Source organism: Varanus komodoensis, unplaced genomic scaffold, assembly GCF_004798865.1.
Source record: "Varanus komodoensis strain SLA01 unplaced genomic scaffold, ASM479886v1 scaffold42, whole genome shotgun sequence".
NCBI classification, from domain to species: domain Eukaryota; kingdom Metazoa; phylum Chordata; class Lepidosauria; order Squamata; family Varanidae; genus Varanus; species Varanus komodoensis.
In genome coordinates, this window is record NW_025335972.1 from 6,134,375 (window position 1) to 6,205,862 (window position 71,488).

General features: G+C 47.6%; 2 protein-coding genes across 4 annotated transcripts in view; one reads left to right on the forward strand and one right to left on the reverse strand.

Annotated features, from left to right (window-relative positions):
* Positions 1–2,303, forward strand: part of IL27RA (interleukin 27 receptor subunit alpha) — a 21,509-nt gene extending 19,206 nt beyond the window's left edge. For all 3 annotated transcript variants that reach the window (XM_044443515.1, XM_044443516.1, XM_044443517.1), the window contains one exon: positions 1,446–2,303. In XM_044443515.1, the coding sequence (XP_044299450.1) occupies positions 1,446–1,607 (162 nt within the window). In that variant the 3' untranslated portion in view covers positions 1,608–2,303. The remainder of the gene's footprint in view (positions 1–1,445) is intronic.
* Positions 2,304–13,003: 10,700 nt separating this feature from the next.
* On the reverse strand, positions 13,004–42,603 carry PALM3 (paralemmin 3). The gene is made up of 7 exons (XM_044443518.1): positions 42,521–42,603; positions 38,358–38,409; positions 27,866–27,946; positions 26,844–26,968; positions 24,392–24,497; positions 22,397–22,427; positions 13,004–16,745 (listed from the first exon to the last, which is right to left on the reverse strand). Exons 2-7 carry the CDS (start codon positions 38,400–38,402, stop codon positions 14,341–14,343), a joined length of 2,793 nt encoding a protein of 930 aa, XP_044299453.1. The 5' UTR covers positions 38,403–38,409; positions 42,521–42,603; the 3' UTR covers positions 13,004–14,340.
* Positions 42,604–71,488: the final 28,885 nt, after the last annotated feature.

Genomic DNA, 71,488 nt, shown 5'->3' on the forward strand with positions numbered 1-71,488 from the left:
CTGCTCTGTGTAACCAGCCTGGGAGTAGAGCATTGATCAGTGATTCCAGTGGGAATTTTATGCAAACTACCAATTATTTCCCAAAAAATAAACTGATGTGAACACAGTGGGAGGTAGTAAGGACTCCATCCTCTGTATGTTTAGATAATCCTACAACATCCAGCACAGAGGTAGGACATGCTGGGTCTTGTAGCCCTTTTTCTGTCTAAACATGCTTAGGATTGCACCTTAATATAGTCTGTCTCAACATGAAGCATCCCTGTCCCACAAGTGGCCTCCAGTATTTTATGCTTTACCCCATTTTATTGCCATGTACCAGAAGCAAAGTGCTCTTGGTATTGCATCCCCTTCATTGTGGATGTGCTGATTTTAAAAGTGGCTTCCATTGTTTAATGGATTCTTTGATTTACTAGTTAAAGCAAATGATCCTAGTATGAACCATCAAAGGATAAAATCCTCAGTGAATGGAGCTTCCATTTGCTGGGCAGACTACAATGCTTCTATAATGTCTTATTTTTTTGCAAACCGTAATGAAGTTCATCCTGTTTTTGAACCTGCTCCTTTAAGAGCAGCCTATCAGAATAGAAGTCTAAAGTATCTTATAGACTTTAGAGCCTTAAGGTATTATAACACAGTACATGCATATTGCAGCATCATGCAGGCTTTATCAAATGCATAGCGGGCTCTCATCCATTAAAACAATTAAATATATGAATGTGGAAGAATGCAGCACTCTTAGTCTATTTTAAGGGTTGTTGTTGTGAGGTAGCCATGTAAGCTGCCTTGGCTGCTCACAAGAGGGGAAAAGAGCAGGACAGAAATGCAGTGGAATAATAAAAATAACAACAATAATAATTCCTGATGGTACTAGTAGAAAACATCACCACTCTTAATTTCTTAATGCTGGGTTGTTAAAGGCACAGGAACATGGGCACCAAAATAAATGAAGGGTGAAGTCCATCACATGATCTGCCTGGATCAAGGAACTGGCCAGGATTACGATGGGCTGGCAGAGCAAAGAGCTAAGACAGGCCTCTGTACAGAGGAACAGTTGCTCTTGCCTTAACTCTGCTGCCTGGGGAGACTGGCTTTCAGGTGACCAGTCCCCATAGAGTCACTCACCAGGAGCAAATCCCTCCAGCATTCTGGTGAACGTGGCACCTGCCAACACCACACAGATCCCCTCCCAAGAGGTAAGAAGCAACCGGAGTCCCCAGATACTGGCTGGCCAGTAAACTGGGCCAATTTTTGTGGATCCCTGTCAGTGAGGAAGGCCAGTCCATCTTTGGCCCCTCGATACTCAAAAGCCTTGCTAAGCATTACCTGTGGCAATCCTAGGGATGCCTTGCTGCCTGTTGAGCTGCTTGTCATGAAGATGTGGAGTCCAATTATTGTCAGTTTGTGGGCTACTGAGCCTCCCTGTTTCTCCGCTGCATTTCTTGCAGAATATCCCGAGCCTGAGCTCAGCCCCATACTCAGAAGGGATGGACTTTATTGAGATAAAGGAGTCAACACTGCCACTGACGACAACCCCTGCTCCACCGATGTTCAGCGGCTATGAAAAGCGCTTCATGCCTACTCAGGAGGAGTTGCAGAAGCTGGCTTGAGCGGGAAAAGAACAACTGTTTGACCTCTGGTGGCAACTTGGGTGTTAGCCCAAGCCCAGCTGAAGCATGTCGTGGCCTTGTCGGCCTTGGGGGAGGCTTCCAAAGTGCATTGTGCCATATTCTTTAGCCTCCAATGAGCCTTATGATGAAACGGTGGGGTGTGCAGCCACAGCCAGGTGTTCTGCAGGGTGGCACCTCTGAGCTCAGAACCGCCACGGAGGAGACCAAGGCCAGAGGCAGGAAGGAATGGGCCGGATGTCTCTAGGGGGCATCACCCCACCCTGTACCACCTCAGGAACATGGCTGTCCTGGTGAGCTGTCGTGCTGCTGCTGCCTGTGTTCAGCCTTTCCTCACAGAGCCAGCCTTGGCCGTCATCAGCCTGTTCCCTATATGCTGGAGCCACAAGGGCAGTGTCAAGGTGGCCACTGCTTCCTGTGCCGGGGCTCCTAGACCTCAGGGACGTTCCTTCGTACTCCTTTTGCACAGCTGCTGCTGCAAAGAAACTCTTGATTGCTGTGGTTCTGAGACAGCAAAATTACCTCATGGCTGAGCAAAGGAAATCTTGCTCTTTGATTTCTGCGGAGAAGGACTGTAAAACTGCTTTTCTGAAGTGGTGCTGGTTCCTCTGCTCAAGGAGTTTTAGTCCTTGTGAGCTTTTTGTAAGGTTTTCAAGATAAATTTTGTTTGTTTCTAAAGGATTGTTTTGTGTCTTTGTAAGCTGCTTGAAAGCAGCATAGAATTAACTTAGAAAGATGGGTTGCCTTTAAGCAAGACCAAGTGGAAGATGTCGGGTGCATAATCAAGGTTTTCCTCACCATCCTGCTATGAACCTAACTTCCCCATGGTTTCCCCCACTCTGTTGTTGTGACCTTAATTTCATTACCTTTATGTCATACGCAGCTCTTTCCCCTGGAGACGAATATTTTCCCCCAGTGCCTGTGAAGGGATTATTGATTGTTTTGATGTCACTGCTGGCTACTGAAAATTGGCCTTGGTAGAGCCTGAATAGGATTTTCTAGCTTGACTGTGACCTTGCGCAGGGATTATCTGCTGTAGTGCCACACTGCAGCACATGAAGGGAAAGGGGGAGCTGTGGAATGCTTCCAGCAGGTGCAAATGAGGACCGAAGCACAAAAACCTTCCACAAATAGGCAGAAAATAATGTGTGTGGTGGAATTGCAGTCAGCAAGGCTTGAAGCTTGGGGACTTCCGGTAATGGCGTCGAGACAAGGCAGACGTGATTAACGACCCTCTGTCGTTATCACGCTGGTAAATGTCCAGTGGTGGGCCGTGAGCCCAATCTAAGCCCTGTCGGGGCGGAAGGTAAGTGCTGGAAATCTCCCAGGTGGTGGGGAACAGCAATTCCATGCCTACTGGGGGAGAATCAGCCATTTTCAGCTGGACAACACAGGGAGGAGATTAGCCTCCCATTAGTTTCCGACATACCAGAAGATTAGGAATTTGTCGTTGGATTTACTGGGACACATTTATTTTCTGTTTTTTTTTTTACATTATTACCCATGAGAACGCTGGGGTTTTTTTTGGTAACTGATATAAGAAAAAAAAAGGGAAGCCCTCCTTTCACAGAACTGCAAGCAGCAACTGAGATGAAGGAGAGAGATGGGGCTGTTTGTAAGTAAAGAAAAGGCTTTCTTTTTCTAATCTCTCCAGGGCAAAAAAAAATGAGCAATTAAGGTGGAATTGATTGATAGAAAATCTTTCTCTCTACTGGACTGCCAAGGATATCTGGATATCTGCCAAGAAATTTTTGTATTATGTAGCGTTTTTCTCTATTTTATGATCATCCTTGGGTGAGCATTGCTTTCCTTTCTTAGAAGGCTATTTGTGAAAAAGCTGTGCTTGTTACTAATTGGTATGAGAACAAAGAAAGTAAGTCCCTTTGAAGGAGGAAGGAAGCCCCCCCCCCCCCCCGCAGCAATCTAACCTTACCACGAGAGGACTTAAGGCTTGTGTAAAAGCTGAAATCCTGTCTCTTAAACCTCCTCAAGGGCAAAAACTAAAGTAACAATTATGGAATTAAGCTATACCAGAATATAACTTGTTGAAAGTTACTTTTCGTGTTCTTGGCCATCTATTAGCTTTCTGGGACTTCTGCCCAAAAAAAAAAAAAAAAAGGAAAATTGGATGACTGCCAAAATAAATTCCTGACAGGCTAATTAGAGAAGACTGTGATCTGCTGACACTCAGTGGACATTTGAATTATTGCAAGCTTTTTTTTTCCCTAACAATTTTCTGCTGACACCTGATGGATATTGGAGTTACTGCAAGCTCTCTTTTTTTCTTCTCCCCCTTTTTTCCTTTAGTTCTTCCTTTCACCTTCACCTCTCTTTTCTATTTTTTTTTCTCCTTTTTGGTGAATAACCTTCATCATGAGGAAAACACAGACCTCTTCCTCAGCTCCCTGTTCAGCGACTCAGAGCCCAACTCACCAACCTAAGATAGAAGAGATGGCAAAAAGCTTAAGGGAATTGCAAACGACGACTTTGGCGATACAGATGGCCTTAACAGCTTTGCAAGCATCCCAAGAGAGGATACAAGCTTCTCAAGAAGCGATGGTGACATGGCTGGAGAGTATGTCAAGTGAACAGAAAGAGCGATGGGATAAATTGGATAACTCTATTAAGGAGATAACAACTCAGCTAACAGAATACACAAAAATTACAGCAAACACAGGGAAAGCTAGAAATGGTGGATAAAGAAACACAGTTAAACAAACATGTAAGTCAACATGGGTTGCCGTGACCGTATTAGAGATGGAAAAAGCATCTTATTACTTAAGATTTCAGAATATATTAGAGGAGAAGAGTGAGAACTTGCGGGAATTCATGACCAATATGCTGGCAGGTGTAGATAATGAAGCCATGGAATTGGGGATCGACCTGATATGTAGGGTCAATTCAAGCTATACTAGAAGAAACAAACTCCCGAGAGAAGTTTATGTCAAATTTTCTCTAAGGTCTATAAGAGACAATGTTTTGAGGGCTGCACCATTAAAGAGAGATGATCATCAAGAAGTGAAGGTTCTGAAACAAATACCATGGAGAGTTAGAGATGGGAGAAAGAAATACTTATTTCTTACCACAAAATTGATTAAGAAAGAGATTACTTTCAGGTGGTTAATACCAGAAGGAATATTTTTCACTTGGAACTCTGTAAGATATAAATTAGACTCAATTCTCAAAGCCCAAGAATTCTATGAAAAATTTAGATCGATGCTCGAAGAGGATGAACCCGGCATTGCAAAAGAAGGAGGAAAAAGTACTGAAGCAATGGAAGTAACAGAGTATCATTCAGAAGAAGGAGAAGTAACGAATCTCGACACACAGCAAGAAGTACAAATTTTGGACCCAAAGGAGAAGAGAAAGGGTAGAGCTGTAAAGGTGAAAAATAAGTAGATATGTATATGTACATATATACATATATATTTATATAATTTTTCTTAAATATGGCTACAAAAAAAGAAGGGAGAATTGAGTTCCTCTCCTTAAATGTTAATGGACTGAATGGACCCGTTAAGAGAAGAAGGGTTTTCGCCCAACTTCAAAAACAAAAATTAGATATAATTTGTTTACAAGAAACACATATTAAGAAGCAAAGTGTTAAACTTTTGGAATGTTTAAAACTGGGAAAAGTGTTTGTATCTTCTACTTCTCAAAAGAAAAGAGGTCTAGCACTCTATGTTAAGGAAAAACTGGAACCTAAATTTATTCTTGCTGATGAGGAAGGTAGAATTCTGATGGTCGAAATTACAATTAAATGGAAAAAAGTACTTTTAGTGGCAATATATGCGCCAAATGATCATCAGGAGACTTTTTACCAAAAATTACACATGTTACTTCTACAAGTGGATTTCCAGATGATGTGTCTAATGGGAGATTTTAACGCGATTGTGGATAAACAAATGGATTATAAGAATGTTAGTAAAGGAAAAAAGGGTAGGAGGATACTCCCAAAGTCCTGCTCTAACATGACTGAGGAATTTAGACTGGCAGATGCTTGAAGGCACAAAAATCCATCTTCTGCCAAATACTCTAATACTCTTTTTACTCAAATAGACATAGGTTGTGGTCTAGAATTGATATGGTTTGGATAACTCCAGACTTAGTACCAGATCTGATAGAAGCTGAAATAGAGGCAAATGTCTGGGCAGATCACAACCCGGTATTCTTATCATTAAAAGGAACTGTAAGGGCGCCCAGATGGAGCCTAGATAAAGCATTGTTAAAAGATAAAAAATTCACAGAAAAGATGAATAAGGAAATGCAAGTATTTTTTCAAATAAATAAACCAGAAGAAACTTTACAGAATGTCTGGGATACAGCCAAAGCCTATGTTAGAGGAGTGATAATAACATACTCAGCACAAATAAATAAAAAGAAAAAACAAGAGCGAGCTCTGATAGTAGAGGAATTGATGAAATTGGAACAAATGCTGCAGGAGGACCCATCAAAACAAAGTCTTAAGTCTCCGCTGGATATTTTAAGGCATAAGTTAAACCTTTTGGATACAAATGAGCTTATTAAACAAATGAAATTGACCAAACAGAATTTCTTCAAAAATGCTAATAAACCAGGGAGATGATTAGCACATCGAGCGGCATTTTAACTGTTAACATTATTGGTTTTATCTGGCCAGGGCGGCTTATTTTATACTGTGTTGCTGTATTTTATATTTATATTTTAATTTATATTATAATTATTTTAATTTATTGATGTGAGCCGCCCCGAGGCTTCGGCGAATGGGGCGGCATAAAAATGTTTTAATAAATAAAAATAAAGTTAAGAAAGAAAAAGAGAAGAGATTGATCGTGAAATTGAAAGACAGAGAAGGACAGCTACATTTACAGGGTGCACAAATCAAGAAAAGACTTTTTTACAAAGCTTTATCAGAAGGAGGAGATTTCAATTGAGAAAGTTAAAGAATATATTCAAAAGGGAAAGTTACCAAAACTACCAGAGAAATATCAAAAATTATTAAACCAAGAAGTCACGATCATGGAAGTAATAAAAGCAATCAAGTGACAAAGGAATGACAAAACTCCTGGCCCGGATGGACTACCAGCCGAGTTTTACAAATCTTTCGAAGCAATTTTTGCTACACTCTTAAAAGACATATGTAATGAAGCATTGTTAAATGCTAAGATACCGACTACTTGGACTGAGGCAAATATCACATTAATACCGAAAGAAGATATGGATGTAGTACAGACTCAAAATTACCGACCTATATCACTATTAAATGTGGATTACAAAATTTTTGCTTCCATACTCGCAGAAAGATTAAAGAAGTTATTAGTAGACTTTATCCATCCAGACCAGAATGGCTTTTTGCCAAAAAGACAAATGAAGAATACCCTGAGAACTATCTTGGATATTTTAGAATATTATGAGATACATACCGAAAAACCAATGGCCTTATTGTTTTTAGACGCCCAAAAATCCTTTGGTAATGTTAATTGGCAGTTTATGAAACAACAGATGATTCAAATGGAGTTTGGTGAAAGATTTATGAATGCGATATCAAGTATTTATCAAAAGCAATCGGCCAGGATCTTAATTAATGGAGAACTTTCAAACCCTATAGAGATTCAAAAGGGCACAAGACAAGGATGTCCTCTGTCACCCCTCTTGTTCATTATGACTTTAGAGGTACTGAATAGATGTGTTAGGGATGACAAGGACATCAAAAGAACTAGAATTAGGGATGAAAGTTATAAATTGCAAGCATTTGTGGATGATCTGGCTTTTATAGCGGAGGAACCTTTTTCAACAATGCCCAAACTTCTACAACGTATTGAAGAATTTGGTGAAGTTACGGGAATGAAAATAAATAGAGAAAAAACAAAATTGTTAAAAACCTTACGCGAGAACAAAAAGACTCCAGGAACAAGTAGACTTGCAGATTGTTAAAAAGGTTAAATACTTGGGAATCTATCTTACAGCTAAATGTACCACCTTGAAAGAAGACAATTATGATAAATTATTGAAGGATATTAAAGGCTTTTTGGAAAAATGGGCCAATTTACAATTATCTTTGATGGGAAGAATAGCTCTTGTCAAAATGAATATTTCACCTAAACTTTTGTTTTTGTTTCAAATGATTCCCATAAAAATCGATAAAAAATTCTTTGATGACTTAAACTTTCATATCTCGAGGTTTATCTGGAGAAAAGAAACCCCAACGATTAAATTAAAAATGCTTCAGGAAGCTAAAAGAAATGGAGGTTTTGGTCTTCCTGATTGGATGTTGTATTATCAAGCGTCTGTTTTAACTTGGTTAAAAGAATGGGTAACGTTGCAAAATAAGAGAAATTTTGTATCTTGAAGGTCATGACTTGCAGATGGGATGGCATGCTTATATGTGGTATGAAAAAGCTAAGTCACATGGGTCCTTCCTGAGTCATTTTATTAGAAGATCTTTAATGTCAGTGGGGGGAAAACTAAAGCTAAAACTGTATAATAAGTTACCAAGATGGCTTTCACCTATGGAAGCTTTTGTGTATCCAAATGTATTGAACTTTGAAAAGATTGTAAGATATGGCAATATCCTAGATAAGGATGGTGGCCTGAAACTGGAGCAAGAAATACAAGAACAGGGACTTAATATTTCCTGGTGCTATAAGGTGCAGATGCAATCAAGATATGCTAAGGATTGTAAAACATGGGGGTTCTATAGAGACCTAACAGAATTTGATCAAGTGATGCTTAAAACAGATGAGAAAATTATTAAAAGACTATGATTTTTTACTTGACAGGAAAATGGAAGCAGAACAGGTTAAGAAAACTATGATAATATGGGCATAAAACTTTGGATTTAATGTTGAACTAGAAAAGTGGCAAAAACTATGGGAAAGAAACATTAAAGTAACTTTAGCAACTCCGTATAAAGAAAACTTATATGAAATGTTCTATAGATGGTATTTGTCACCAAGTCAACTAGCTAAGATGTTGGAAATGTAAACATAAAGTGGGTACTTTTTATCATATGTGGTGGACTTGTGACAACGCAAAAAAGTACTGGATTAAAATACATAGATGGATGGAGGAAATATTACAAAAACCCTTTGCTTTTAAATCCGAAGTTTTCTTGTTAGGCATTATACCGGAAGATGTTAACAGACAGGAAATCTATTTGATGTTGCATCTAATTACAGCGGCGAGGATTGCATTTGCTCAATATTGGAAAAGTGAGGAGCTGCCCCCTGATGGATTGATTCTAAAAAAGATCTTGGACTGTGCAGAAATGGATAGACTAACTTTATCGTTGAAGGAGAAAGAGGATACTGATTTCTATCGAACTTGGGACTCTTTTTATAATTGGCTGGAGAAACGGGACTTGGCGTAAATTTAGAGATGTTTTTCAAACTATGATAAACTAACTGGAATTTGATATTAGAATGTTAAAAAATATGTAGTAGGAGGTTAATCCAGTGAATCCAATGTTAATATTTGATGGGGATTTTTTAGTCTTAGTTTAAAAATTTTAATTATATATATATATATATATATATAAATAAAAAGGCTTAAAGCTGGAATAAACTGCTGTGAGGGGGGATTATTCTCAGGAAGATGGTGCTGCTGCTAGGAAAGGAGCACGTGGCTTGAGGACAGGCAGACATTCAGGCTATGTACCAGGGGAGAGACTCTTGCTTGTATACACACTTTCTTGCAAGGACAATTGGCTGGTTTGAAGTTTAAAAGTTGCAGCAACACATTTGCCCACTAGGGGACGGGGCAGCACAAGACATTTCAGCGCTCTGGCAATTGCTGCTCGTTTTACAGTTAGACTTGTTTTTAAATATCACATTGTTTCACCACTGCAAGATCCTGTTTCACTGCTTCTTATTTTTCTCTAGCATTCTGAAATGATCTGCCCTCCCTATTGCTATATAAAGATCTCTAATTATATTGTATGACCATCTTCCCCTTCCAATTGAAGGATTGATTAGAAGGGTGTTGGCCATTGTTATGCAGCCAGCGTGCTGAGTATATAGTCCGGAACAGGGGCCTTGGCTGGAGCCTGCCTTCCATCTGTTGCAGGACTGAAGCCACCTCTCCTCTTGTGCTGCTGTCCGCTAGACTCTGGCTCAGGAGGTCAGTCTTGTCTGAACGTCCTTTCATCCTGTGTTGGAGAGAGGAGGCCCATCTGGCATAGGCCTATGTAGTCCTCTGCCTTCCCCAGCCTGGCGCCCTCCAAGCATTTTGGACTGTATCTCTCAAGCCCCAGCCAATGTGGCCAGTAGTCAAGGAACAATCGCTTGATTGAAGGTTTGGTATGGCCTTACCTTTCTATTAAAAGTAGTACTTAAGGAATGATGCGAGTTCCTAGTCAGAAATATCTGGTTGACGTTGGGTTGCAAAAAGCTGTGTAGGAGTCTGCACATAATTCTCAGTTTTAAGTCTCCTTCCTTTTTTGGTTGATCCTGAAAATCCTGCCCTTGAAACATCCCTGTTGCCCTTGCCCCCATTCTAATTTCTAGTATGCCACGTAGACAAAAAGCTGCTGAAAAAGCTTCCCCGACTTGGTGCCCTCCAGGTTTCTTGGCCTGCACGGTCAGTTACAGCCCAGAACATCCAGAGGAAAGCAAGTGGGAGAAAAAGTACTACTGCAAAAGGATTACCTTACCACAGTCTAACCTTTCGCATGGCACCAGTTCAGACGACTGCAAGCTTGAATCAGAGGAGCAGAGTCAGCCAGGGCTCCCTGAGCAGTGCCTAGCCCGTGTGTCCACACAGTTCAGCCTCCCCCAATAGGGTGCCATTGGCCACGCTGGCTGAGAATGAACAGGAATTACAGGCTGGCATGTCCACAGGCACCAGTCTGGGGAACCTGGAAAGTCGAGCGTGCCTCTAAACTGCTGGGGTTGGAATGTACCTACCCTGCAGCAGTCTCTATTTTATTGTTATTCTGCGATTATGGCTTTCCTATAAAGTGCCTTGAGCATTAGAACAGCTGCAAATTCTGCATCAGAAATCCTGGTCTCCCCACTCCATCTGTCTTGAATTATGGACCCCAGGTTTCCTTGAGAAGAAGAAATGACCACGGAACCAGTTTAAATCAATGCCATTGCAGTTTGCCACTAGTCTGGTTTCATCATGTGTAGCCTGGCCTTGAGGCTCTGATGTTACTAAGCATTAGAATCCATGATAACATTACCAGTTATGGCAGGACAAGCTGAGCAAGCAAACCCAAGTGGGTGCTCACTTCTGGGGTTCACCAATAAGTTGAAGTGAAAATGGCATCCCTAGCTTGCAGCTTTGTAAAGGCTGAGGACCAAAACATGAAGGAAAACTTTGGAACATGATGCCCAATGTGACAACTTTCCTACTGCTTCACAGCACACTCCTTTAACAAATGGGTTGGCCCAGCTTTCTTCAACCTGGTACACTCCAGGTGTGTTGAAATCTCACTCCCAGCAGCCCTAGACATGTGTTTGAATGGCACCATGTTGGGGTGCGGTGGGCACCTTGTGGCTCTCAGAATGTTCTTCCAGCGTTATACACCGGAGCTGATGGAAGCTGCAGTCCGAACCATCTTGTCTACGCCCAGGCTGGAGCAAGCGCAGCTGGAAAGCAGAGTCATGTGGCTGCCTCCTTGACCCAAGAGTGAGGCCTTGTGGGTTGGAGTGGTGATGTGAGACTTGGGACACTGGGTTCACTTATGTACAGCAGTGTGAGGAGATCACTGGCTCTTCCTCCCCTTTGTGAATGGTCCATGAGAAAAGAGCCTATCTCAGCCCATTGGTGGAAATAAAATCATTTGCTTGCTTTTCCTGGCAAGCCGACTGCACTCTCTGCTTGAGAGGGCATTGAATAGAGGCCAGGCCTGGTCAGTTTCACATTTTTTTCCTTATCAAGTTGCCAGGCTGGAGTGGGGGTATGGAAAGGAGAATCTGATGCAAGGTGCTCCTCTCGCAAGGAACCCGACATCCAGCTGCTGCTTTTGAAGGTGTGGGAGAAACAAATGGGAATGCTGGAGTCCTTTTTGCAGAACTCCCCATTCATTTGAGGAGAACGTCACAGTGGGCTGCATACAATCTGCCTCCTACACCTCTCCCCATCACCGTGCTCCAAACCTGCCACTGGAGGATGTCAGCTGAGTGTATGGCACCAGCAAGCAAGCTAAGCCGCACGTTGCAAGGTTAAGGCAACTGGGGGCGGAAAGGTCCTTGGCAACCTCCGACCCTTTTGTTCTATGCAGCACGTTCACTGACTCGCAAGGGAAAGGTAAGTGGCACAGGAAAAAGCTGAACAAAGCCTTAGGCTGCCGGGGGTTGACCTACTGCATGGGCGCACATGGCACTGGCAGTGGGGCTTTGCTGTGGCTTGTTCGTGAATGGACCCAAGGCCAGGCCTGCTCTCCGGTGTGCCTCCAGCATGGTGCCGCTTCTGGATTCAGCAGTCAGAGAGGATCGGGGAAGGCAATAGAGGCATGGCGATGCACACTTGCAGGGCACTGTCTTATACTGTGGGCTTCACCTGCGACAATGTGGCCCAAGGTTGGCCATCACTACCACCTTCTTTCAGGTGCGGCTTCTGGATTAATAATGAAACACCAGACCCTTGCCAGGAGCAACTGAGTTGGCAAAATCCAGGCAGCTTTTCCGATGGGTGAGTATGTAGATGGGTAAGTTCATGTGGTGCCTAGGAACGTGCGCTGCCGGCCAGGAGGGCAGCCCACCCACACCTCAGCCAGAAACTTACCAGGCCTATTTAAGCCATGCACCTAGAGCAGGCCTGTCTCCCGCATGCACGCACACCGTTTTCTCTCCAGTGAACCCTAGGAATTGCAGTCCACCCAACAAGAGGGAAGCAATTGGGTGGGAAAGCCATGAGAGACAACCAGAATAACCTTTGGTGGTATTTGTGCTGTAGGTGGCTTGAAGCAAGCTGCCACTCCTCCTTCACCATCCCGAGACTGCAAATTCAAGTTGCTTATCATTTCACCCTCAATTCACTTCTTCCCCTCATCTGGATTTGGGCCTGGAAGATGAAGGAAAAGTGTGGATACATGGAAGGCAAGCACTCTTTTGGACAGAGCACAATTTTGTTGCTGATCTCTGGGTACAGCTGTTACGGCTTGAGGCAATATGCAAGAGCCTTAACTCTGGTTTTAAACAGACAGGGTTTTAAAAAAAGGAAATCATTTAATCATTTGTCATTATTCATGCCACTCCCCAGGTTGGAAAAGGACTGCTGGTGTGGCTCTGAGTTGCTCAGGACTAGGGAATGTGAGCTAGGACCCTTCGCCCTCCTCCACTAGCCTGCTGTTTGGGCCCCCAGGCTTCTCCAGCTGCGGTATTTGATGAGGCTATTACCAAATAAGATGCTAATAAGCAGAACATCTTTGTTGAGCAGCGCTAGTCCAGCTCCGGAACACAAGACTCATTCTCTCACCCCCAAGCACAGCCAGAGGTCCTGCTTGCCATTGCATCTGACTTTAATTGAAGATCTCTCATTCTCTTTCTTGCTTTCTCTACTTCCCAGGAACTGACATGTAAAAGGCTCATACTGGCTTTGGTGGTGGCCCTAACAGAGGTTATACCATCAGAATTAAAACAAAGTGCATAGAATAAACATCATGGAAAGGGGAGGAGGGTGAGGGGCTGGGGGCCCTCGTGCCCTGGCGGAACACAGGCCCAGGGCTCGTGGCAGGAATGGCGGGATCTTCTCTCAGTCCGGCCCAGTGAGAGTGTAACGTCTGCACCATGTGAGAGCTTAGCTGGAAGGCCACGATCCAAGTCTCTGTGGGGCGCCACCTGCTGGCAGGGAGTCCACTTGTGCCCAAGTGCCACACCGTGTTGAGCATTGCTTGCCAGATCCATCGTGTGGCACAAGGCCATCTCAGCGAGGATGCAGGAGGCGGTGCAGAGGGGAGGAAGAGACTGCTCGGCGCTGGAATGTGCCCAGACTGATTTGGTGCCAAGCTGGCAGAGGGATTCAGGCACATGCGGAGAGTGCAGATGTCACTGCATGCATATGGGTATGCTTTGTGTCCAGACCTGTAAGTTACACACAAGTATGCAGGAGCCAGTATTTGCATAGTGGCACGTAAAAAGTGGGCTCTTCCCGACATGTGGATTAATGCACTGCAAGCCAGTGAGAGCAAATAGGTGACGGTCTGAATGTCTGTACCTGTGTATGCATCTTAGAACACCTGTGCATGGGCATGTGCATTCAAGATGTGCAGTGTACATGGCAAGCACACCAAAATGGATGGAATGCATAGATGTGAAACAGAATGGAAGGGAAGGGTGGTGAAGGCCAGGCAGTGCATGACAGTATGCCCAGGGAAATGGGGGCCTAAGCTGCGAGTGAGTGCAGGGCGTGTGTGTGTGTGGGGGGTGTGTGTGTCCATCCGTCCGTCCATGGGTCAGCGGGTGATTGCACATACACCAAGCCAGGTGGGTCCCTCTCCAACAGCCAGGGCATCGCATTTCCCTCCCTTTCAGCAACTGCAGGGGAGCCATGTGAACTAAGCCAAGAGGAAAATCTAGTCTTTCAGCCATTCCTCCAGAGGCTCATCTCTACAACCAGCACCTGTGCCCCTCCAGGGAGTGTGTGTGCGTGCATGTGTGTGTGAGAGTGAGAGTGATGCCTACGCTAGACTACTGGCAGGGCACACGACCAATTTCCGAGCCTGCTGCCGGGGCCAGATCGAGGGCTCCTGTTCCTGAGGGGAGGGCACTGCGGCTGGGTGCGCAGCCCAGGTTCACATGACGGAGCAGCACTGGCACGACTTCTGCTTGCGCCTGCTCTGCCCCTGCTCTGGGCTCTCCCCTTGGCGGGGCACTGCAGGCTGGAGCTGGCATGAGGAGGCAGTGTTGGCAGAGGTGATGGTGTAGGTTGGCGCCTCCTGGCTTGTGGACTTGACGATCCCAGCATTGGGCTCGTGGTCTTTTGCGGAAATGTCCAAAGGGGCGACCGAGGCCTTAGCTTCGTTCAGGAGAGGCTGCTGCTCAGCCTGAAGATTTTCCAGGACGTCACCTGCCTCTTTTGTTGCTGCTGTCGAGGCATGGCTGACAGCTCCATCTTCTTTGAGCTCCTGACCTCCTGCTGTTGCAGCCTTGTCCAGGAGGGGCTGGACAGCATCTTGGCTGGAGGAGGGCAGGACATCAGGCAGGGCTGTGGCGTCCTGCAGTGCTGCGCTTTGGGCTTCACCGGGGGACAAGGCCTGGGCTGTCAGCGTTGGGGTCTCTTCTAGAAGAGTTGAGAGGATTGGCTTTTCTGGAAGGGGCATTTCCTGGCCCTTCAGAGGAGTTGGCAACTGCTCTGCCAGAATCTCTTGGGACTGGTCGTGAGGTGGCCCTTTCTCTCCTGGCAGACAGGGCAAGGTCTGATTTGGCGGCGAAACCATGATCTGGCCTGGAAGAGTTCCACTTGCCTCTTGCAGAGAAGGAGAGCTTGTATCCTCCAGAGATGCAGGTTTCTGATCCTGCAGAACCAGCGGAGGCTGGTCTGGCACAGATGCTGAAGTGTCCCCAGGAACTGATTGTTTAGCTTCATCTGTAGGGTACCCTTGGCCTGAAAGAAAGTTGTTGGTCTCTGGCAGAGAAAGGTTCTGGGTCTCTGAAGATGTTGGCATTTGGTCCTGCAGAGCTACTGGAATTTCTTCTAAGGACAACCCTTCAGCTTCTTGAATGGCAGTGATGTGATCAGGCAGAGAAGAAGGTTGATTAGTCAATGAGAGGGCTACCTCTGAAACGGATCCTTTTGTCTCCAGTTCCTGACCCTGCAGAGCTGCTGATACTGGGCAGGATCTCTCTGTTTCATACAAAGAGGGAAGATGTTGCCCTGGAAGAGCTGTTAACGGATCTGGAAGAGATGACAGGTTCTCAACTGGCATAGAAGCACTCTGTTCTTGCGGAGTGGCTGGGATCTGGTCCAGAAGCTTCCCATTAGCATCACATGCAGGAGATGGGATCTGGTCCAACAAACATTTAGCTTCTTGCAGGGAAGTGGCCTCACCCTGTAATGAAGATGGTTTCTGTTCCAGGGAAGATAGATAGTCCTGTTGAGAGGGTGGATTTGGGTCTGAAGGAGGTTCCTGCCATGAGGATGGGGGCTGAGCTGGAAGAGGCTCCTGACTTTCCTGCAAAGAAGGACCCTGGTCCAGAAGTGTGGATGGACATGAATTTGGTACCAATGGTAGTACTGGCTCTGGAGGCAAACCCTCAAGGCTCTGAGAAGATGATGGGGTCTGGCCTAGAAGTGACCCTTTAGCATCTTGCGGAGAAGGGTGCTGAGCCTCAAGTGGAAATTGCTCTGGCAGAGATGATGTAAGCGAGCTCAGAAGGGGCTGTATGGTGTCATCCAGAGAGTTTGGAACTGGCACTGCTCGCACAGGAGCGCTCTCACCTGGAAAAGACGGCTTGGGCCGATCCTGCGAGAACTCCTGTCTGTCTCCTCCTTTCCCCAGCAGAACTACCTCTGATCCTGGCAGCTCCTGCGGTCCCTGCTTCCCAGCTTGGCTCTCCTGCTCCTGTGCCCTCGGGTCATCGCCAGCTGCCAGGCCTTGAGCAGGTTCTTGCTCCTTGGTTCCCTGTTCTGGCAGTTCCTTCTGCTCCACTCCCACCTCAGCCACCTCCTTGGCCAGGGAGCCCATCTCTAGCTCCCAGTCTGAGTTCTGCTTGGGGGAATCGAGGCCACTGGTCTCTCCCTGCAGGGCCCTGGAGGAACTTGACTCCTCCTGGAAAGTGGGGGACTCCCCTTCTGGGCCATCACGGCTGCCAAGTTCACCGTCCTGTTGCCGTTCTGCAGCTCTTGGATTCTCCTCTTGACACACAGCCCTGTGAAGAGGGGCCAGGCTACATCCATTCCCCAGGTCAGTGTGGCCCTCCAGTTCTTCCTGCTTCCCAATGGAGCTTTGTTTCTGTCCAACAGCATCCATGCTGCCCACTTCCTGGCCCAAGTGGTCCCTGATGACCATCTCCTCCATTGCTAACTTCCTCTGGTGGCCAGCAGGGGCTTCACTAGGCTCCGAGCTCTGGCAGGAGGGCTTCACTGCAGGAGCAGCCTCTGGCCTCCCCTGATGAGACTCCGTATCCCCAGCTTCTACAGCCACAGGACTCACTTCGACTTTGGCCTTTTCGGGGCTGCATTCTCTGCCGGATCCACCTTTGGAGAACAAAAACAATATGATGTCAGATGCTTCGGTCCTTTGATACATTCTCCTCATTTAGGTTCCTCCAGTAAAACAAAGAAGCCAGGCTGGACAAGCCGCTTGATGACATCTGGCCCTTGACTCATTCTCTTGATGCATCAGAGTGACAAAACCATATTGGACTTATATCAGTTTGCTCCATCATGGCTTCCTTCCCACTCCCAACAACCTGGGAATTACTGAAGACACTAAAACTGAACTGCAGTTTCCAGAGTTACCTGAGAAAGGGGCAAAACGACTGACCCAGTTCACATTGGTAGAGAAGATACACCCGAAGATTGGAAGCCAGGTCTCTGGCCCGATTCTTTCTCTTGCTGGTGAAGGTACTGCTCCTCAGCCCTTTCCTGTCTTGAGTGCTAGTTTCCCAGCAGCCCTTCTAAAGGGAAGCAGGAGGCTGGCCAGCTACGTTGCCGGAGCGCCTTGCCTGTATTGCCTGCTTGCGGGCCTCTGCTCTGGCCCTTCCAAAGCCTGCCCTTTTGCCGTGTCCCCACCTGGCCTGCCCCCTCCTTTTTCCTTTGCTCCATCCTACCCCGTGTCCTGGCTGGGGTCCTTCCCAGCTGCCTCCCTCCCCTCCACTGGCCCTGCTCTCAAGCCTTTCAAGGAGGCCTTTGCAGGAGCACACCTGTTCCCCCGTGGGAGGAGAGAAGATCCGCTTCAAGCAGGAGAAAAGATGTAGGCCAGTCCTAGGTAAAAAAGGTGGAGAGCGCTTTGGCATAACCTCTGAATCGCCATTCACAGACTCTCCATCTCACCAGCCTCACAGTTGTTGCGAGGATGAAACAGAGAGGAGGAAGAGGAGGAGGAGGAGGAGGATCATGGATGGGCGTCTGCACTACTGCACACCACTGCATTTGCGTACATTTACCCTTCCTGACACTCGTCTGATTCTTCTATTTCTTAATTGCCTGATTTGGACTGCAAACTCCTTGCAGGCAGGGGCCGTTCTGTTGTGTGTCTGTGAAACCCTGTAAAGCACCAACTGCACTGATGGTGCCCTACGACCCACAACACGGCGGCTTTTCCTTCCACAGCAGCACCGTCATTCAACAGTCCTTCAGCTGCCGAGCTTCAGGGGACCTAAGCAGCAGAACTCCTTGCAAAGCAGCCACGGAGCCCTTTCCTGCTGCAGAGCAGGGCTAGGCCACACGTGGCTCGCAGAGCACCCGGCCCGTGGCATAACTCCAGGAGTCCTCCGCAAGCCGTCGCTTCGGACCTCGGGAAAGAGCAGCCTGGCCTTCCCACGGCAGCTTGCGGCAGGGAGGAGGGAAGGCTGCAAAAGGAGCGGTCAGAAATTGAGGGAAGCAGGGTGGCCCCACCTGCCACCTGCCAGCCTCCCAGAACGTGGCCCATGCAACTCGGGATAGGAAAAGGATCTCCCTTCTCCATCACAGAGGATTTGGGGAAATGTTTTGAAATGCAATGTTCTTTTCATGGAAGGGCACCCACAGGCCTTACTGTCCCTCCGCGTGCACCGAAGTGGCACTCCCAACACACCCCATTCTCCCCCGCGGCTCAGCATCTCAGGGCAGCCTGTAGCAAAAGGCAAGGCAAACGGTGTTGTAGGGCTGACCCTTCCCCAGAGCGCTGTTTGGAAATCAGCGGTAAGAGCTCCTGTGCCGTTCATGAGCCACGCAGAACAGTCCTTTTGGCCCGTGTAATCCCTAGATCTCACAGGATGGGGAGGAGACGTCTCCACCCACCCCATCCCTGCGTGTATAGGGTGGTCATGGAGGGAAAGCATGGCCCCCTGACACACACTTCTCAACAGGCAGGGATGAGGAGGCTTACTCTGCATTTTGCTGCCACTGAGCGGCAGGTGAAAGAGACTCCCGCCTCAGCAGCCCCCTCTGAGACTGTCACTACGAAGAGGCAAAAGCAGCCCTCTCAGACACTTCCTCTGCCCCACACATGTGCAGCCCAGCCCATCAGCTGAGTGATGGGGTGGCATGGGGGGCGGACTCGGCTTGTGCCCCCCCACCCTCTTTTTGCCAAAGGGAAAAAGGCAGGGTGCAAATGAAGTAAATCGATGCAACAAATGAGCCCCCAGAGAAGGCCCTCTGGAAGAGAGCAGGGGAGGCGCACGCTGTGCCCTGGCAGACATGAGTGCCAGCTGAGCAGGCGAGCAGCCCTCAGGCTCCAGGAGGCGGCGCTTGCGGGGAGGCGGTGCATGGCTGGGGCACCCACTGAGCGGGACTAGCTGGAGCTGGGCAGAGCTGGCCTGCTGGGAGCAAAGCGAGTCCGGAGCAGAGGCAGGCACCGCTTCTCGCCCTCCTCTCCTCCTGCAGCCCGAAGCTGGAGCCTGGCTCACGCCAAGGCCAGCCTGAGGCACTAGAGAGCCAGCTCCCACCCCCTCACAGCGGCTGGCTCTGAGGTGGCCATCCCGCCCCTGCCAGCTGCGCTGTGGGCGCCAGAGCACGGCTGAGGGCAAGCTGGAGTGCCCACGTGCAGCAGGCGGCCAGGGCAAGAGGAGGGCAACAGGCCCGGCTCGTGGAGCCCCTCCTTTGACAGCCACAGCCACCTGAACAGTGCCCTGGAATCTGGTGCATCTGAAGGCGTCTGCAAAGAGCTCTATCTGATGGGCTAACGGGGGAAACGAAATCTCTGCTCCCGTCCCTCCTTCAGCTCCCCGCTTGCTTTTCCTAATGGAACCCTTAGACATGAAGCGGAGGGCCAGGGGTTGCACCTTCCTCAGGCTCAAAGCCAAGAGCAGGACGTCATGTGCTTTTCATAAGGAAGAAGGAACATTCTGCACCAGTCAGCCCACTTCTGCACTAAAATGCCCAGAAGTCTTCAGTCAGCCATGCAAATTAAAAACATTCACCCTTCCACACATGCACAACCCGGGCATGATTTATCCCGCCTTTGCCAGCCATGGAATGGGGTGAGGAGCTGCACAGGACTCCTGCCCCCAACCAATCCAGAAGGTCCCAAGAGCAGACATGCTGGATCAGACCTAAGACCTGTCTAGCCTGGCGTTCTGCTCACACAGCGACCCACCACATCTTCCAGCAGGAAGCCCACACTCAGGATAGGAGTCAACGGTTGGCGTTAATCCCACCTGTTTCCCAGCAACCAGAGCGCACAGTCACTCCCTGCGGATGTGTGCCATCAAGTCATATGTCGACGCTATGAATTAATGCTCTCCACAACGTCCTGTCCCTCATGCAATGCCCCTGCATTACTCTGCTCTTGGAAACTCAAGGCTGTGGCTTCCTTTATGGAATCAACCCATCACATCCTTGGCCCTCTCCTTTCTCCGCCTCTGATTTGGGAGGTAGCTTACACTATCAGGATTAGTAGCCATGGAAAGCTTTCTCCTCTGTGAATTTCTCCAGTCCCTTTTCAAGGTCATCCAAGTGGATGACCAACACTACATCTTGTGGTAGCAAACTCCACAGCTTAACTGTGCACTGTGTGAAGAAGTACTTCCCTTTTACTAGCCCTGAATCTTCTACCATTCAGTTTCATGGGATAGCCATGGATTCTAGGATTATGAGAGCAAAAACCCTTCTCCATGTCCACTTCCTCCACATTGTGTGCTATTTTGTACACCTCTAGGGGCATGCTTCTCCTTACTTACCTTTTTCCTAAGCCAAACATTCCCAACTTTGTAACCTGTTCTCACAGGGAAGTTGTCCCATTTCCTCGATCATTTTGGTTGCCTCCTTTGGTTGGAGTCCTTTCTCCAGTTCTACAGTCCAGCTTTTTTGAGGTGGGGCAGGCTATGTGCCACGTGTGGGTTCTTCAGAGAGCTGCATAGGGGCAGCACAGCCTTGGTCTTCTGAGGTCACCACATTCAATCTTCTCCCCACTCCCCCATGCCTAACAGTACACCCAACGCTCTGCTTTCAAAGGAATGCAGAGATTCTCCGCAGCCCCCTCTCCTGGTCCATTGCGCTCCAGAACATTGCCCTTTGCCGGGATCTTAGCTGTGGAAGTTCCACCCAAATGCCATTACTCAAGCGCAGTTTTTGCGAGTTATCAGTACCCACCAACTCCTGACACGTCTCCATTCTGCAGTTTCCCCTTGGGTGGGATGGGACTCAATTCAGTGATACTTCTCCTGACATGGAATTCAGGAGGAAGGATCACATTCAGACAGGGTTTCCACGTCCCCTCCAGGGGCAAGTGGAGTCTTGGAGCAGAGGAGCCCTGCTTCAAAGGTCAAAGGGGGAACCTAGTCTGTGTGGGACATGACATGCGGGGAGGTCAAGTGGAAGCACCTTGCTGCGGCTGGTGGTTCAGGGCAGAGCATGTGGACTTGGGTACAAAGAAAATAATCCATGTCTTTGGTTCAGTCCATAACCCTGGAATTGTAGTTCATTCTCCCACAATGTGATCCACTCCAAGAGTTTTGGACTACAGTTCCTAATATTCCTAACCTCAACCATGCTGACTGAGGCCAATGGGAGTTGAAGTCCAAGACATCTGGGGGATACTCAGTTGGGAAGGCTGGTTTAGCTCATCTCCAGGAAAGGGAGATTGAAACACTGAATGGTCTGCCAAATGGTCAACATGCTTTCATATTGATTCATACTGATTCACATCTATGAGAACAAGCCCATGTCTGCAAGAAGAGAAAACTCTGAGGAGCATACAAGAGCAGCCTGCACAAGCCGGGACCCGTGAAGCTGCATGAAGCGGAGCTGAAGTGGCACGTGATGGCTGGGTGCAAGAAGCCTCCTGGCTGTGCGCCCAGCGACTGCAAAAACAAAGCAAGGGAGCTCATATGCAACCTGTCAGCCACAATTCAGAGCTTTGTGGCACGTCATAATCTCAGGCAAGCTCTGATGCAGTATCCTGTTGGGATAGGAGGGGGAAAGACAGTGCAGAACTGACTGGGAGAGGAGGAACGAGATTCTCACTGCCTAGGAAAAGGACAGAGAAGACCTGTGGAGTGCAGGCTGGGGTGCACAGAGAAGGGCTGGAGGTGGAATAAAGGCTGCCTAAACCACAGGCCTTCCAGAGCTGGACTCAAGAAGATCAAGCAGAAACACCTTGGAAAGAAATGGGAAAAGGTTCCACGATTTTGCCCTTATCTGAACACCCTGTAATGTTGTGCCAATAGGCCGGAATAGATAAAGAAATTAAACTTTTGCTTTCTTAGAACAAACAGTGATACATGAATCACAGACTGTGTTAATTCCAAGTTGCTCCAAAGCTTAGAACCTGCCCTTTGAAAACAAGCAACTGGCTGAGGACCCATTTTCAAGTCTGTGTGTGTGTGTGTGTGTGTGTGTGTGTGTGTGTGTGAACATTTTGATACATATTTGAAGCAGGAAGTTGCAGAATAAACCTGGGGAAGTAAGCGTGCTTTTACCCCTATCATACTCCACCACCTAACCTGTCACCACAAATAAATAAATCCTAACAGGCAGAGTCAGGATAAAGTGAAAAGAGTTTTGGGATAGGATGTGGGTTCTTGGATCAGAGACAGGACTGAACCTGCATGGAAGAGAAACTAGCATCTCCACAGAAGTCCAAATCCTCTTAACGTCAATGACAGAAGAGTTCCCAGGTGCGTTCTGTTCACAGTGATAAAGTACTCCAGGAAGTCTGTATACCAGCAAATGCAACACCTTCTAGAGGTGGGAAAGCTACTCACCACTTGGAGCAGAAGAAGACATCTCATCAACCTGAAAGCAAAGAAAGAAACATTATGGCAACACTCCTTGAAGAGACCACAAGTGACCCCAATAAAATTTCCTTAAGATTTCTTGCACACATTCTCAGAGTGCTGTTGCTTCATCACAGTTGCAGCGTTCCTTCCCTCAGACAAGCTCAGTGCGGTGTGTGGTTCGCCTACCCTTCCTTTCCCGCAGCCTTTCAAAGCAGTCTGAGCAGGCATGCAGTCTGCCATTGGAAGAAAACGGTTCCCCCACTCTGCATCACACCCTGGGTCAGCTCATTTCACACAAACTGATACGCTTCTCCCATTTCTCATGGCCACTCCTCCCTGTTGCACACCCCATTAAAGCAGTGCTAATCTTCAGCAAATGCATCTGATGTCTCAATCCACCGCCACAGCCACTTCCCACTCTGGGAATTTTAAAAATCTAATTTCATCCATATCCACTCGTTTTACTGCAGACACCATGATCACCCCCATCTGCCCCCCAATTCATCTCTCTGGGGAGGGGAGTGTTTCCTCTTCTCAGGCAGCTTCATACTCAGCAGCATCTTCCTCCTTCACACCTTTTCAGAGTCGCTTTCCCTGTGTGTATAATTCAGCAGGCGGCCAGTTGCTGGCTTTTGTTTTAATTTTCAAAGTGAGCCCACATCCTGAGCTGAGGAGGAAGCCTCCAGAAGAGGCAGCCAGTGCAAGATGAGACAGCAACGAAATGCAGCAAGGCACAGGCCAGCTTCCCCTGGGTCCAGCTCAGATGGGCTAAGCGGGGTTGCTTTCCCTTGCTATTTCTATCTGGTTTCAGCTGCTGGAGTCTTTTGGAGGCATTTGCTCTGCAGCCTGATTCTAAGTAGGTTTGCTCAGAAGTAGACTCCATGGAGTCTAACGATATTTCCTTCCTATCAGGTTGCAACTAAAGTAAGATGAGCATGGCTGTTTTGCATATAATACAGGTATATTTATTTATTTATTTATTAGGGGAGATATGATAGCACTCTACAAGTACTTGAAAGGCTGTCACAGAGAGGAAGGACAAGATCTCTTCTCGATCATCCCAGAGCAAAGGACATGGAAGAATGGGCTCAAATTACAGAAAGCCAAATTCTGGCTAGCTATCAGGAAAAAGTTCCTGACTGTTACAGCAGTACAATAAAGGAGCCAATGACCTAGGGAAGTTGTGGGCTCTCCCACACTGGAGGCACCCCAGGTGCAGCTGGACAGCCATCTGAAAGGGGTGGTTTGACCTGGAGTCCTGCACTGAGCAGGGGGTTGGACCCGATGGCCCTCTGGCCTCTTCCAACTCTGCTAGTCTGTGATTCTATTATATTTATATCCTGCATATTTTCCTTCCAAGAAACTCAAGGATGTTCACATCATTCTCCTCCTCCTCTTGATCTTATCCTTACAACGAAAACCCTGTGAGGCAGGCTGGGCCGAGAGTCTGTGACTGGCCCAAAGACACCCATTGAGCTCCATGGCTGAGTGAGGGCTAGAATCCAGCTCACCTGAGCCCAGCTCTGCACTCTTCACCACTACCAGTGTGCACATCATCCCCGTTCTGCCTGTGGCACACTGGGATCTGGATTGCACAGGCTGGCCCACGGGGCCTGCTTTGCCTTTCTGGCAGTAGGTGAGAGAGAAGGCCCATTTCAAACCTGGCACAGGTTAGGATCTCTCTTTGGATTGTGACAGAATGGAAGACTATGGACCTTAGGAACTAGGTGGGCAGTAGAAGTCAATGTCCAGGACAGATAAAAAGGGCTACGAAAGCACTGGTATCCTGTTCCCGGAATAAAGTCCTGGTATGTGGACATTCACTTAGCTTTGGCCATGTTTTAGGCTCTTCTCCATGGACTTTTTTTTTTTTTAAGTATGCTGAAATTCTCAAGGTGCCAGATTGTGTGCCAGATTTCCAGTTGAGCACCTGCTTAAAAATCCTGTAGCTGCACAAAGAAATTAGACATCTATTCATACCTGCCCAGTGCCATCCAGGGATCTCTGTGCCACTTCTTTCAAAGCCTTCTCAGACTCCTCGGGCTGAACCTCTGGCTCATCCAGCTGCTGCATTTGCGACTGGAGGCTTCAGAGATAGAGGGAAGCAGCCAGTGAGGACAACATGCCAAGCCCTTAGAGACTATGATGTAACAGGAAGCAAAGCATCTTAGAGCACATGAAGTTAGAAACCAAAGATCTCTATTAGGATGATGCCGTAGAGACCTGCAAACCGGGACTCCATTCACAGGAGTCTGAAGGACCTGGCCCTAGACTGGATTACAGTAAATTCCCTCTCTGGGACCTTCTTCTGAAATGTATTTGAAACCAGCAATTCATTCAAACTATGGGAATCAGTTAACTGGCTTTCTAAAGTGAATAAAGGTGGAGCCTAGCAGGTTCCCACTATTGGGATGCAACCACGCGGAAGGCCTCCTTTCTCACACCCGCTGGCCTTATTTCAAGAGGCCAGGGCAGTGTTTCTTCTGCAGAACTTCCCTAGAAGACTTTAACAGATGTGAGGAAGAGGTGGTTCTGAAGATATCCTAGTTTCAAGCTGTTTAGGGGTTTAAGGACCAAAATCAACACTTCAGATTGTTCCCAACCCAGTAAAAGACCTGGGTTTGCAAAGAGGTTTCTCTGTACTGCTGAGAGTGCTACAGATTGGCTTTAATCAAGGGCTGCTTTATTAATTTGATGTTGTTAGTCTATTTTATCATTATACATTGTGATTGATTGTGTTGCCTTATGCTAAATGCACTCTGCTTGGAGGAGTCTCTAGGTGGCAAAGCAGTACAGAAAGGTTAAAATAGCTGTATAGCATTATCTGAAACTGGACATCTTAAGTCTGATTCCAGACTTTCTATATCTTGGAGTACAGGCTGAACCCTTCTAAATAAAATCTTGTAGGAAGAGGAAGAATCAAGGTAGGGTGCTATGCAAAGAGTTCCAACATGGACTTCAATGCAACAAGTGTTCTTCAAGACGGCCAGTTACATCAAACTCCATTCTGGAACTGTCAGCACAGTATTCATCTTGAATCCTCCACTGCCTGCTCCATGGGTAATTTGCCCCAGCAGCCCTTTATAATAATACCATGAGTTCATCACAGTGATTTTTTTCTACTGACATTTTTTATTTGGACAAATCCTGTGTGCCTCCTTGCGATGTGTGTGTGTTATGTGAAAAGTTGCACAATTACGCAATGGGATTGCTGTGGCTTCCTGCCCAGCTCCACTTGCTTAGCATCTACTTTTGCACAGCCTATGGGCTACTCTGCTGCCGCCGCCACTGCTAGAGGACCATTCAATTCTCAGGAGTGCTGCTGACTCATCGCTCCAGCCGGCTCCCCCAGCCCCCACCTTGCTCCTTGCCAGCTTCCTCAGGCGAGGCTGTGCTGTCAGGCTTCTCAGACCTGCTCTTTGTTTGTTTGTTTGCTTGTTTGCTTGTTTGGGTTTTTGGGACGGTGGGGCTGCATCTTCTCTTCTGTAAAGGAGACATCACAGAGACAGGAGGGAGGCACGAAGCGCCAGCTAAACAGCCCTCCTTCGTGTCCCCTGAGGACCACAATGCCATCATCAGTTTCCATCTTCAGCATCAACCAGAATAGCACATGGCTGTCATTGTTATTCACTTGCATATCGCCAACAAGAGGAGAAGTTCATGAGCTGAGTGGCTTACCATGTAGAGAGAAGGGAAGCACGGAGACAGGAAGGGGGAGAAATGAGAGGCAAACAGGGCAATAATATGTGCTCCTCTGTTACAGTACTTAGGCTTAATTATACTCGGGTAGTCTTGCCCAGGCTGGACTACAGTATCCATTATCCCTGGCCATGCTGGCTGAGGATCGTGGAGGCAGGGCCAAGACACAACCAGAGGGTTTTGTGAGCTGCCCCGAGGCTTCGGCGAATGGGGCGGCATAGAAATTTTCTAAAGAAATAAAGAAATAAATAAGGGTGCCAGGGTGGGAAAGGCAGCTCCAGGGCAGAAGGATGAAAGGGCCAAGCCACAAGCTGGGACAGGAGAGGCTTGAAAGAAGTAGGGGAGGAGGCAGCATCATGCAGGTGTCCTGGGACAGCTCCACGCATGAGGAGCAGCCCGGGGAAGGGCCAAAGTTGCCTGAGGGGGCGAGGGGGCAGTAGGAGACGGAAGGTCACAGGTGAGAGCACGGTGGCACCTTGGTGATTCATCAGCTGCTGCTACACCCTGCAGGTGGCAGCAGTTGAGGGCAGCGGGGTGGGTCTCCAGAAAACATCCTTGTCTTGCTGCTGCCTGCTGGTCCCATCGTTGCCTTTGCATGCTGCGACCCTTGCGCAGCGCCTAAAGCCGTCACTCTGCTTCATTGCTGCTGCTGCTGCTCTGTGCTAGGCGGTGCCACAGTGGGAAACCCTCCCGGCGCTCCCCAGACTGACACAGCCCACCAGGACACACCCACCTGGACAGGTCCTCTTCCAATCCTTGGATGCGAGCCTGTGCCTCCCAGACAGAAGACATGTGATTGCTGTCATCAGCGGGTGCGGACATCCCTTCCATCAGCCACCGATCCCGCAAGGATTTCCTCTAAGGAGAGAGAAAGAGGATGCGCCGCGAAGCTTGCCTGCCTGCCTGCCTGCCTTGGACACGCACACGAAGTGGACACGTGGGCTGTCAGAACACATCAGGGCAAGACAACTGACTCCCAGTCAGAAATACATACACGCATTCAGGCACACACACAAAGAAATTCACCCTAGCCTCATTCAGAACTGCATGTAATTCAAACACACACGCACATCTGCCCGTATAATGCATGCAGGCAGGCGCACATGAAACCACATGGCTTGAATGCTGAATAGGTAGGTGCTGAACACACCCACTAGTGCAGATACTACATCCATAATTTTCACAAAGATTCTCTTTCTCATGCACACAGATGTGCTAGCCAACCATTTGCACACATAGGCAGAACATGTGTCCACAAATAACCAGTGTGTGTGTGTGTCTCTCACACACACACACAAATGCACAACCTAAGCATTCACACACAAAGGATCACATAACCAGGGTGTGATTCCCACGCCCTAAATTCTACGAGTGCAAGCATCTGCGCACAGGTGCCCCTGCCCATTTGCACAAGTGTGAGCTCAGCGTTCGTCGTTTGCACAAGATCCACCAAGACAAAGGGCAAAACCAGGCAATCAACGTGCATCTGCATCTGTGTGAGCGAGCATGGATGTGAGCAGCGCCAATGCGCACATATGACCCACGGCACACGGTTAGCGCTGCCCTCGTTCCCCGGGGGGAGCGGGGCTGTTCGGCATGTAGTCTCACCCCCGGAGGTCCACACTGGTCCCTCCCACTGAGAACAACTCCCCCCAACCCGCCCCTCCTGCCGCTTTCATCCTTCCACTCCCGCGCGGCCGCTCCCCCCGCCACCCCCCGGACCATCCACTGCTGCATCCCTTTCCCGGGTGGTACCTTGAGGCGCTGGGCTCGCAGCTTCTCCTCCTCCAGCTCCCGGCGGGTGGCCAGGATACGCTCCTGCAGCCTGCGCCGCTCCTGCAGCAAAGCAAGGGGACCGGGGCGGGGGGGTGAGGCGAGGCGAGGCGAGGCAGGAGCCGCCCTGCAGAGGGGCGGACAAAGGGCCCGCCGCGCAGGAGAGCAGGGCGGTACCGAGCCCACGTGGCCGACAGACGGGCGAAGCTCCTGCCTGGCCGAGAGCGCTGCCGAGGACTTAACCCCAGCAGCACCGGCTGAGCCTCACGGGGCCATTCCTAGACCAGCCTCTCCAGCGCGGCACCGCTCGGGAGCGGGCAAGAAAGAACCCACAGGCGCCTGTCCCCCAGCCTCTTTCGCTCCGGAGAGGCCGATCGCCCGCGTCCTTCGTGCTCCACCTGCCTCCTCGGTGCGTCAGCGCCGGCTCATCTGCCCGTTGGAGGGTGCAGTCCGTGTGCCGGCGCTCCCCACCTTTAAAGGCAGCAAATGCTGGGAGGAGGAGCGGGGAGACTGTCCCCCCTACTGCAAAGGTCCTGCCCTCTTAACCCTACCAGCACTACCAGTGCACATGTCCTTTCCCCACTTCGTCTGGGGTGCTTCTTCGAAGCCATGTAGCGAGATCCTGCTCTTGGCTCCTTAAAGACTAACAGATTCAGTGCAGCATTAAAAAAAACATTTGTACTCCACCTTTCCTCCTAGGAGTTCAAAGTGGCTAACAACAAAAACAATAAATACATATTTAAAATCGAGGCTTGAACAATTAAAAAGGTATTTCCATTTGCTGCATGGGAAGGGCAGCAGCAAATAACACAAGGACAATCAATATTTAAAATATATATATCTAAAATAGGCATTAAAAACGTCACGTTAAAATTGCAGACTAAATGCTTTCCTAAAAGGAAGGTCTCTATGAGCGTTGGGAAAGTTATTCACGACGAAGTGAGCTAAGCCTCCCTGAGAAGGGAATTTCACTGCCTAGATGCAGCCACCCAAAGGCCCTCTCTCTAGTTCCAACCAAATGGATCGCATGTGTCGTTGGGACGACAGGTGAGCAGGGTCAGACGGGAGCAGGCGGAAGCTCTTCTGCCTTCTGATTCCAAGGCAGAAGAGCTTCCAAGGCCGTGATCAGCCCTTTGACTTGTACCCAAGCACATACCGGAAGCTGCTGTTTCAACAGAAGAGTTACGCTTGCCCCGCATGCGCTCCTTCCCCTGATCTCCACCAGGCTAAAGTTTTCCGCCATTTCCAAGTGTGTGCCTTTGTGCACTACAGGGAGCCCTTTCATAGACGCTGCCTTCTGAAACTATCTGCCAAAATCAGCCTAGTGTCTTTAAGGTGCCACCGACAGATTAACATGACCGATTCTCTGGAATTTGAACAGGTTGGTTCACTTCAGATCATTTATTTATTTATAGTTTTTTATCCCACCCTTCACAATGTCTCAGGGCAGTATTTATTTTTAAATATGCGGCTGCCTCCTTTCACCCTGACAGATGACGCTTCACGGTAATTCTTCGCATTCCTACAAACTAGAAATCAGGTGAGCCTGCTGTTCTCCCTGAAATTTTGTTTCATTTTAGTGCAGCAAAGAAGTAGAGATGGGGCTAAGACCCATATGAGAGGGCAAAAGTTTGACAGTTTGTACCTCCACAGTCTCTTCCATTCAAATATTCCAGTAAGTCAAGCTAATCCAGCTATTTTCCAGATTGGCAGGCCTGTTTTCAAAAAAGTTTACTGACACCTGACACCAACCCTGGAGACAGCAAGAGGAAATCCCTTATTTAATGCCCTCTTGCCAGCCAAGCATTTGCACCCTCTGACGAGGAAGCACGCTGTGGCTGTGACCTGAAAGCACTGGCTCTCATGATCAAACAGCCCACTGAGCTGTGCACAGGTGGTCATTCTGAACACTGAAGCCACTATTGTATTTATGGCTAATGTGAGGCTAATGCAAGGGTTATTTAACCTTCCAACAACCCACCCCTGCCAGGTTCAGATGACAATATTCAAAGCAACCCAGAGCATGCCTTAAGTATGCCAGAATGGGTTGTGGTGATGCACTGAACAAGGTCCATGTCACTCCAATGCAGGCCTGTGCATGTGAATGTCTTCTGGCTTTATCATTTAGTCACAGCTGTTCTGTGGTTCTGTCAGAGGTCACCTGCAGAACTTTGATTTTGGGGGTGCTCTCACTGAAATGAGCAAAAGTGCTTGTGCATGGGGGAAATGTTCCACTGCTTTGGGAGTGGGGGCCTGAGTCATATTCCTGTAGAAGGTCTTCCGCTCCTCTCCGAAGCGACGCTGCCCTTGCTGCTCCTTACACCTAGCACTCCCAGCACACTTCGACAGTGCTGACACACGCACCCTCTTCCTTTTAAAGGATAGCATGTGAATAAGTCCCACTAGAATTGATGGGACAGGTGAGCAGATGCACAGCACTGCACCGTTCATCTCTCCAAACTGATCCCCATTGAGGGACTGTGGAACCCCAGGTCGGCAGGCCAAACAAAGCCTCAGAGGGCCCGAATTTGGCCCTCTCGGGTTGCCCAGACTGGCACACACTCTTCCCCTCACCCTGTATTCCTTCCTTTACCACCAATCCGTTGGTGGTTTCCTGGGTTTTGTGCTGTTTTTCCCCATTCTAAAAGGTTGGGCATCAAAAGAGGTCCGTCACTTCTGCCCAATAGGGAAAACAGGTCTATAGATGTGCAGCTTAAGTGAATGTCCATTTAAGGTTTTCATTACAATTGCATTGGCTTTCCAGGGGTCTCAGGGTCTTTTCCCCCAGCTCTGCCACCCAAGATTGTTTGTTACAAGATCTCACAGACTAGACCTGAGGCCTTTGCTATTCAGAGCAGGTGCTTTACCACTCATCCAGAGACCTATTCCCTTCCCAGAGCAGTAAGAAAGCAGTTGCTTCCGGCAGTAGGTCTTGGATACTACTCAGGGTAAGAAAGCAGTGAAGGGACAGGTCTGACCAAAGGGCAGAAACGACAGCTCTCCTTGAAATGATGGGAACTGCACATGAGCCAATGAGGAGCCCTGCCTAGTGCCTCATGTTTGCCTTGCTCTGGGCAGGCCCAGCGTTTACACATGCATGCTTGTGGGTGAAAGGGGGAATTCTGATCGGTGGGGTTGATTGGACAGATGAAAGTTAAGGAGTGGCATTTACTTTGGGGCTGACTTAATGCTGAGTACAAGGGTGTGACCTCTGACAAGTCGCTTGAGCATGTGCCTCCAGAGGCTCTCGGCATGCAGAAATCTCCTTGCTGTTTACACAGTCCGTGCCCTGTGCTCAGACACCCTGCCGCAGCCAAGCGGCCACTGGTGTGCCTGCTGCTGTTCACGTACTCTAGGCTCTGGTGCAGTCCTGCTGCTGTTCGTCAATGCCGTCTCCCACCCCTACCCCCTTTTGTCCCCGCCCAGAAACATCTGTTGAAACATTTCTCACAACAATCAATGCTTACTACACTTTCTGGCATGCGCCATTCATGACCACATCTCCATCTGGATGTGTTCGTGGGGCTGCACACAAGGGCAGCCCGGCTGTATCCCGGTCACCAGCCCCAGCCTGATCCCTGCCTCTCCCAGGCCGGGCAGCCCTCCAAACCTTCCTCCTTCTGTTTGATTTAGGTTGGAGCTACTGCCTGCCTGGTGAATAATTTATTTGTTTCAAGACAGGGTGAGCAAAGGAAAAGGGAGCTCAGGTTACCCTGGGCTTGCTTGGTGCTTCTTCCCACAGGGGAGGGGAAACAAACAGCCTGGATTTAGCCCAAATCCAAAGAAGTTGGAACTAGAGTCAAGGACTGTCACTAGGATGACCCTCCCCTCCCCTTGTAGTTGCCACTCATATGGAGGCAAAACAACTGGCATTTTCAAAAGAACAACAGCTCCCTGTCTGGACCAGAGCGCTCCCCTCCCCACCGCAGGGCATCCCGATTTTCTGGCCATTCTCCTCATGCAGGTGCAGGAGCAGGAGCAGGAGCAGGGGGTCTCTGCCTGCATCATTCTTCTCTACCAAGAATGGGATGTACTGAGAAACTGATCCGGAGCACTTGCCCCACAGCCTCTCCCAGGTGAAGGCACATGTGGGACTGAAGGAAGATCCCAAGCATGTTATCCCCAGAAAGTTATCTTTCTAATCAATGGTTTTTTAAAATGGGTGCTCCATTTCCTGCAGGGACATTACATGCAATAGCCACTAGCACGAGTTACCTGTGGTAAGAGAGCATTGCGTATAAGGAGATGGGATGGGAGAAGTGCTTCACAGACATTGTATCTGTAATTCCCACATCCAGCCAAGTGGGCCCCTGCTTCCGGCCCTAGTCCAGAGGCAGCAGCGAGCCACCCTGCTAGGCTGGCCGGATGCAAAAGAGGACAGGGCTCCTGCTCCTTCAATAGCTGCGCAGAACTGCGAGTTCAGTACTTGTGCATGAAGAGCTACCCCCGGCTCAAATCCCTCATGCTGCACTGTCCTGCTTGGCACTGGGCCACCTTGCATGCAATATATCCAGGTCTGAAGCAAAGTGTGAGCTGGGAAGGCCTGCACTCTTAGCTAATTCTCGTGTTTAGGGCCAAAGTAGGTAGCACTTTCATGAAGTGTTTGAATACCGTGCTTGGGATTCCCGTTTTACCTTCTTTCTTGTTATGATCTACTGCGCACCAGGACTACCGTGTGTGTGTGTGTGGGGGGGGTTAGCCCAGCTTTTGCCGGTCTGGTACCCTCTAGATGTGCTGAACTACAACTCCCACAATTCCAAAAGCAACACAGCCAAGTTGGAGAAGGCTACATTTGCCTGCTGAAAATCTATCCCCACCCCCCCTCTCCCACAGTATTTGCAAATAACAGGTCTGGGGACAAGTGGTTTCAAGAGGTGATTTTCAGCAGTAAAATGGCTTAGTGCCCATGATTTAGTGCCATTAAGTGCACATGGCTCTTTGCAGGATACAACAAGGCAGGTCCCTCTTTCCCTATGCTGTGTTTCTGACTGGGACACTGAGGGGGTCTTCTGAGCAACTGCAGTTTATAAAGAAAAAGGTACAGGGAATCTCCATCACAGGACTGAAAGGCACAATTTACAGAGGTGTGCAACGGTTGTGGTCTTCCAGATGTTTTGAACTACAACTCCCATCTGTCCTCAAGCAAATAGGAAGAGAGGATGCGAATTGCAGGCCAAAGCACCTGGAGGGTCATAAGATCCCTGATTTACAGTAATGTCTTGTTTGGCTGTCCTGTCCACTCTCCTACTCCAGCTCCTTGCTGCCCAGGGAAAAGTAGGTTGTGTACTGGAACCTCATCTTGCTCGATCACCATGGGAACAGGCCTCTAGGCGGCTCGACACAGTAAAGCTTTCTGTCAAGATACTTCACTTTCTTATATGTGAGCGACTGTAGCTTGCTCAAGGTTTGCAGCAGTTTGAGATGTGATCCTTACTCAAAGCCCTTGTTTTCCACAAAGCCTTCAGAACAACCCCTTTGCTTCCCTGTCCGACTGGAGCTCGGCTCCTAACCCTAACCTGGACCCATCATATCCCTTCCCTGCCTGCCTGCGCTTGCCTCCCCCTTCCTCTCCCCCCGCTGTTGTTCCCATGTTGAATTTTACATTGCATGCTCCCAGGGCAGGGACATGCCTTCTTGTATCCTACAAGAGCCACATGCACATAATGGCACTAAATCATGGGCGCTGAACCTCTTTCAGCTGGAGGGCTGGACTTCATTTCAGATAAGCTCTTGGGGATAATATTCTAGGGGTAGGAGTGGCTAAAGGGAGCAGCCACATGCCAATATAGCATAATTTAAGGATGCAATCCTATGCATGTTAGGACAGCAGGAAATATTCTACAAATCCTAGGACTTTTTTCTGTCTAAATATGCACAGGATTGTGTACCAAGGGTCTTGCTGCCAGTAACCAAGCCTTAGTATCAGCATCTGCAGAGCGGAGCAGCACCCCCTGGTGGCCCGATAGAGAAAACAGCCTGACGGTTTCACTCGAACTTGCAAGATTACAGTGGTACCTTGGCTCACGAACTTAATCTGTTCCAGGACTCTGGTCGTGAGCCAAATTGGTCATGAGCCAAGTTAAATTTCCCCATAGGGTTCAATGTAAATAAGGTTAATCCGTTCTGTAATAATTTTTTAAATCAGAAAAACGTTAAGCAAAGTGACAACAACAAAGATCATGGCCATCTCCCCCCACCCCAAGCATAAGTGCGGCCATCTCCCCGCCCCCTCCCAGCATGACCAAGATCGCGCCTGGCATCCCTGCACATGCCTGGCATCCCTGCAGGCGCCCGTCATCTCAGCGTGCTGGGGGGTGGGGGGGAGACAGGCATGATCATGGGAGCACTGGGGGAGGGAGAGTTGGGCGCAAACGGTGCGCTGGGGGTGGGGAGATGGCCGCGATCACAGTTCCGTTCGTGCAGGGAAGGTGTGCCTGACCAGAGGCGCGCTCCTGCGGGAAAGACAGGCGGAATCTCGGCCATCTCCCCCACGGCTCTGCTTTGCTGCTCCCGTCTTTCCTGCAGCAGCGCGCCTCTGATCACCATGCCTTCCCTGCACGAATGGAACTGCGATCAGTGATCAGAGGATCACAGCTGCACTCAAGATGAGTGCAGCAAAGCAGAGCCGCGAATCCGCTTGTCATTCGTGCAGCCGCATGCCTCTGATCACGAATCGCAGTTGCCTTCATGCAGGGAAGGCATGGTGATCAGAGGCGCGCGGCTGCAGGAAAGACGGGAGCAGCAAAGCAGAGCCGCGAATCCACCTGTCTTTAGTGCAGCCGTGCACCTCTGATCACGGACGCCTTCCCTGCACGAAAGCAACTGCGCGGCTACATGAATGACAATCAGAGTCGCAGCTCTGCGTTGCAGCACCCATCTTTAGTGCTGCAGCATGTCTCTGATCACAGACGCCTTCCCTCCACGAATGGAACTGCAATCGTGGCCATCTCCCCACTGGGGGGAAGGGGAGATGGCTGTGATCTTGGTCACCACCCAAAGCGGTGTTCGTGACCCAAGTCAAAATTTTTCAGTAGTTTTTGTTCGTGAGCCGGGACGTTCATGAGCCGAGGTACCACTGTACTAGGGTAGGTGCTTGTGATTAGAGCCAACCCACTTCTCGGTCCTGCTCAGCTTGGCCACAGCAACAGGGGTCTCTGTGGTGGCTGTCTCCAGTCTTGCAGTGTTTTCACTTGCATTTTCTTTCTGATTCTGCCTTTGTCTCTGGCCCTGCTGCACCTCACCAAGGGCCTGGGCCTGGCTGAGATAAGCCTCTGGCCACCCCCTCTAGCCCTAGCCCCAGTGTTCCAGTCAAGGATGACTGCCACTTATACCCTGGAGCTGACTGAGGTTCTCAGTCTTTTGGATTGGGGAGACAACTGCAACAAAAGCCAGGAAAAATAAAATTATTGGGGCCCAGGGAAAATGGGGTGTGGCTATCTGGGGAGGCTGTAATTAGTTCCCCAAGTGAGCCAGCTTGGGACCCTGGGCTACAGGTTCCACCCCCTTGTACTAAATAAATAACAATTTTAGAATACAACTGGTGCTGGGAGGAAGAAAGCAAAGAAGCCTTCTGGGAAGAAGAAATGTAGCACAGCAGAGAACATTTCTCTCTGATGCGCTAGTTATATGAGGCAATGAGAGAGTGACAGAGCTCTCAGAGATATGGTATTATCCATCTGCAGCCCCAGAGTGGCAGCAGCCACTGAAACACCTCAGGATGTCATCTTTGCATGCTGCGGGAGATGCAAACCTTCAAATGCGTCATACTCGGAGGTGGGAAATTTAAGGGGTATCCCGGCCAGCCTATGCTGCTTGGACCTAGAGACACCAGATACAAAAGTAGCCAGGACTCCTGCCCTGCTAGCCACCACCTCAGTTCAGGCAGCGTTATAAGCATATGCCAAGACTTGGCTCACATGATCACCAGGAGAAAAGAAACCCCACCCTCACATCCTGGAGGCAGACCATATAATCTAATAACCTTCATGGCATGCAGCTTCAGGTTATTGTGTCGCCTCGGCCTGATGAAGTGCATGGTGGGGGGTGGCGATGACACCACCTCCGAACCCTACAATAAGCCATGGTTTCCACAGCAGTTTCAAAGTCATCGTCTTTGCACACTGGGTTCAGATGACATGGGAAGCCACATGCCATGATGGTACTTCGGGAAATCAAATGACACACAATGAATATGTGGAGGGCAGAAGAAAACAAACCAGCATGGCTTCTTTTTCTCAGTGATTGTCCAGCCCAGTCAAAGACTGAATTCACACAACACAATAATGCCATGGTGACTTATTGGGTTGTCTGAACCCAGCCAGAGCAATTAACAAACCATAATGCTGGAGTCAAACAACATGACAAGTCATCCCTAGTTTATAAGCAGCCATTGCTTACTATGTTCTGTGAATGTTAGCACAGCATGGTAAGCCAAGGTAGCTTGTGAGCTTGTTGTGCTGTCCTGACTCAGCAGTACAGTTTGTTAGCAATGCAGAAGCCACTCTGACTGAGTTCAGACAACATGACAAGCCACTCTGAAACAAGCATGGCTTATAACTCACCATAGCTTATTGTGCAAGCCTAGTCAATGACTGTGTGTGGAATGTTCTTGAACCATGGATTCTCATTAAATTGTGGGTTAGCACATTGTCTGAACCCAACTGATAGAAAAAGCCATGGGTTCCTTTTATGGGTTGATCCTGATTAACAAGCCCTGGCTTGATAGAACTTCTGGGTTCAGACAAATTGATAATGCACATTTCAATAGCAGGACATACTCAACCCATATTCAGCTCTTGAGAGCAGTTATAATTTTTCTTGAACCCAGTAATTATGTCACTAGGTATAGCTTGCCCAACAAGGTACTCCTAAAGAAATACCATCTTCTGGATATTGTTAAAAGTGCAAGAGCCCTGACTCCTTTTGCATCTGGCTACCCAGCTAGGTGCAATCCTACAGTGCCTGGTGATGTAGGTTGGAAGACTGAGTCAGAGAAAAAAGAAAGTGTCACAGGACCTGCCCTGTGCCTCACAGCTGTGAAAAAAGATTATCGATGGAATCATCCCTAATTTCTAAACCCAGCCACTGGGTGGGAAAAAACCACCCCCACCACCCCACACCCCTAATAGAATAGCCATGGTCCCACAAATGCTCCGAGGAGCGCCAGATCCAGTCTTGCTGGGGTTCTCCAGATGGATTCAGTCCCATCCCCTTGACCTACTCCCTTTCCCCACCTGCTGCTTGGTGGTTTCCTTGTTCCTTGTTCTGAGGCCTGCACAATGCCTCTCACGGAGGCAAGTTGCCAGTAGAACGAGCTTTAAGCTAAAGCACCCTGATCCTTTTAGTTCTGTGGCCCCGTCCCTTTTGCCTTTGGTCCTGCCCACCCCGGGCCCTGAGAGCATCTCCAACGCTGAATCCCAGCGAAGGTTTCCCCCTCCTGCACCAAGAGCTGTGTCATGACCAGTTATTTCAGCCCCCTGAAAATAACTATTTCAGAAGTGATTTTCCTTCTTTTTCTCCATAAGTCTAGAGAGGGCACAGATTCAAGGAACTATTCTAACTTCTGGAATTTATGTATAACTACTTAAAGTTAAACTATAAGCAGCAGCTGCACATAGCTTGAACTTTTTGTAAAACTGATGCAAGTTTTTAAAGATTGTTTTGCCTCATAAAATTCACAGCCCTATGCACATTTAGATAGAAAAAAGGAATGCTGGGAGTTGCAGACTTTTGTTTCTGTCTAAAAAAGAGTACTACTGCTCAAATGCCAAGCTTTCCACTGCTCAGGCAGACAGCTCCTGCTGCTGGCATGTTTACAGTGAGCCAGCTGAGAGGCTTTGCTGGGGAAAAAAATCCAAATCACATGTCATCAGCAGGGCCTGGGCAAAGTCTCACACCACCAACCTTCTCCTTCCCACCAGCCATGCTGAATGGCTGAATTGCTGTGCTAGGCTGCAGCCTCAAGGCAAAAGATGCCCTGCTGCTGTGCCCAGCCTGCTGCCCTCAGTAAGCCTCCTTGCAAGCTGATATTTACACATAAAATGTGTCTGTTCAAACTGAGAAGAAAATATCACACAATGTTGTGCTGTCTTCCCCAGCCTGCTGTCTTCCCAGCATTGTAGAACTCCTAGTCCCATCATCCCAGACAGCAGGAAGCGATGAGATTTGCCACCCAAAGCATCTGGGGAAGTATCAGGTTAGGGAAGGCTGAAATGTAACTTGTGAACTGTAGCATACATTTGGATGAGGTTTTAGGCACGGTATCACATCTCTCTCGGTCTTGGTTGGCACCTGGTTTAGATTTCCTCCTATTGCTCCACCCTCACTTTGGTGCGTCAAGAGTCCTTTCCTTCTGAAAAACAGATCTGGCCCCGGTGGATTCCCCCCACCCCATTTCTGGAATACTGGGGGAATTCCCCTACCTGAGAGCTCAGGGTCCCATCTGCACACAAGTGGGAAAAACACAAGCACTCACCGCAATGGCGTGCAGGCGCTGCGCAAACAGGGAGCTCTCTGCCATCTTCCCTCTGAAAGACAAACAGAGCTTCTTGGGATGTGTCCAGAGGACAGTGGATGCCAGTTGGAAGCCAGCGCTCACCTTCCCTCCCTCCCTCCCTCCCTCCCTCCCTCAGTTCTCCCTTGCACACAAACAGGCCCCCTCCCCTGCCCACACCTGACATCTGGCCACTGCGTTCATGGCATTCAGGAGCAAGCCCAGGCATGGCAGGGGAAAGGGGGGTCTCTTCTCAGGCAGCTTCCAGTATTTGTCCCACGGTGCCTAGTCTATTTGAATGGAGCACAGTCATTCCAGGGCTGAAGACAACTCTCCTGATACAACCACAGCTGGAGAGAGGATGGATTAGTCAAGTTCCAAACTGCTTAAAAGAGAGATGCTTCCAAAAGGCATTCTGGCCCAAGTCACACAGGGGGGCCTGGCTGGGTGGTGATGCTGCAAACCTGCAGGTGCTACAGGAAGAGGCAGTGATGGAACAGCCCAGAACATGCTTAAAATGCTGCGCAGGCCCCCCTTCCGCGTGACCCTGCATGCGTGGTCTCCAGGCCCTTTTAATGGCATGAAGAGCGTTGATCTGCACACAATTCCTTGCACGCGCCATCAGCAGCCATGCAACTACGCATGGAAAGTCATCCATGCTTTAGCCAGAGGCCCTCCAGGTGTTTTTGGCTCGGCCTCTCACCAGCCTCAGATAGTGTCAGGGATGCTGGGGATCATTAGGAGGGCATGGACATGGGGAAGGAAAGCTGCTCTGGTCACTTAAGACTGAATTACTGCAAGGCGCTTTACATGGGGTTGCTCTTGAAGGCAGGCAGGAAACTTGAGCTGGCCCAGAATGCAGCCATCTGATTTTAAAGGTTGGTTGAATTTTAAGGCTAGCAGTTTGGTTCATATTAGCCAAGTAACCATTTACAACTTCACTGGTTGCCAATTGATTTCTAGGCTTTTTTTTACTTTACCCATTGCCAGTCTGTTTCTGGGCTCCATTCAAGATGTCAGCCTTGACCTTAAATGCCCCACATGGCCTGGGAGCTCCTCTCCCCATATACACCTGCTTGTTTGGAAACTTCACTTGACATCTATAGCCCATCTCCAGTACTAACAGATGTGAGGCTGGAAGTACAACAGATGGGTACCTTTCAGTAGCAGCAACCAGATTTGGAATGACTCCCCAGAGAGTCACGCCTGGCCCCGTTATTGCTCACTCTCGCCAAGTGTTCCAAGCAATTTATTTCAGTGGTCTTTTTTGCTTGCTTTAGTTCCAGCTCTTCATGCAGTTTTAAAATGCACGCTTGCTTTTAAATCATGGATTTGGGAAACTTCTATGGTTCCCAGACAGGTCACCCACTCCCTTTGATATAAATATAGGTTACTTTGGAGGCAGGCGGTTGGGCTGAGCAGACATGCCTGTGCATGACTCGCTTTCTGTCCTCTTCCTAGCTCGTCGCCTTTGATGTCAGCCCAAACGATGCAACTGCACGTTCATGCATTGTGACAGTGCCTGCTTGGGGGCAGGAAGCCAGCAGCGGAAGAGAAGAAAAGGAAAGTATATGTTGCATTTGTTATGTTAATGAACATCAGGCCTTATCTAATGATGTTCTGCAACTGCTCACAAATAATAAAATATTGAGGCCCTATCTCCTTTGATTTAGGGGGCACAGAGAAAAAAGGAGGTGAGAGAAGCTAAGTAGGACATGACAGTCTCCATGCACAACAGCTGCCGTGTCCAATTTGCAGGATATCAACTGTACGCACTGGAGGTGTCAGAACTGGCAATCGGGAGCACAGGGCCAAGGCTGCAGCATGCAGAAAGTGGGTGCCACTGCTCCACAGGCTGGGGGAGGCGAAGCAAGGGGGTTACAGCAGGCGGGTGTGCAGACACGCAGGCAGACACAAAGGGAGTCTGCTGATAACCGCTCAAGTAATTTCCGCACTAAGCCATTCAGCACTGCAGAGGCTTAGTGTTTTTATAATTATCTGGAAGTAAAATTAAAATATAGGTCACACATAGCTTGCATAGTGCTATATTACCTAATCCTGCTCTTCTGAATAGCCAAGATCTTTCTGTTTCCACAGAGGTAAGCCCTGTTTGGCAAAGACGTTTCCCAATGTCAATTTTTTAAAAAGTTCCCTTTTTGCATATCCTGATGGTTTTATTGCTTCCTGCTTTTTGTGGTTAAGAGAGTAATACTTCAGGGCACAATCCTATGCATGTTTAAACAGGAAAAAAAGCTGCCTGGGGTATGCCGGGAGCTGCAGGATGCTTTTCCTGTCTAATATATAAAGGTTTGCACCTAATAGTCTCTTAATTGTCCCATTTAAAAACCTCTCTTAATTGCCCCAGCATCCATTCTGTTTCCTGCAAGAGAAGGGTTGTAATTGCTAATTTCCATTCATTTTTATAGCAAAATAATCCTATTTCACTGTAGGAGAATAAGAGGGAACTAAAGGCTTCTCCCTCCCATACCACCATGGGAACAGAGGCTGACACTTAGCAAGATTAAGAGAGGCTCCTAAATGGTTGAATTAGGAGACAACCATTAATCACTGTGCTACAAATCTACTGCTGCAATACTAAAAGGAGAGGGAATTGCAAACAGGAAGCTTTAATTCAAGACACAGGAGCCTCCAAAAGTTTCATAATATTCTTCCTTCTGCATGGGACTGGCTGGTGCTGCTACATTTGTATTTTATTTGTTATGCGGGGGGGGGGGAGCCACAATTCAGATCTAGAAATGGAAGGGATAACACAAAAACACAGAACTGTGACAATTTGGGGAAAATGTTATCTGTATTCTCCCTAAAAAGTAAACAAACATGGCAATTCCAGTGAAAAGAACTAAGGGAAACACAACCGTGGTTTTCAGACAAGAAATTGGCGGATTCTGAAGCCATATATATGAAATCCTTTTGGCCTTTCGAGTCATTGGACAATCAGTAAAGATCAGCAAGCTCATCAGCTGGCAGGATGGATGAAGAGGATCGAACAAGACCAGAGCTGGCTGGTTCGAGATGCAGGGTACAGTGGGGAAGGGCCCCTTGAACATGTAAGTCCGGGTGGGTGAATGTGTCCTTTCAAATGCTTTCGGACTGCAATATCTGGAGAGCTGAACCTTCCCCATTTCTGACGCAAGTGAACCACTGACAATGAACGTATTGACAGGGTTTCTATGACGTGGCACCACATCAAAGGTGACAAACTATAATGCCATATAGAACCAGACCAATACCCGCAGGGTGGCTTGTTCATGGGCAACCTGAACCCAGGCAACTGACCATGTTGAGGGTACTAGGAAGCGGCTAACAAGGCACTTGGAAAGAGAAGCAGAACAAAAAACCAAAAACCAACCATTGCTTCTCTTGTCATGCTTGTCTAGGCCACTGCTGGTCACCTCATGGGGTCCCTAGCAGCACTTTTAGGTGACTCGCAGTGGCTGAGAGTTCCCTGTCACTTTGTACTCACCACAGGTTCCCCCCCCCCCCCCCCTGCTTTCTTCAAAGATTGTGAATTCCAGCTTGATAGCCCATTGTTACAATCTCCATCCTGAGAGCCAGTAGCAGACTTTTCAAAATGCCCAAGTGAAGAGGCTGTCAGGGGCTGACAAACTTTTTTTTGTTTTGCCTACACAAATATATATTTGGTCTGCCTTTGCTGAAGTCTATATATAATTATGGCTAATAGTGTATCTTGTCATATATAAAATATATAGGGGTTTAAGTTGCATATGCATCTATTGTGATGGATCTGTTCAAGTTATGATAGAAAACTGTAATACTTTTTACTATTTTTTCTTTAAAAATTTCAATAAAATTAATGGAAAAATTGCATACACAATATGCACAAATGCTTTTATTTTTGTTTTTAAAAACTTAACTGCACCTGCACAACTGTGCAGGCAGCTGTTCTGCAGGCATGGAAATGGGAAGCCTCAGGTGGTGAGGGTGTAGGGGGATACCTGCATCAGACTGCAGCAGGTACAAACCCCTGACATAGACAGAAGGGGGCTGCTAATAGGTTTCTTTTACCTTGTTCTCTCTTGATGACTTTCAAAAGGCAAGCTATCAAGAGAAAGCAAAGACAAAGGATCGCTGTACATGAAAAGGAAGTGGCAGAATGTACATACCCTTTGTGGTGAGAGCCTCCTCCTTTTCTTTTTTGCCTTGACTCTTCTCAGGGCTTCTCAGCAGACTCCGGCTGCTTGGAAAACTGCAAAAGTGAATCCCACTCTCTTTTCTGGGGATAACAGATTTTGACATGAACAGGTAGCTGTCAAAACTTTTCTGCACAAAGGTTGCTTTCCCAAGTGGCCAGAGTCTCTGGGAAGGGTGCAAAATGTGCTGCAAGCTGAAGTACCTTTGGGCACACTGTGGGCACTAGAAAAAAAGTCTGCCAACAACTGACAGCCTGTCCAATTTGTTGTTTGGGCCCTTTGAAAGGGCTGTTGGTGGCTGTCAAAACAGAGATCGTGGAAACTGGCTGTTGGGCTGAAACCATGATCTCTGGTGGGGAGAAGGGCTAAAGGGTAAAATAAGTCATGCGAGTGAAAAAGTGCTTGCAGCCATGGTGGGGGGAACAGGCCAGTAGTTACTGCCGTGTGCCCTCTGGGGTATTTGCAGGACGACTATGGCGGGGAGGTGAACCTGTGAGCCTCAGCGCTTGTCCGGTGTACCATGGACTGCTTACACAACTAACCCACTGTGACATATTGCCAGGATGGATTGTTCTGACATGCAAATGCACTCATTGAAGCCCTTTCTCTCTCCACCTGCCTAACAGCAACAACTGTCAATGGGAGGAACAAAGACGATGCGCATCCAGCCGCACCAGCCTTACAGGAACAGTATAACTTTGGACACTGATATTGCAACCTGGATGATGAAAATTTCCAAGAACCATTAAAAATGAACCTGTCTAGAAATATCAAATGAAACAGCATCCCTGGAAGAGATTCTTAGAGATTTTTAAAACTGTTACAATTATAATTCATAATATTTTCTAATACATGATACAATTGAACATACCTTAGCTCATATTTAATATAGTCAAGTAACAAGTTTCATATATCAACAATTTTGATGTTTTCTCTTGAATACGTCTCCAAAACATGTCTGAATATGCACAAATATATTCCCATTCTTGATCTGTTTTCAGTATACAAATTCCCTTATTTCTATTTAACTACTTCAGTTAACCTAACCTGGACTCAGAGGAGGTTGATAATTATAGACCAGGGGCCAGTGGCCAACATTCCCCTCCTGGGCAAGGTGCCTGAGCGAGTGAGTGGTGGCTGAACAGCTCCAGACACTCTTGGATGAAACTGACCATCTAGATCCATTTTAGTCCAGCTTCAGGCCTGGCTTTGGAACGGAGACTGCGGGACAAAAGACGGGGGAATACAACCCTGTTGATTCTCCTGGACCTTTCAGGAGACCCACTGATCATGGCTTTCGATACCATCGATCATGGTACCCTCTTTACAAGCTGGCTGGGCCGGGAGTAGGAGGCACCGCTTTGCAGCTCCTGCTTGACCAGCCAATTCCAGAAGGTGGTGCTGGGGGATTATGGCTTTACTGCTTGTGCCATGGCAGTTATGCCATGGGGTACCACAGGGCTCTATTTTATCCCCCATGCTCCTTGACATTTACATGAAACCACTGAGGGTGTTTATCCAGAGATATAAACTGAAATGTCATCAATGCGCTGATGATGCTCAGCTCCACCTCTCTTTTTCCTCCAAACCAGGTGAGCCAGTGGCCAACAAGAACATATCTTGCCACTCCTTACCCAATTCAAAGTACTAACACTGTTTAAAACCCTAAACATTTTGGGGCCAGGCTATTTGAAGGAATGCCTCTTCCCGTATGTGCCATCCTCTGGGGTACTTCTCAGAGAGCCCCTTGAAGGGAAACAAAGAGGGTGGTTAGTAGGGGAAGGTCCTTTTTGGTTGTGGCACCATGATTATGAAACCAGCTCCTCAAAGAGGTGTGCCAAGCGCTTACTCTTTATTCTTTTCAGTGTTGGGTAAAAACCTTTTTATTTACCCAATATTTTAACAGTTACATTTTTGTCCTTACAATGTAAAGGCATTGTATTTTATCTGGTACTGTAGTATTTTATCTTGGACCTCTAATATACTTCTGGACTGATCTGGTTGTGGTTGCTGTGAGTTTATGTTGCCATTTTATCTGATGTATTATTTCTGCTTGATTTTATATGTTATTGATTATTATATATTGTTGATCATTGTTTGTTGCAAATTTTAATGTTGTGAACCATCCATAGAGCCTGTTTGACTGATGAACAGTATAGAAATAAACAAATAAGCAAAAAATGCTATTGTTCCTTATAACTAGTATAATTTTAACTATGTTAGGCAATAATCTTTTATTCCTTCCTTCTAGAAAGCATTTTGTTTCCAAAGGGAATATGGTTCTTGAATAAATCTTCCCCTGTAATAATTTCCTAAATATAATTTCTTACCTGACTATACTGCAGCAATGAGAGATGTGGATTACTATTTCCTACCAACTAGGCATCTGAAGCAATAGCATTTTACAATACAAAAATTGTCACGTGTTGCCAAATTACTGTCAAAGGTATCTGCAGTTTCTCATCTCCATTACTTCCCAGAGGCCAACGTATTAAGATTTGGACTCAAGAGAGATATTCCTGGTCCCACAAAAGTCCAATTTTAATAATTAGATTCTAGTTATTTTTTGCTGGACTCTGCCTCTTTCTTGCCAATGTAACATCCAGTTTGCTAAGGGAATGTCAATTCAATCTTGTTCCCCTAACGAATGCTGTTAAGAGGAGAATCTTTCATGCATGCATGCATGCTGCTCTGCTCAGGAACATTAAACTGCTATACTGAAAAAGCTAAATAAAATCTCCTGCACATGGGGGCCATTTCTTTTGATATAACAACAGTTGCTCTGTGACAGTTGTTTGATAGCCTGACGCCTGGCTGATAGTCCAGGGTGTCTGGTAGGTGATTCTTCATATAGAGGTCATTGTAAGAGATGTTCCCATGATAGTTGGGAATCTCTCTCCAGTCTTCGGGGTGATACAGCATTCAAAGTTTGGGAAGTAGCAGCCTCTACTGGCAGGGAGGTAGATGAAAAAACAGCCAGAAGCAAGGTGGAGAAACAGGCATACAAGTGTGTCTAACACACGTATACAGAGAAGCTGATACAGGGATGGGTGCCCTTGCTCTCTTGTGAGGCCTTGGTGCAGGTGCACACTGTAGGAGTGCCTGTTTCCTTTCAAAGTGCTGTGTTTTCATATCTGAAATACATCAAAAGATACCATTGCTATCCAGTGTTCTTTCCTCTAAATGATATCGAATCCTGAGGCCGTCCCTGGAACAGCTCACTATGCATAGAGAGGACATAACAGTATTTTATACACTCAGTGCAAACCCAGACTATGTAAACTATATGCCTTGTATCAAGTATGATTGGCACATTGAAACAGCCACATCTTAAGGCAAAACATTTTCTGTGTGGAGAGCGATTCCTTTAGTGACTGCCACATTTGCATTTTACCAAGAAAGCATATGGTCTGAATGTACACAGACAATGTTGGCCTGACCATGGGACAAGGAGAGGCAGACACTGCAGATGGCAGATTTGGAGCACCATGATGTGGAACATAATGAGAAACTGGCAGATCTGAAAGAATCCCCTGTATCCCACAGTGGGACACAATCCACTGGGAACGGATTGGGGATGCAATGGGAAGCAATCCACTGTAGAGGCAGATAATGTTCCATCGCACCCAGCTGAGCCTGGGTTCTCACAGAGAGTTCATGCTTACTCAACCCTGAATGCTGCACTTAGGGGCAAGAGAGGGGTTTGTGCTCATGGCATGTCAAGCACCAGATAAGCCACCAAGCCATGCTGCTTTCCAGGACTCTCACATCAGCATCTCTCTATGACTCTGAGTTAATGCCTGCTAGTGAGGTGGATGAATGGCCTAATCCTGTGACTTGCACAGAGCTTAGCCTGGCTGCAAAAGCACGTTTGCACCACCCAGTCCGGCTTATACCTATTTACCTTTTTTGCTGGACCTCCCTTGCCAGGGGCCAACCTCAGCTAAATGCCCATTTGCTGGACCTGCTTTCCTGCTCTTTGGGCTGCCTCCTAGAGACCTCCTGCAGCTGCCAGGTTAATATTCCAAAGCACACAAAATGCCACCTCTGGAAAAAAACGAGGCTTGCAGTTCCCAGGAGTAACTCCAAAGGTCACTAAGTGGGAGGGGAGGGCAGCCAATGAGGACAGCCGCTCTCTCCCTCTCATCAGTGCCAGGCCTCTCAACTAGGGGAAAAGTTAACATGCCTGAGCTTGGATGGGGAATGCCTTCCGAGGCTGCCGCCCTCTCTTCCAAGCAGGGTCAGCCCAACCGCAAAGGCAGATCCAGTACTGCCCACCCAGTCTGGGCAGCTCTTTGCAAGGTGGCCAGAGCATGCCCGGTTCGCAAAGGCCACCCCCCACAGGTAGTCAGTCACCCCCCTGAAGCAGATCCTATTGCCAGGCACAACATCCCATCCCGTCCCAAGGAGGAAATGCAGCCCAAAGGTGTGTGCCCTGTTTTTGTCTTTTCCTGGCTGAGCCCAAAACATTTTGGCAACTGAGCCAGGTCATCCATGTGACACTCCCAGCCCTCAGTTTTAATAGTAATACTACCAATCATATTATTATTATTATTATTATTATTATTATTATTATTATTATTATTATTATTATTATTACATTTCTATGCCGCCCCTTGCCGAAGCCTCATATATAAGCCTCATATATCATAGTAATGCCACAAGGTGCTATTTTTAACAGTGACCAGAATCTGCCCCATGAATAAGTTATTTGGTTCTTCTTCATGATAGGGCAAGCCCCGGGACCCCTCAAGGCCTGCACACTCCCATACTGGTGAATGGACACAGGCTCACAAGGGTTGGAATCGCTCTTTCCTTGAACAGCAAGGCACAGCCTTAAAGGAAACTCTCAGCTGCCTGGGCTGGGCACGTTTGGCTGCCCTCTCTGTGTGAAGCCGTGCCCACTGGCACCCCTTGGCATAGCCACTGCCATGGTATTCTCCTAAATTCCTTTGGGAGGGGGCAGGTTGTCCCACAGCAGAGGTATAATTTGTATCTCCATTAATAATCTCCCAGGGCTTCATGGCTACAAAGCTATGTGCTGGTTAAGAAAGTTTGCCCCTTGCGGCTGAAGATGTTATTGTAGGCTTTGACACATACACTCATTCCAATTAATCAGTGTCTTTATTACTACTGCAACAGCTATTACATTGCACTTTAACAATGTCTTGCTAGGGGTCACCTTGCTAGGTATCGACTGCCATGTTCCACATGTTTAGGTTTCACAGGCACAGGAATATGGCATTGGCAAATGGACAGACACACATCCTACTATCGCTGCTGCTATTTCATTTGGTTATGAGATTCCTTTTTTCAAATTCATGCAGTAGCTAGTTTTCTGGACATTCAGGGAGCACTAGATACTTACCACAATCCATCCAAGGTTAAGCAGTCTTGGTTTCAATAAAAATGTAGCTGCCTCGCTGAAATCAGTGGGAAGTCAAGGATTTATCCTTTGGCTCCACCATGTCTATTATGACAAGACTGAGTTCCATCTATACAGGGCACAGGGTGGCTTACATGGTCTGCCCTCATCCATTTTATCCTCATAACAGCCCTGTAAAGCCATTTAGGCTGGCAGCAAGTGCGTGGTCCAAGGTCATGGATGGACAAGCTTCATAGACAGACAAGGGTTGCAACATTTAACTGGTATGCCACTGGGCAGACTGGGTTTGTATGACAAGCTGAGCCATCAAAGCCATCGATACAAGGTTTAGCATTTTGTTCAAACTTGCCATGGCTTGTTGTGGGGTATTATAACCACCCCTTGGGGTTGCCATGCTATCCAAACCAAGATGACGGAAACAAACGCAGATGAAGCCCCAAAGTCTGCAAGCTACTTGGCAAGAGCAAGAGAAACTCTCTTTCCAAACCTGGAATTCTCACTGCCGAAATAAGGCCAGGAGCAGATTGCAGTAGTGACTATTAATATCAAAAGTCCGAGTCAAGCCGAAAATGATCACAAGCAGAAGCATAGTGCTGGAATACAACTAACATTTAAAGTACACAGGAAGAACATATTTGCATTACTGAGGGCAACTGAGTCAGAAAATCTCCTGACTGAAACCAGAGACTTTAGGGAAGAATGCAAAGCCAATTCCTGTAGCAAAAAGAAAGAAAAGGCCTAGATGAATGACAGAAGACACACAGGGGAGGCAGGGGAGAAGCAAAAGCAAAAGGGGGCAGAAATAGGGTCAGAATCCTGATGACGACTTTTCACCAATTATAATGCAGATACAAAAAAGAACTATTACTATAATGTAGATACAAAAAAGAACTATTAAATAGAACTTTGACCAGTGCAAAGAAATAGAATAGAATAAAAGAGTGAAAACAAGAGACCTCTTCTAGAAGATGCAAGAATACAATTAGGAATACTGAAAGACCAACAGGTCTTTTATTTGACCAGGATAAAATAAAGAGAAGATGGAAATAATACAGTGGTACCTTGGCTCACAAACTTAATCTGTACCAGGACTCTGGTCGTGACCCAAATTGGTCGTGAGCCAAGTCAAATTTCCCCATAAGGTTCAATGTAAATAAGGTTAATCCGTTCTGTAACTTTTTTTTTTAATCACAAAAGTTTGAAGCAAAGTGACAAAGAACAACAAAGATCGTGGCCATCTCCGCCCCAGCCCTGAGCACAAGCGGTGCCATCTTCCCCCCACAGCACGACTGTGATTGCGCCCGTCATCCCTGCACGTGCGCGACCATGATCGCGGCCATAGACGGGCATGATCGCAGGCGCGCTAGGGGGGCGGGGAGACAAGTGCGATCGCGATCATCACCAGATGCGGAGTTCACAACCTGAGGCAGAATTTTTCAGAAATTTCTGTTTGCGACCCCATTTGGTCGTGAACTGAGGCGTTGGTGAGCCGAGGTACCAATGTATATGGAAGAACTATACAAAAGAGAGAAAAGGATGACATACTCCTTCAGAGAAGAATCCTATGAGGAAAAGCCTGAAATATTAGAAAGCAACCTGTTCTGAAAGCACTAGGAAGGATCAAAGCACCCATAGCAGATAGGACAGAACTATTCCAAACTACAGTGACTGAATCCATCCAAATCCTAGCAAGGTTATGCCAAATATGGGAAACCAAAAAGAGGCCCACAGCCTGAAAATATTCAATATACAAGATGCCGAGTCCCCAAGAAAGGAGATGAAAAAGAGCGCAGCAACCATAGGACTATTGCACTAATTTCCCATGTAAACAGGTGATGCTCAGGAGGTTGCAACCAAGCATTTTACCTTATATGGAGAGAGAAATACATGACATTCAACCTGGATTCTGCAAAGGGAGAGGTATCCAAGATCATATCACAAATATAAATTGGCTGTTAGAATGTACCAAAGAATTTCAGAAGATCTGTATATGCTTTACAGACTACAGTAAAGTCTTTGCGTAGACTGCGAGAAGCTATGGATGGTCCTGAAAGAAATGAGGAGTGGAGGTGGGGGGGGCGGTCAGCACTTGATTGTCATTATGCATAAGCTGTATTTTGGGCAAGAAGCTACTGTTAGGGCAGAACGTGGAGGAACAGAACAGTTTCCTTTTAGGCAAAGGTTTTGGACAAGGGTGTCTTTTCTCTCCCTATCTGTTCATCTGAACATATCATAAAGAAAGCCCGATTAAGATCAAAGGAAGAACATTGGCAGGAGGCACATCAGTAATTTAAGATATGCAGATGATACCATATTACTTGCAGGAATAGGAATGAATCGAAATGACTCCTGATGATAGTGAAAGAAGAAAGTACAAAAGCAAGACTGCAGCTGAAAACAAAAATCATGACTACAGAAGAATGATAAAACTTTACTGTTAACAATGAAGAAATTGAAATCGGGAAAGATGTGCATACCTTGGTTCAGTCATCAATTCAAATGGGTACTGCAGCCACAAAATGAAAAGGAGACTGAGACTTGGAAGGGCAATAACGGAAAAAAAACTAGAAAAGATAATCAAGTATAAGGACATTTCGCTAAAGGCCAAGGCCTAGATCATTCACACTCTTGTATTTCCAATCACAGTGTATGGGTGTGAAAGCTGGACAGTGAAGAAAGCTGACAGGAAGAAAATTGATGCATTTGAAACATGGCGCTGGAGGAGAACTTTGCAAATACTCTGGACTGACAGAGAGATTTATACGTGGGTCCTACAGCAAATCAAACCAGAACTTTCCCTGGAAGTAAACATGACAAAACTGAACCTGTGGTATTGTGGGCACATCATGAGAAGGCAAGACTCACTGAAGAAGACAATCATGCTAGGGAAAGTCGAAGGCAAAAGAAAAGGAGAAAGACCAATTAAGAGTTAGATTAACTCTATAAAGGAAGCCACAGCCTTGCATTTAGAAGAGCTGAGCAGGGCTGTCACTGACAGGACATTTGGGGGAACACTCATTCATAGGGTCACCATAAGTCACAGCTGACAGCACATAGCAAAAATGTTGCCCTGCTTTTCTCCGCAACATGAATCCAGGCCCAAACTTTATGTCACCAGGAGCATATAGGCACTGTAGGACCATCTCTTCTCTTCTCCCATCTCCATAAGTGGCGTCATGTGTAACATGACACCAATCTCAGCTCCAGGTTTTTGAGGGCTGTTGGGCAAAACACCTTCCCCTCTCAGTGAGTCTGCCTTCCACCACCTTTGTCACTAGATGCTTTTGCTCCTCATCCTCTTTCTCAATACTGCTACCACATGGTTGCTTGGAGGTAGAGAGCCAGCAAGCAAATATACAGGGACACCTGCTGCTCCTCTTTCTAACCACCACCATTGCCTGGACCAGAGTGAATAGGCAGCTTACAATGAAGAGGAGGGCTCTTGCCAGTAGGCCCTCTCTGGGAAGTGGGCCACCACAGTTGCCCACCCACAACTGGGGGGGAGTGGACCACCGGTAGTTACCCCACCAACCCTACTTCAGGCCCCATCAACCTCAGGTGGTCTGGATGCTGAGAGTCCAAGAACCCAGAATCCAGGGTGGGGAAGGCTGCATTAGCATTCCCACTTTATAGCTTTCTGCTCCCAGAGAGTTCAGTGTGCAGGCAGATTAACACAGCTACGTTAAGTTTCATGCCTCCCCACATTACTGCAGAGACAGAAGCATCTCCCTGTATACCATAGTTTAGGCCTTAAAGCAGCTTACAATTTATCAATAAAATCATACTGGAACACAAATAAAAATATATCATACAACCTACATGAGAACAATAAAGAACAACATTAAATAGTCAATAGAAATGCCTGCCTAAACAGGAAAGTCATTACTTGCCTTTGGAAAGTAGAGTCTGACTCTTGTCAGGATTGAGTTTTACTAGGGCAATGCCCCCAAATTCCTTCTTGGGACTCTTAACAGAAGATAGTATTCAGAGCATTGAAGCACCTGCAGATCTAAGAGTCAAACGGGTTGTGAGAAACCCATCAACACTTGCGTACTGGGGCCGGAAGTGAACAGCAGTCAGTGCAACCTGACACAGTACTAGTTGCACGCCTGCAGCAAAAGGAAGTGGTGAGCTTTGAGCACTGTACATCTCTTTATGATTACACTAGGCTGGAGCAAGTGTTCCTGACTCCCAGTTGATTAACAGAAGCAACAAATATGCTGTCCCCACTTCTATATCAGGCTGCTGTGAGGGAAGGAAACTGTGTGTGTGTGTGGGGGGGGGGGAACGACACTGAAAACAAACTTGTAAGATGAGCATGTACTCAGAGGCACCCTTGTTTCTTAATGATAAGAATATGTGGTGGGAGGGAGGCAGCTCAACACAGCTAAAGCACTTGCTAGCACCTGCTTATGGTGAAGGGCACTGAGGTTCCAGTAAACAAAGTAAATCATCTAAGACCACCAATGCCTTAGGGCAAGAAGATATCAGTGGACTCCTTTCAGGGATAAACGATGCATTCAAATACAGGATTCCAGAGTTCTTTGCCCAGATTACTTATATCAGTAAGCCAAATCAGAAAACTCATCCTTTTTCCTTTCATTCAAAAGTCCATGTTCTGTGACATAAGTAAAGGCATGTACGTAATGAGCGTTCCCCATGGAAGTGCTGGGAACAGCTTCAACCCCTCTTCCCAATCTCTTGAAACAGAGTGCCAGATTAGATGGTGCTTGATCAATTCAGCAGCAGTGGGCTAGTTCTTCTTTTCCTAACAATTAAATCCAACTAAATGCGAGCGACTCTCTTTACAAAGTGTTTTGTAAATCTGTCACCATGTACACGGGAGGCATTGCTGCCTGGGTGCTAAAAGCATGCGTGTCGCACACATTCTACATACATACTACATTTCCTGTATGTTCAGTGGTACCTCGGCTTACGTACGCCTCAGTTCATGACCAAATTGGGTCACGAACAGAAATTTTGGCAAAATTTGGCCTCAGGTCGCGAACTCCGCATTGGGTGACGATCGCAATCACGCCAGTATTCCCTGCACGGGCGTGATCACAGTCATGCTGGACTGGGGAGATGGCCGCGATCACCCACGTCTTCCCCGCACGAGCGCGCCCGTGAACGCACCCACCTTCCCTGCACGAGCCCACCTGCAATCGTGCCCACCTCCCCTGCGCGAGCACGCCCACAATCATGTCCGTCTTCCCTGCACAATCCTGCTTGGGGAGGTGGGGAGATGGCTGCAATTGTGGTCACGTTCATGTAGGGAATGCAGGCGTGATCATGCTTGGGGGTGGGGAGAGATGGTTACAGAACAGATTAACCTTATTTACATTCAACCTTATGGGGAAATTTGACTTGGGTCAAAACCAGTTTGGGTCATGACCGGAGTCCTGGAACAGATTAAGTTCGTGAGCCAAGGTACCACTGTACATTCTGACATATCTATGTATAACTCTGAGGTGAATACACAGATGTGGCATGTTCTCTAACAAAGCTTATCTCTACAGGCTCTGCCAAAGGCATTTTTAAGACAGACAGGCATCCCATAGCAGTGGTGGGGAATCTCAACAAGGACAAGGTGCTTGGATTGGTCCAACCTACCACCTGGCAGCTCGAACCTTGCCCCTTGTGGCTGCTCACCAAAGCCAAAAACGGAATATGTACCTGGGTTCAGGAGTTCAACAATGCCTCTCTGAAGGAGGGCTGGGTTCCTGTCCCTTTGAAGGAAGCGGTGATAAGGCCTGTCCTGAAGAAGACATCTCTGGACCCAGAGATGGCCACCAACTATAGGCCGGTGGCCAATCTCCCATTTTTGGGCAAGGTGCTTAAGCAGGTGGTGGCAGGACAACTCCTGGCACGCTTGGAGGAAACTAATCATCTTGACCCATTTCAGTCTGGTTTCAGACCCGGCTATGGAACTGAAACTGCCTTGGTCGCCCTGTATGATGACCTGTGCAGGGAGAGGGACAGGGGGAGTGTGTACCTGTTGGTCCTCCTGGACCTCTCAGCAGCTTTCAATACCATAGACCAGGTATCCTTCTGGATAGGCTGGCTGGGTTGGCAGTTAGTGGCACTGTTTTGCAGTGGTTCCACTCCTACCTGTCTGGCCGATTCCAGAAGGTGGTGCTGGGTTATTGTGGCTCTGCGCCATGGCAACTCTGCCATGGAGTTCCGCAGGGTTCCATTTTATCCCCCATGCTTTTTAACATCTACATGAAACCACTGGGAAAGGTCATCCAGAGGTTGGGGCTGCAGAGTCATCAGTACTCTGATGACACCCAGCTCTACCTCTCATTTACATCTACTCCAGGTGAGGCAATGGCTGTCCTCAACCTGTGCCTGGCCAAGGTAATGGGCTGGATGAGGGCCAACAGACTGAGACTCAATATGTTGGCGACATACAGGTATGTGAGGGGCTGTCACATGGAAATGGGTAGAGACCTGTTTTCCCCTGCAGAGGAAGGCAGGATGCGCTTCAACGGAGCAAAGCTCAGGGAACCCAGGTTCCCTTTAGATGCCAGGAAGCACTTCCTGACAGTTAGGACCCTGAAGGTGTGGAATGGGCTTCCACAGGTGGTGGTTCAGGCCCCATGGGTGAGGGTGTTCAAATATAGGCTGGACATGCCCATGGTGGGCATTTTGTGAGCAGAAGCCAGCTGGTTCCGGAGGTCAGACTAGATGGCCCGGGAGGCCCCTTCTGACTCGCTCTGTTTCTATGTTTCTATGTTTCAATCCAGATAAGATGGAGGTCCTGTTGCTGGGCAGTTCAGCCTCCTAGGCAAGTGATTTTAGCCCTGTCCTGTACGGTGTTTGGGAGTACTCCTCGACCCACAGCTGTCCCTGGAGTCCCAGGTGGCAGCAGTGGTGAGGAGTGCTTTCTTTCAGCTTCGGTTGATCCACCAACTGCGCCCTTACTTGGATGAGCATTGCCTGACAACAGTGACCCACGCTCTGGTAACTTGCTGGTTGGATTACTGTAACGTGCTCTACGTGGGGCTGCCCTTGAAGACAGTCTGGATACTTCAGTTGGTTCAGAATAGAGCTGCCAGGATGTTAACAGGGACCGGCCAGTTTTCACATACAACGCTGGACATCCACCGGTTACACTGGCTACCAATTGAAGTCCAGGCCCAATTTAAGGTGCTGTTTATGGCCTATAAAGCCCTAAATGGCTTGCGGCAGGGACACCTGAAGGAGTGCCTTCTTCCCTATTTGAGTGCCTTCTCCCTATTTGCCCTCCCACCCCCTGAGGTCTGAGGTGGAGGCCCTGCTCCAGGAGCCCCCCTTGAAGGCGATTAGGAGGGAGGGTACCTGGAGGAGGGCCTTCTTTGCGGTGGTGCTCCAACTATGGAATATACTTCCCAGAGAGGTTTGCATGGCGCCAACGTTATATTATTTTTGGCATCAGGCAAAACTCTCTTTATTTTCCTGTTATTTTAATGTTTAATTGATTTTAACTGGGATTTTAATGGTCAGATGCTGTGGGGTTCATTTTATTCTACTTATTGATTGTAAGCCATCCCAAGACGTTCTGTAGGGGACAGGGTAGAAAAGCTTTTAATTAATAAAATAAATAAACCTCCACCCCAAGGGCCAAATCTGGCCCACTGAGGTTTCCCAACCAGTCTGCAGAAGCACACGCTCCCTTCCCCAAGTTGGAGGCTATCAGGGGCTTGGGGAGGAAACTGGAGAGGAAGCCACTAATAAAGCATCAGCTTTATTTAGAATGGATAAATAAATGATTACTTAGATTAACTAGATTATTTAATATGTGGTTGCTTATTAATTGCTTTCAGTGGAGTGCTTGCTGAGAGCCATCCAGTAAAAAGAAACCTTTGCTATTTCTTAGTCTCTGGGATGAGAATCAATGGATCCAACAGGCCTGGAGTCACAGACTGGGAACTGGAGGAAGTGCCACTCATGTGAAAGGGCCTGGAGAACTGGCAGCTGAAGGCAATGGGATAGACTGAAGGTCATTGGTAAGCATGCCTGGGTGCTGCCTAGAGCAGGACAGGGCAGCAGAGGACAACAGACAAGGAGGGCCCACCATCACCACTGTACTGCATGCTAGACTGAGTGTTGGGATTGTAAACTCTCCAAGCCAGCCCTAACCCAAATAGTCAACTGAGCCTGGCACCAATATTTTGCAAAATAACTGGTTCTACTGAAGCAGAGTACAATCTGAGGGTTTTGTCTCTGGATCTCCTGCAATGCCACAGAATGGAAGCGGACAGCTAGCAGCTGGATTTCCCGCCACCAAAATTTCTGTCTGTATCCAGGAGGCAATCATTTTATATAGCTACGAAAACATACAGCTCTCAAAGTACTGCCTACAGAAAACCCTATTATGAAAGAAAGCCTGAATGTGACAGCTGTCAAAGCTCCATGCTCCCCATAAGGAGTGGCTCAGCACCCAGAATCTTAGAAAAGAGTGGAAAAAATTGAGAATACTGAAAATATTCAGGTCTGCATCCACAACAATAAAGGATCTCACTACAAAGGGGATGATCTACAGGCCCCCCTGTTTTGCAAGCAAATATCACATGTGGCTTTGTTTTCCCTTTACATTTTGCCTTTGACAGCTGTCAGGGAAGAACAAAGTAAGTAAGTAAGTAAATAAATAAATAAATAAATAACCCAGCCTCTCTGGGTCAATGTCCACAGTGTGTGGCTAGAATACTTTGACAGCAGAGAGCTCAGCCCATTGTAGAGAGGAAGCTGCTCATTTCGCCCACAGGTGGACATCTGTCTACATCCAAAACATTGTGCAAACATAATGCACTTATTTTTTAAAGGGGAGTGATGAACTAGTAAAGGCCCTTTCAGTGTGCCACTGGGGCACTTTGCAGGGACTGTCAGTGGCTTAAATCTGGAGACTGTGAAACGCAATGTCTGCAAAAAAGCAGTAAGAGAGGATAAAGTGAAAGTAAGCAGAATAGCACTCGCAGTTGCAGCAGGGCAAGAGGAACAGCCAGTTTAGCAAACGTTTCCTGGGCTATGAGGTGGGACAGTGGTAACCCTACCTCCCCCTTGGTTGATCCTGCTAGTCCAGATTGCAATTAGAACAGAGATTTCTTTCTTTCCCCAACCACTGCTATCTCACTCACTGTAATGAGCTGTTCTCTCACTCTTGCACCACATGATGTAACACAAATATGGGCAACTCTTAGGCTTGTGGAATCACTCCTGTTTTTCACTGGAACCCCAAAGACCACCAGCTGGATCCAGGTACAAAACAGTGACCCAGAAAGACAGGCATAGAATACCAGAAAGTTTCCTTGGAGCGCATGCTAAGCCCAGGGATTGCTTTTCGGTTCCAGCTCACACACAAATCCTTTTACATACACAAATCTTTTCCTGTTCTTCCCTCCTGAGCTGTCCTGGTTTCAGCAGCCTATTTTAAGAAAAAAGGAGGTTTGTGGTCCTTGTAACTACCATTAGACCATTCAAACCCTTGTGGATCTACTTACTGCAAAATCATCAGGAGATCTACTGTTACTTAGATCCCGATCTACCTTTTGCTCCTCCCATATGAAAAGGAAGCATTTCTGTCTAGAAAAAAATGCAAAGGGTAAAGCCCCAGAGAGCAAGTGAAGGAATTAGCATGGCTGAGCATCATCCAAATTAGGCTGGAAATGAAAAGGGCCTGAAGGCTCTATTTTCTAGCCAAGGCCTTTCCCAAACCTCTCAAGTCATTCCAAGGCCAGCCCAAGGTTATAAGTGCTTCTAAATATGCAGGGAGCAAACATAAAATACCTAAGGCACAGACTTTTAAATTCTGGCTGCTGCAAGGCAAGCAGTAATTTTACAGGCGGTGTGCCAGGGGAATGGGACATGATATCTTCCACTCACAGCCCTCCTGTATTTTCCCTCTTCTTCTTTTCTCATACTACAGAAAATTAATTAGGAAGACAAGGCAGAATAGCTATAAAATTCTTGTGAGTGGTCCTGCTAGGGGCCCTCCAACTCACTGGCATCAGCCTCTCTGCCTCCCTCTAGAGTACCTATCATCCCCTCAGTGATACAGTCGCTGAAAGAAAAATATTTCCTGACATACGTACTTTTGGGGAGGAGAGCTCATATTTTTACCACATTTTTGCTTATCCAATATGCAGTACAGTTAAAGGATTTAAAAGAGAAATACATCCACGTTAAGTCAAGTTCAATGTGTACCTTAGGAATGCTTATAAATATGGACAGCCAGGGAAAAAGTGTCCTGCAAGTTACACTGGAATAACGCCCGATGGACCATGTCGGCTCCCTTGAAATGTCTCCTTCAGTACAGCAACCAAACCCCAGAATGTGCAAAGCACACACAGGGGCAAAGGGGGAGCCTAGCTCTCCCCAAGAAAAAAATAGGTACATGCCTTCCGTCCCACAAATACTAGCCCAAGGGAACTTGTGGGGCATTTTGGGTACCCTTCCCCCCACACTGACCTTCACTGTGGCCCTGGTTGTCATCTCCTCTGCCCAGGAGGCAAGCACTACATGAAACTCTCTTAACACAGCCAGATATTGAGGATAAGAATTCCAGCAGGGGCCGTTTTTCTCCTCCCTCCATGGCAAGCTCCACCTGCCGATATCACCTGTCCCACAGGACTATTAAAAGGCCAGACGGCTTTCCTGTCTCTGCAACTGTTCATCCTCACTCCCAGGAAGAAGTGCAGCTGGGCCTGGACTTTAGGGCCGGAGTCCAGGGCTTCCCAAATGACCACTCAGAGTTCTCTTTCATTCCTGTGGTTATGACGGTGCTATGACTTAAGTGAGCTTAAAATGCAAATAAGCACATGCGTAGGAGAATTTTTTAAAACAACAACAACAAAAAGTTGACAAACAGTATAAAATATCAGAAATGTTGCCACAGCTATGGAATGTCAGGTTTTTGGAGAGTATGGGAGGAGTTGTACTTTTCACAACAGAAAAAATATACACAGCCATTTAAAGGGAAGCGCCATAAGACAATGCCTGGGGTTCAAAATGACCTAGCTGTGCCACTGTTCTCAGTCTTGAACAGCAAGTGCTGTGAGGTGCTTAGCAAATTTAGTGCTTGCATAAGGAATCTGCCCAGCCCATTTTCCAGAGTCTTAAATGGAGGCATTTCTCTAGCCTGGTTTTGACCCAGCAAAAAAGTTCTGGTGTTGTGCTACTGTGAGCTCTGCCTTGGACATAACAAGGCATTTATTTCCCTTTATTGCCATGTCATCCTCTTTGTGACTACAGGCCAAGACCTGCCACAGCTACTCTGCCTTCTCCCCCGGCCCCTTTCACTTACCGCTGCAGAGGCCAATACCCAGAAAGCAATCCCTGTTTCCAGGGGCGAGCTGCTGGTATTGCAGATGAGAATGTGGACGAGTTGCAGGGCGTAGGTGAGGGTGTCTTCTGTTCTGCTTAGATCAGAAGTACAGAGGGATGCCTCTGCACAGCAGAACGGCAAAGTCAATGAGGAGGCATCTTTTTACGTCCCCAACTTGGCAGGACCCAGCTTGGCTCCACTCTCCCTTGTGGGTGTATGAATCAAGAGACAGCGATGGGGGGAAGAGCCTTGCTGGAGCTGGTCAGGCCGGTTTGAGCTCAGGGAAAGCTGAGAGGCAGTCAGACAGACGTGGGCAAAGGCAGGCGAGTTTCCTCACAGGCGACTCCAGGTCCTGGTGGTGCCCTTGAAAACCTCCCCCACCCCCTTGCTGGGTCAGAGACGTTATCAGCTGTCTAGCTGAATTATTTACCAGCATTCCTGGGCTGCCTTGTTTGGTTACCTGCTCGTCCTCTCTCCCACCCACCCCTGCACACACGATCCCGTGAGACCATCAGAAACCTGACAAGTAAAGAACTGTGGCACCCTGCCTGCCATAGGATGGGGCACATGCAATATGGGGGTTAAGAGCAAATCCCAGACATGCTGAGACCGAAAAAGGGAGTGCAGCTGGGAATTGTAGGTCTTCTTTCTATCTAAACATGTCTAGGACTGCATCTCAAGCCAGTTCCCACTACCACTTACCAGAGGCCAAGCTAGCTGGGGGTGATGGGAGTTGCAGTCCGAAATATCAGGAGGGCATTATGATTGGGGAGGCTGGGTTAAGCTCTGGGCATGTCGTATCAAAGCAGCATAGATACAGACCTTATGTTATGCTGGCGTATCCAGTTCTTCCCAGCACGGGTCTGCATTGTACTGGGATGTTCTTGTCACCAGTTCTTGCATGGCTTGACCTCATAACCACTGTTTTTTCTGTCTATACTCATGGTACCTAACTGCTTGAGCCAATGAAGGAGGGGCTGCCATCCACAGTTTATCTTTAAGATGCTGCTAAACTCTGATAATTTTTGCTAAAAGTTTTGCTCTAAAGTTTTTGCTCACCCTACACATATTTGGGCAGATAAAAACAGCCAGCAAGCTTCTCTGCACGAGGCTACTAATTGCTGTCTCCCTCTTTCAGTTTCATCACAAAAGAGCTTTTCCATTCCTGCTATTTAACCTCTAGGTGGTGCTGTGCTATAGCTCAATAGCACAAATGATTATTATTACATTGTGTTTTATGATTACATTGTGTTTATATCCTGCCTTTCTTCTTGCAAGGAACCAAGGCAACTTACAAGGTTCTCCTCCTTTCCATCTTATCCTCCCAATAAGAACACTGTGAGGTAGGTTAGGCTTAGAATGAGTGACTGGCCCAAAGTTACCCCGTGAGCTCCAGACTACATCCTGTGTCCCAGACCTCACTCTTAACTGCCACACCACATTGGTTATCAATACACAAGAAGGAAAAGACCTTTTCTTTCACCATCAGAATTTTCCTGCTCTAAAATAGGGGTATGGGAGGGAATGCTTTAAAAAAAATAAGTAAAATTGAAGGATTACAACCTTGTCTAAAGACCTCATAAGCAACTGTGAGAAAGGAAAGCAGTGCACAACAAATACATCATATAGCAAACTTATACAATTCCCAGCAGGTCCAAGCCAGCGAATCCTGGAAGTTGTAGGATTTTTTTGTCTAAACACGCACAGGGATTGTGCCCGAAGATGTGTATATCAGCTCTGGAAGTGCTTCTACATGATAGTAACTATTGTTAGATGCTTTTATCACACCAGTGCAAACTCACATGACACACCTTTGATGGTGTTTGAATGAGAATGTGAGGGGAAGGGGGAGGAAGCCAAACTCTGCTTTGGTAACGGAAAGCAGGGGTGGGGGGACCTCCTTCCCTAACCACAGCTTCCCTGCTGTAATTCCTCCTAAGCTGTCAACCACCCTGCCATGCAATTCCACGTGTGTCCACTCTAGCATATACCATGTACACCTATCTCGAACACCACAGGGGCTTCGGGGAGAAGATTAGAACTGACATGGAGGAGCAGTAAGTAAAGAAAGTGGTAAACATCTTCTTCCAGTGCAGTTCCTCATCTTAAAAAATGTTATTCACATAAATATATGTAACTATTGCTAGGCCCTCAGTCTTTAGTCTAGGCATTAGATGTCACATTTTAAACCTCAGTTCAAGCAGAAAGGGATGCAGTGATGAGCCCTGTCTGTCCATTCCCTAGACTCATAATGTACCCCCCCCCTCAAAAGCGGTGTTTCCAGACAGATGGACTCCCCAGAACTACCAACCAAAAGGCATTGCACTCTCCTCCTCCTGAATGGATTTTCCTGTAGCGGGAAAAAAAGGAGCACGTGGTCAGAACTCGCATGGGGGAGGGGCTTACAATTCCCACAATAAAAGCCTCCTCTGGAAACAGCCCGCAGTGGACCAGCTTCTCTGGAGTCCTGCTCAGTACTGCAGAAGAGAGGCAAGGCGGAGGGTCACGAATTGCTTTTCCAGATACATTAGAACTGCCTTTGCTCTCTCACCAACTGGATATTTATATTCCACATCTGGGTAGCTTTTACTTAATTTTATTTAAACCATTCCTTGGCTGCATATCAGGGCAGAAGCCCTCTCAAGGCAGCATACAGCAATAAAACTAGCATGATACCAAGCAGTAAATCAGTAAGAATCAAAATAGAAACACAAAATGCAAATACAAATGAGGAGAAGGCCACAGTAAAATAACATTCCAAGACCGTCTGAAGAGCCTGGTGTGATGGAGCATGCGAGACCCCCAAAGGCAAATTGTTCTGGAGGTGTGGTGCCACTGCAGAAAAGGCCTCCTCATGGGCAGTTATGCTAGGAGGGACTCTGCCATGCCTAGGTGTACCATTTTAAAAACTAGCTGCAGTAGCTATGTCTTCAAATATAGTTGGCACCATAGTGATTAGCCAGTGAAGCTTGTCAGGACACCAGTTTCTGTTAGCTACTAATTCTTGCAGGTAAAGATAGAATGGCTGCTAAAAGGCACTGTAGCTGCTGTTGGTTTGTCTGGTCACATGATTCCCAATCAGGCCTTTGCTAGAGCCAGCCAGAGCTACCTGCTTGCTTTCTTCAGAAACTGCCCAACAGGAAGTGTTAAACTAATAACAGCTGTTTTATTTAAGAAACTGCAGGCACCTGAACTTGAGACGGCATAGGGGGAGTCACTGTAGCACTGGCCACAGTGGACACTGGATACGTGAGAATCTGTTTCAAAGCCTACCTTGCTGGCCATGGAAGAAGTACAGCCAGTCCAGACTGCCAGACTGACCTAGTGCTAGCGCACCTGTTTTGCATGTGGAAGGTTGGGGTGCAATCCCTGGCATCTCCAGGAAGGCCCAAAAAAGAAAGGTGGCTGACTAAAACCCTGGAGGACTGCTGCCAGTCAGTATAATACTGAGCAAGAAAGGCCAGTGGTTTGACTTGGTATAAGCCGTCTCCCTATGTTCCTATGGCCTACTTTGTGAGACTGCTGAGAAGCTAAAAAGCTGAGTTCCTTGGAGGAAAGGTGAGATCCAAATGGCACCTATAACAATTGCAATATAACAAGTCGTCATCTGTGAGGTGTGCAGATTCCGGCCCTGAAAAGTGAGCACTTGAGAACACTTCCTTGTATGTGCCAGCAGTGTGGATCAAACAGCCCTCTCACCTTGATGGCCTCCGTTTCCTTCTCCTTTACAACTGGGAGAAAAGAAATTAATGGGAGCATTTCTGGTTAGTCCTGTTGCACCCCCTGCTGGCAGCAAATAAAACGTCTATCTTCTGGTCTTTGGCAAACCTCCCCCCCACCTCTATTTGCATAGCTGCTGTCCCATCTCGATCATTTCCCAAAACTGTTATTTATCCCTTCAGATCTGACTGTCCCAGCAAATGTGCCATCCTACCTTATACATATGCTGCTTCCCACAGGTAACTAGTGCTCTTCATCTGCAAAATGATTACATTCAAAGCAAACACTGCATCTTGCAGCTCAAACTGCAGCTCCCTCACCACGGGCACTTAGTGGCTGTAACTGCAATTTTCCTCTCCTGCCGCTGCTATTCGTTTTTCTTTTGTCTTGATAAGTCTATTGTATGCAAGCTACTGACCCAATAGAGAGAGCACATAGCTGTAGTTATCTTTTTTCCAGCTGGCTGCTGAATTGTGAGTTTTCTGATTGCTTTCTTTTGTAAAAGCTCTGGCCATTAAGGAATGGGTGGAGCAGAAATTCAAATCAGTTAAATCCATTTGGAAGTTTCTGTGCAAATTTCTTTGGGTTTTATAATTTATTATTTATGTCATTTCTGTACCACCCATAGCTCAACTCTCTGGGTGGCTTACAAATTTGGATCCAGGATCTAGGGACTGAAGGCTTCCCTCCCCCCGTGAAAGATGCCCTTACCTGATTATTTGAGATCTCCCATTGCTCATGCTTTTTATCAGTCTTTATAGCAGGGGTCCTCAAACTTTTCCAACAGGGGGCCAGTTGAAAGATGCCAGCTAGTGGGCGCAGGCCACCAGGGCAGGGCCGGCAGGTTGGGGGGGAGCGGGCCGGCACGTGCACCAAGGCAGGGGCGGGGGGCGTGCGAGGTGGGTGGGGGGCACATGGGGAGATCGTGTGGAGATTGTTTTCTCCAAGCGAGTCCAAACCAATCTCCGCGAGAGCAAGCTGTGTGCCTGCGCGGCGAGTGCAAAACCTCTGGGGCGGGCCGGTTAAATGGGCATGGCGGGCCAGATCCGGCTCATGGGCCGTAGTTTGAGGACCCCTGCTTTATAGTATATACAGGGGTTAGAAGGGCTTAGAAGGGCTATCTCGAACAGGAAGGGATGGGGAAATCTTATGCTTATCCAGTTGCGCATACCTAAACCTGGGTGTGTTGATTTATTTCTTCATCTCACTGACACAGGAAGAACAAATCTTCCCAGTTCTACTTCTTTTCCTTCAGCTTCTACCCCCTCAAGTATCTGTCTTCATCTGCATCCCACTAGTGTAACTGAAAAGCAGGAATTGCTTTGTGTCCACTGAAATGCCATCACTGTTGCTCTCGGCAGGACATGGTCTCAGAGCATGGTCTCACCTGGGCTGGGCCTTTGAGCAGTTTCAGCTCCATGGCTCAGCCTTGGGACACGTGAAGTAAATGACAGCATTTATGAACACATGCAGAGAGCTTTTCTTTTACCTCCTGAATAATGACAACCAGCTTCCATACATCTGGGATAGAGGAGAGGGGCTTTCAGCTCAGAGGATGCAAGCCAGCACTCTGGAGATCCATGAAGGCCTGCCTGAGCTACTTCCATTTTTTGAGCCCCTCCTGACATTTTGAAAAATGAAGAAATGATCAAACAGGGTTATGAAAATTGTTTTATTTTCAGTGTTTACATAATACCTTTAAAACAAAAAGATACATTTCAGTCATTTGTAATAAATGCTCTTATTTAACAGTGCTTTTCTAGCCTTTTCTGTGCAAATTCACCAATTAATATGGAAAATTGTAATTTCCTTGCAGTGCCACAGTTTATGTTCAGCATTGCAAAGGCCATTCAAATGATCTCCTTGCATAGCTGAATGGCAGTGATTAGGAGCCCCTCTGTGAATGGCAGGCCTAGGCTAAGTGGCCCTCCTTGCAATAGGCCCTGAGTGTAAGGCCTGACATCTGGCAAAGAGACTTGGTCACCCAGCTGCTGTCATTTTTAACCATTAAAATGCTGCTTTTTTGTCTGGAGAGTCTGCACTGCTTTGCCTGTCCACTTTTCAGTTTGTAGCTACTCCCTGAGGCTTTCCTCTTCTTCCAGGAGTATTAAGGAGCTTAGAGCTTTAAAGACGGCTGTGTACCAAACACTGGCCCAGCAAGGCAGGGCTGGTGATTAGCAAGATGGAAATAGAAGCACATTTTTCTCAGGATAGAAGTGGGGAGAACCCTTTGTCAACTACTCAGTATCCGCAGCCAACTCCTCTTCTCCCCGCACCCCACCAAAAGGAAACCCTGCACTGTTTTATCCAAGAGGTATATCCTCAGAATTTTTTTCTCAATGAAGATGCTGTATGTGCTATAATGCTCAAACTATGCAAGAAACTGGATTCGTGAAATTGTACTGATAAAATTCAACAGAAAACCCATGTTCATAAAAAGGGTGCCCAGGCCACGTCAGCCCTTTGCACTGTGCCTGTAGTAGTTCCTGCTGGAACTGGGATGTTTGTGCTCCCCCACCTCTCCCTCTCTTAGGGCACAAAGCAGGGGTGGGAAACCCTGTTAGATGTGGGGCTGGATGACTCCCACTCAACCTTCCATGGGCTGAATAACGTCAGTGGATGGGGCCATGTGCCCTGCCGTGAGTCAGTGAAGCCCTGTCTCCTGATAGCGCACGGTTCCCAGCTGAAGCTTTGGCCAGGGACCTGGCTGGGCTGTGTGCAGGGTCCGCCCGTGAGGAGGGTGCAGGGCGCATTTGGTAGGCACCGTGCAGAGAAAGTCTGGCCTGCAGAGCGAACGGGAACCTTTGCATGCCAAGTCCGGTTCTTCTGGGCACCAGTTGCTGGGGAGCATCTGGCTGGCTGCCGTGGGAAACGAGGTGGGCTCTTGCACACAGCTGCTCTTGCATTTCCATGTGTAACCCCTGCCCTTTGTGCACTGCACATTAGGGTTTCTTCAGCACCCTTCCCAAAGTGGGAAAATACCAGGTTTTCCTGACTTTATCCCAGTGTACAGGTAAGTCATTAGCCAGCCTCCCCAACTGGGGGCTTTCCAGATGTGTTGGACTACAATTCCCATAACCTCAAGCCTGCTCCTAAGTGGCTGAGGATGGTGAGAATTGTTGTCCAATGCATTCAGAGGGCACCAAGTTGAGGAAGGCTGGCCTATCTTTGAACAGGCATAACTATTAAAATCCTCATTGAATTATCTAATTAAATCATAACAAAATTAAAATACATAATTTTAACTTGAAAAAATCCTTTCTGTCATTACTTTTTAACTCCAGCCTTTGGAGGTGGGGTTGCTTCTGCTACGGCAGTGACCTTCATCCACTGTTTTTCAAGCGGGAGCCAGTTCGGCTACAGGCACCTTCACCAGGACCACCTTGGGGGGTTTCCTGAGCTGCTGGGGACCTCTCCGCTTCCCCCCTCTCCTGACGCAGCAACACCATGCAGCAGACTCAGCCACAGGCCTTTGGGGACTGCTCCTCTTTGCCTTTCAGGGCAAGGCATGTTTGGCTCGGAGCCACCAGGGGCCCTTGGGTTTCGCCCTGAAAAACCCTGCACTATGGCAAAGGATACTTTAGGATTCCTGTAAGGAAGCAAGATCCACTGGTATACTGTAATTCTGCTTCCAGCTGATTGCTGAATCAGTATGGGAAGACCTGGGCCTGGCTGTGAGAAAGAACCACGTTGGCACGATAAATCAGACCAGGTTTGGCAGCTCTCTGTTCTCCCTCTAAACATTGAGATGAGCAGCTGGAACCGAGGTTCCTCTCTAGAGCCTATAAGTATAGGACCTGTGCTGTGGTGGTGCCACTTCCACTGAAACCCAAGACATTTTGTTAGATAAGTGCGGCCTAGCAGTTATCAGTCTAAAATGAGCACAAGCTATATGCTATGCTATGCAACACATAGAATGACCAGGTAGGCTGAGTTAGGCTGCTTGCTGACCATATATGGAAACAGGACCAATTGACTGCTTTGGATAGGTTTGCAATTAGAAGGTAGCAACTGGAGCTGATAGCCGGGATATAACAGTTTATTAAACTGCACCACAAAGGTGTGAAGTCTGCTTTAAGGCAGCAGTTTCACCCTTCAGCAGAAGCCTGTTAATAAAAACTACACTGAGCCTACATTGTGTCTTTGCATCACTCTTGAAATGACAAATAGGCACAAGTCCTCTCAGGAGACAAATTAGTGGGTGCAATTTACCCAACATTGTGGCTACCTCGGGCAGGAGCACCTCATGAAATCCTAGGCTCTGTTGCAGCATCACAGAAAGTGCTGGGATCCAACTCTTGGAGTGTGTGCAGGGGAACGTGGGGTGTCCTGAGGGTTCATTGACACCCCTAAATGTATTGCTGTCATTCTCTCACCCCTCCCCCTCATAGTGCCCCCCCTGCAGTTGACCTTGGGCTCTCTTCTTTTCTCTGGGGCTTTCTTCCTGCTTCCATTCATAGAACTGATCCCAATCTCCCCTGAATGACGTGAAAACAGGTTGAAGGAATGTTCCCTCCCATTGCAACTGGGCTCTAGAATCTGGATTTGTCCAGTTCCAGCCTGGGTAATTATAACATGCGTGGGACACGAGGTGACTTTGCAGCTCTCTGATCCCAGGAAGGACTTGGGTTGAGCTTGGCACCTGCAGGCACCATGCCTGCCCACCCACCCCACCCAGCTGCACACGACGTGGCAGGTGGATCCAGTCTCTGCCGGGCAGCGAAGGGTAGCTGTGCAAAGCCGCTCAGTCTGATTGCAGTTATTCAAGTCCTTGAGCGTCCTCTAATCCCATCAAACAATAGAACTTGAGCTCTCTCACACCCTCAGGCTCTCTTTATCCACCTTCACACAAATTCCCTGTGAGAAAAGGTAGAAATTTAGTAAGTCCAGATTTTCCTAGCCTGAAGATGCTTCCAGCTAAGATCAAGAAGAAATGTAAAAAGCAATGCTTTTCCTATTGCTTCCATGGAACAGTCTCTCCTGCCTTTTCCTCCTTACCCATGCTAAGGAAATAAAACAGAAGAAGTGATGAGAAAAAAGGAGGGCTACAAGGAGATGCCAATAACATCTGGATTCCTTTAAAATTCCATGAACGACTGGTTGATGACACCCTAAGGCTGCAGGTGTTTCCAGATGAGGCTTTTCTGGCATCATCACCAATACCAGGCCTGGCTAGGCTTTCTGTGACATGTAGCTAGGTCTGGGAGCCACCTCTCATTTTTAATTTCCCCCAGTGCTCTGGACATAGTGCTACCCTGGAGGAGTCAGCCAGGTCATCGAGGAGCCAGGTCAATGGAGCAGGGAGATGCACCTGACATACCAGCTCCTGCTTGCTTGGCCCCTTTCCTTCCATCTGCCAGCCCTTTAAGGTCCAGTGTTCTATAGCTGGCTCTCAGTCAGTCTTCCTGTCCTCTGCTTGCCACACAAAGCTCCACCTTGAACAAGGCCTGTTCTGCCCGCAAAACTCACCAGTGCTTTGCCTCAGAGGAGCGGCTGGTGTGTTGGATTGTTTTGTTCTTGAAGCCTTTGCCTGAGCAGTTAAATACTGTTTAGGCAAGCTGAGTGCTCTCACATTGGCCTGTCCGGAGAGTGGCAGAGGCTTTCTCATCACAGGAGCAGTACAGTGTAAATTGAACATAAGAGCCCTGCTGGATCAGTCCAGAGGCCTATCTGGTTCAGCATCCTGTTTCCACGTGGGCCAGCCAGATGACCCACAGGGAAGCCCACAAATGGGCCATAGACTTCCCCAATTGTCCTCCCTCCCCAGCTGAGGAACAACATGCTGCCTCAAATCCTGGAGTAGCCATCCTTGATATCTTTTTCCTCCATGAATTTTCTAGCCCTTTTTAAAGCTGCATACACTGGTGTTCAAGACCACATGCTGTGACAGCAAATTCCACAGTTTAACTATGCACCAAGTGAAGAAGTGCTTCCTTTGGTTTGAATGGGCTGGTTGCATATACAAAGGGCGAAATGCACTGACAAAAAAGAGGACACAGATAAGCTAATTTGGATGGCTAGATGCCAATTTAGAAATAATTTGCTGTTTAAATAGACATCTGATCCGTCTCCCCATAGACGGTGACCAGGTGAGTGGTGTGCCTCCCCATCCGTTGCTCCACCTTCAAGGTCCCCGGCACACTCTCTGCTCAGCCTTCTTCCTCTGTGAACCACGCTTGTGCCGCTTGGCCCTTCCACAGCACACTGGCCTCTGACACTGTTTCGGATATAAGACGATCCCCTGCACTGTTGGGCACCTGGCCCTGCTAGACCTGATTTGCTCACCATGCCGCTTCGCTGGGTGACCATATGGGGCCCTAGTATTATGTGAGAAGGGGGGAGGGCCTCTCTTAGTCCACTTGCTCTGCACTGCCATTCAATGGGTTGCAAAAGGGACTCCCAACCCATCTGGGTGGGGGACAGGAATCCTGGCTGTGCACGGGCAGAGCAGGCCTGCTGGTAGGTAGCGGGGAAGGGTTTCCTTGGGAAAAGTGGAACAAGGGCCCTGCCTGCATGCTTCCCACTCCCCAGGGGTCTCTGTGAGGAGTGAGTTAGAGATTCTGACATTGAAGAAGCCAGCACATTCTCCATATTCAGAACTCATGAGCAAAAAAAAATAAAATCAATCGTAACTGCTTTGCTGGATCAAGCCATGGGCTCAGATATTCTAGCAGCCCCTTTTCAGTTCAAGGGCTAGCCTGCCAGATGCCTTTGAAACAGACACAAGCAGGCAGCAGAACTTCCCTGTTAATAGAGCAGCAGGTATGAAAAGGCAGACTGCTTCTGGTCATGGAGGTTCCATTCAGCAATTATTGCTAATCACTCCTAATACCTGTGGATTCCTTCATCCATTTCTCTAATCCTTAGAATATCCCTTGCACAGGGTGAATGCTTAATGCTGCCGCCCAGCTGCCTGTGCTTTGTTGTGTGACCATGTTTCGGGGAGGGGTGCCCCCAGGGCTGTGCATTTTCTTGGCAACTCTTTGCAGTTGTACAGAAGCAGGGCTGCGTCCTGCCGGCAGATTAGACTTGGGCGTGTAATTGGCTCAGAGGCTGAACATAAAGCACAGGGAAAGCACCTCCTGCTGGGACAGGCTAGGGGGCCACAGTTATAGACGGACGGACGGACGGAGAGCAGCAAGCGCAGGTAAGAAGAATCCCAGTGGCCAGAATGCAAGGATGGGGGGGGGGCAATCACAGCAGGGAGGAAGAAGTGCTTGTTGGAAAGGTCAATCGTGCAGCAGGCCGTCATCACCACTGGTTAATCTGGTGGATAACTGGAAGAGTGGAAGGAGGGAGAGAGATGGATTAGGGGCCCATAGATGCAGGCTTTGTTGTGGCAGGAGTGGGAGCCTTGTGCTTTGAAGGAATGTTGCCCTGTCTCTCCATTTCTCTAATCTGTCCTTTGATCGAGCCAACCCAGTGCTCTGCAACCTGTCATTTGCGGGCATGATGTGACATTGAGACCACCCGAACTCGAATCTCTTCAAGCCATGTGCTGGATAAAGCCCCTTATTACAGTGGAATCAACAGAAACATTTTTCTTAACACGGATGGGATAATGATAAAAACCCCCCCCTTACATTTTCCAGGAATATAGACCGTAGCTGTTTTGTTTTTTACACTATTCTTCTCATGGACTGTGTTCCTGCCTGTTTGGTATTTCCACCCACACTGCACTCCTGTCCAGCTTGTGGGATCCCGTGGGCGGCTAGCTGGTCACTTAGCGAACAGAGTGCTGGATTAGATGGACCCTTGGCCTGACCCAGCACAGCTCTTCTGATGTTCTTTTGTTGGGAAGATGTGCATGTTGATGCCTTTGGGCTGCAGTCCCCTTTCCCCTGCCCTTTCTTGGTGTAGCCCTGATTTTTGTCTATCAGTATAGGCATTTATTCTTCACCTACCTCATAGAGCAAGGAGCCATATTATTTCCTGTGTATATTTAGAGCAATATTTAGGGAGGTACAGAGAACATTCCTTCCCCTGTGCTGCTTTTCTGATCACCTATTTTAAAGTATTTCTGGACAACACGCTCCCACTGGGGGAGCCATATTAATAACGCTGCATTAGTTATTATGAAATACAAGAAGTTAGCAAAACAGGTACTCTTAAAATCCCCTCTACATTGTTCAGCTTTTGGGGGCAGGGACAATCAAATTTTTAAACATATTATAAACCTAAGAGCAGGCCATCTAATCTTGCCTTATCTGCTGTACTCTTCCCACCTCACCTCCTATGTCTGAAACATCCTTGGTCCTTGCCAGGATGCAAGTATAGGCTGACCTGCCTTTTAGAGTTCAAAAAGAAAATTCTCTGGTCCATAGTGCTAACTTTTTAAATTTTATGTTATAAAACAAAACCTAAACCATATATTGAAGAGGATATTTGTTTTTTGGATAAAATGTAAAAAGTTCCATTACACTAATTCAATATATGTTGTGCATTCCTATATCTTTGTATATACAATATAAATAAATATTGTTGCAGAAATATTTATGGTTGTTAAAATAATTAAGCATACATTTTAATA

Coding starts and splice junctions, on each gene's coding strand:
- PALM3 (XM_044443518.1), bottom strand. CDS start 38,402: ATGGCAGAGAGCTCCCTGTTTGCGCAGCGCCTGCACGCCATTGCG. Junction 26,969..27,865: donor TGCGAGCCCAGCGCCTCAAG/GTACCACCCGGG, acceptor CTCTCTCCTTAG/AGGAAATCCTTGCGGGATCG. Junction 24,498..26,843: donor TTGGAAGAGGACCTGTCCAG/GTGGGTGTGTCC, acceptor CTATCTCTGAAG/CCTCCAGTCGCAAATGCAGC.